At 31.9% G+C, this 72,089-nt stretch overlaps 2 protein-coding genes across 2 annotated transcripts; both read left to right on the top strand.

Moving 5' to 3' along the window:
• Positions 1-14,087: 14,087 nt before the first annotated feature.
• On the top strand, positions 14,088-53,249 carry LOC145325585 (cuticlin-3). Its single transcript, XM_080168553.1, has 15 exons — positions 14,088-14,196; positions 14,620-14,703; positions 15,163-15,241; positions 18,906-18,969; positions 20,063-20,137; positions 25,941-26,002; positions 35,315-35,397; positions 36,878-37,028; positions 37,517-37,618; positions 38,859-38,922; positions 39,377-39,574; positions 40,612-40,663; positions 51,063-51,152; positions 51,745-51,838; positions 52,364-53,249. Exons 1-15 carry the CDS (start codon positions 14,181-14,183, stop codon positions 52,425-52,427), a joined length of 1,278 nt encoding a protein of 425 aa, XP_080024679.1. The 5' UTR covers positions 14,088-14,180; the 3' UTR covers positions 52,428-53,249.
• A 1,621-nt stretch (positions 53,250-54,870) lies between these two features.
• Positions 54,871-65,547, top strand: LOC145325584 (uncharacterized). The gene is made up of 6 exons (XM_080168552.1): positions 54,871-55,042; positions 55,724-55,808; positions 56,349-56,408; positions 62,430-62,498; positions 63,334-63,431; positions 64,507-65,547. Exons 1-6 carry the CDS (start codon positions 54,952-54,954, stop codon positions 64,554-64,556), a joined length of 453 nt encoding a protein of 150 aa, XP_080024678.1. The 5' UTR covers positions 54,871-54,951; the 3' UTR covers positions 64,557-65,547.
• The last annotated feature ends 6,542 nt before the right edge of the window (positions 65,548-72,089 follow it).

Genomic DNA, 72,089 nt, shown 5'->3' with positions numbered 1-72,089 from the left:
AAAATCATGAACATCAGAGCTGGATCTTTAAATCATTTTAGTGGTGAGCCAGATCGGGGTGAGCCGAATTTCAGCCAATCACAGCGCGGCATTAAATAAAATGCTGTACTCTCATTGGTGGAAAGTTGGCTCACCCCGATCTGGCTCACCACTAAAATGATTTAATGATCCAGCTCTGGTAAAAACGATGAACCCATGTAAAAATGTTCACATCCTTGTTTATGTTCTATGTTTAAAGTTGAAACACAGAAACACAATTTCAATGTCAGTTTAAATTAAAATTGATTATTATTTTACTTTTAAAGTGTGAAAATATAACTTTTACTGACAGATAAAATTACATTTTTTCTTGACAATTATTTTTTTACAAATCTTCTTAACTCAAAGCAAAACTTTTTAAAATCATGGCAGGGACAATAAAATATTTCAAAGGAAATTCTTCGAAACCCATGGATATCCACAGGATTAGAACCTACAGCAATCAATGTCTAACTACCATTCTACAAAACATAATTCCATAAAAAGCCTAGCCCCGTGAAGCTTTCTTATACTTTTCCTAAGCTAAGGAAGTAATAGGAATCATTAAAAAAAAAACTTTATTCAGTTTTTATTTTTATATTTCTAGTGACAGAAATTATAATTTTAAAGTAATCTGTCATCAAAATTTTCCTACAAAAATTGTACTGTACAAATCCAGAAAAATACAGTGAGAGAGGAGACAATGGTCTGTTTATTATACTAGTCCATAAAGTTTTATAATAACTTTTTCTTATTCGTTGGCTTAACAACTTTGGGGAATTTAGTCTAGTTTGATTGGTTGGTTAATTAAGTTGAGTTTTCAAACGTTTCAACCACTAATTTTATTCTTACAAGGGCTTAATTTGTGTATCATCATTGGGGATGATACACACATCAATTTATTGACCATTGTCTTATTTAGATCCCTTGGAAATTCAGAAAAAAACGTTTTGTGCTGCTCTACTTTGTATAAGTTACCATTGGTTACACCCCTAGAGGCTTTTAGTGGTCATTGAGGAAAGGTTGGGGAAGTCTAACCTCCACTTTGAATCTTAGATTTTAATTGAAAAATATTTTTTTTTATATTTAAACTCATCGGTCAGTTTTAAATGCTTTAGATAACTTCAAAGTTTTATGCGACAGTGTAAATATGTTTTGTTTTTCTGCTATTCGAAATGAAGGTTGATTTCCTGACCAATGCACGTCTACTCATGAGATTTTGTTTCGGTATTGTCTTTTATGTTCATATTTTTCTTCTTTACCCTGGCTGATCTTTCTTTTATATTTAGGAGCTTCGCTTCGCATGCTTGTCTTGGAAATAAAGATAATCAATTCGGGGACAGTATATTTTTTTTCTCTTGAAAGGAGGGAGTTATCCAGCCCCTAAAATAGTTTTCAAACCTTCACTGTAATGGAGAACCATATCGGTTCAGTGTTCAGCGAGTTATTTTAGTATTACTTTCAAATGTATTAGTATTCAAATGAATGTTTCTTAATTTTATTCTTTCTTTTTCTTCTTCTGTTGACCTTTTTCTCCTTGTCTTTCTCTCTCCCTAATGCAGTTTTTACTGCAATATTTGAAGTAGAAAAATAGGCAATAATTAATTATAGAAAATTGTTATAAAAATGAACTAGATATATTTATCATACCATTGTTTAAAATTTCTATGCCAAAAATTTGAAATCATGGAAAAATATAGATAAACAATCAGGTTGCTTTTGCAACACATTTGGAAACCTTTCTATGGCTTTTAGTAAATTAAAATATTTTTGATGATGATTAACAAAAGTGCTATTTCTATAGATTTGAATTATTGGTTTAAAAGTTTGAAATCTATTTATAAAACTTAGGTACCAGTTCTAGTAAAGTACTGTCCATTGCTCCGTCCCTCCCTGGAGATTATACTGCATTACTTTTGTTACTAAATAACTACTTTTACATATCCATCTGTAATACCTAAAAGATCTACTAATAAATTTTTTATTTAAAAAGAAAAGAACACTTTTACTTAATAAGTTGATATGTCTGATTGCAGCTGGTATATTAGTTATTTATCGCAGCGTATGATAGATAGCTTTCCGCGGATATCAAATGAACAATTACAAGATTAAAGCAAGTTTTGTTAGCCCCGAAGTGCCGAAGGCCAAGACTAACAAAATTATTTTAATTTTTTCTTTTTTAAAAATTTTTCTTTAATACGATGCTAGACATAATTTTTTTCCTATGGATGAGAACCAGTTTTAATCCACCATGTTTCGGTACACGGGCTGACATGGCCGTGTACAAGATCTTATAGTGCAGACGCACTTAAACCTGCTACTTCCCGCATGAATCAAACTAGTGCAGTTACAAATACAAGTTTATTGTATGAAACGGTGGGCACTGAAACAAAAAATAACAAAATTAATAAAGATATATTAAAATGTTAAATTGTTTGTAAAAGAAAAATAAATCTTTTTTCTAATGGACATAATTGTCTTTAAAAAAGGTTGCGTGATTTTCGAATTATTATTCTATAAGCGTATAAAAAACTAGGCTTTTTTCTCTTTAAAATTAAATCAAAACATAATGCGAGTTTATAATTCATAGATAAAATCATCATAGACTACTATAAAAATATTCTGATACAAAAATAAATCAATTACTTGATCTATTTTTAATGAAAATAAAGAAATTAATTTGCCTTCTTTGAAAATATCTTTCCATTCTAATTAAAATGCTTAAAAGAAATAAATATTTACCGAGTCTTTGATCATGACAAGCCGGGAAGCACTCAAGGTATATTCAGCACGGATAACACCACATTTCAATGCTATACATGGGATTTCATCACACAAAAGCTCCGCGCTTGTTAAAGGAAAAAATTAAGATGGCTTCGCAGCCTTTGTTTTGGCTTAGTGCGCACTTATTGTTTTGAATGCCGTGCGCAATTATGAAATTTAAATGTTGGCGTTCTCTTGACTACCCAATGATGATAAGGAAAAGAAAGAAAGGATAAGGGTTCGGATTCACAAGCGAAACATACTATCATACTTCCAATGCACACCATATATAGATAGGTTTCGAAGCGATACTGAAAATTAATGATTTATTTAATGCTATAAGGGTTTATTTTGAAATGTCCTTATTATTCTATGGTTTAAAATTACAATGTTTCTAACTATTTTAACCATACTGAACAAGACAAAAAGAGCATTATTTTACAAAACTTCAAAGGACCCTATGCCACTTTAATTTTTGAAAGTATTTTCTATTGTCTGAGAATTTTAATCTGAACAAGTGGATGTGCCTTTAGCAACTTATGCTATGTATTTGAAGCAAAATAGGCTAAAACCATTAAATCTAAAAATAAAATAGCTTAAAATCTTACACTAGATTATCATATACTGTAAAAGAGTGAAACTTGTAGCTGGCTAAAATAACGATACCTCCCATCCACCCCCTTTACCCCATCTCTCCCCTCCTACTAGATGAACTAACTGACCATTAAGTGAAGTTTATGTTAGCAACCTAAATCGACGACAAATATTTCCTTAGTCATAATATCCATGTATATATATTCTATACAAGCCCATTTGTAATTGTTAAAAATAGTAAGATTATGGTTAACAAAAGTTGTTGCAAATATTGGTATTAAATTAATTTTTTCCTACTTACATATTAAAATTATGACTGTCCTTTGAACTAAAAGTCACACACAAAGCATATATTAAATCAATGTCATCAATGAAAAATTTCCCATTAAAAAAACAAACTAGAGTGTCTATACGCGTAGCCAATCAATTCCTTAATTTGTTTTATCGAAGCTGCTCCGTAGTCTTAATGATTGTCAGACCGTCCGTTAGTTAAAAACTTGTTTCAGGAAACGAGAGTTTCTCGGCTTTAATTTAAGATAGAGTATTAAAGTGTTTATTTTTACTTCGTTTAATTAATTTCTTTTACGGAAACTGGATATTATTAGCTGTTATTAAAGATAAATTTCAAAATTTACTTGTGAAGATTTTTGTAGCTTATGTTACTTATACGATAGGTAGAGAGATGACATTGGACTGTAAATTAAAACTGGTATCCAAAGTTTGATAGACTCGTTCACTTGTGCGATCAAAAAGTATTTTACTAATTGTACTAGTACTAACTAAGCACTGTTCAAACTTTTCCATCAATAAATTTTAATCTACGAAGGATTAATTTTGCTTATTTTCATTGGAGATGTAAATTAATTTAAGGTCAATTGTCATATCCCTTAGGATCCATGAGTTTCTTATACTTGATACATCCGCATTGTAACATGTAATTTAATTGTCTGTTTAAATATAAATACAGCATAAGATTTGATAGATCAAGAGAAAAATAATATAGATATGTTTCTGTACACAAAAAAACTTACTACCTTATTATAAGACTAGCGGCTACGCCCAAAGCCTTAACCCCTCCCCCATTTTAAATATTAGTTCTAGAAAGAAAAAGTAAAAAAAACTTTCCCAGGACCTCTGAGGAGCTACATTTCAATGGAGAACCAGATCGGTTTAGCGGTTAGCAAAATCCTTTGGTACACAAAGACTGACAAACATCCTGTTATTTTTATATAAGGATTATAAAAAAGTTTAATTGAAGTCTAGTATTAATTCTAGGAAGGTTTTAGGCTATTGTAATGTTAAACCTTTAAAATAAAGAATTAGATTTACCCCCCCCCCCTTAACTTTAATTAAAAAAAAAAACTTAAGAAAGGTTTACTACCACAATCCCTCTTTATTTTGTTAAGATCTTGTAATTACTAAAATGCCTCAGGCCTTTTTTTCCTTCCCCCATCTTAATATAGATTCCCTAGATGCTAGAGACGAAGCCACTAGTTGATAAAATAAGAACTTTTTAGCACTCCAATGTAAACCTTTAAACGTCAGAAAAAAAGTGTTTTATCTAATTTTATCATATGTCCTGAAATATAAAGTATAAAGGTTTTTGTCTGAATCTAAAGATCTCGGAAATTAGGGGGTCAGAATGGGTTGTACTTTTCTGTGAATATCTAATACGTTGATGTGGTTTTAGGCTATTTTCTGACATAACGTCCCTCCCTGTAGGCTAGGAACGAAGCAACTAATCGTTATAAAAAGTATAAATAAACATAAAATTAACAATTATATTTTTTTTATAATTTGAAATTAATAAATTTTTTGTTATAAATTAGGTATTAATGATTTTTTATGAAAAACCAGTCGTCTCATTTTGGTTAATTAGTAATTAGGACTAAAATAATGATTCATTTTATAGCGAAGCCGCTAGTAGATAGATATTATTGACAGGCGAAAAAATGTCGTCATAATAATATGGACCTTATTTACTGTTTAATCAGTTCGTTCATCTAGTAGGAGGGAAGGGGATGGGGTATACGGGAACGGGGTGTATGGGGGTGTGTCATTATTTTAGCCAGCTGCAAGTATCACTTTATTAAAGTACATGAAAGTAAATCTGGTACAACATTCAGGTAAATAAATATTGTTTCCTGAAAGTAAGTTTATTATTTTACTATCGGCATAATAATTATGATCTAAACAATAAAAAAAAATAAGAATTTTAACAAGTCATAAAAGATGCAGCTTAAAGCATAAACTTAAAATAAAATAATATTGTACTTTTAAAAGTAGATTTTTTAAAAAATACCGTTTTAGTTTTTAAAAACTTTTATTTGGATTGTTTTATTATATTGAATTACAAGCAGTTTTCAAATCAATAATAAACTACAAGGACATTTATGTTCATACTAAGCGCAGCAAAAAAGGCTAACACCATTTTTGATATGATATAAAGTAATATTTTGAGTTTGTTTGCAGTTTAAGATATCGATAACTACCCAACTAATTGAGTCCATTTAAGGGAAGATTCACTTAGGTCCTGGGGGTGGTTTTATGCTTTTTTATTATTTAATTTTACCCTTTGGATGGTTTCAGGCTATTTTTCTTCTTGTTTCTTTGTACACAGAGTTCGTTCATCCAGCATTTGGGAAAGGATGGGCAAAATGGGGAGGGGGGGATCGTTTTCTTTAGCCAGGTATAAGTTTCACTTTTTTAGAGTAAATGCAAATCTAGTGTGATATCCAGGTAATAATAAATCTTTTGTCTTAATGTCATAATCTGCTTAACTGCTACTGGAGGTAATATTTCTAGATAAACCTGCTCCATTGAAATAATAACATACCTACACACAAATTTATATAATAGCTTTGCTGCAAATAAGGAAGTAATACTGCAAAGTTTCTTATATTATTATTATTATTATCATGTTATGCTCTGTAATACTTTCATACAAAAAATATCAGGAAGGAAGGGGACAATGGGCTGTTTATTACACTAGTTCCCAAAGTTTTTATTAACGTTTTCTTATTAGTTGGCTAAAGAACTTTGGGGATTTTTAATGAATTTTGATTGGTTGATTTATTAAGTTTCAACCAATAAATGTAATCTACAGAAGATGGAATATTATGTATCGTTATTGGGGAGGTACATCGGGTTCTTCTTAAAAGGGTAGACTCTCATAGGTCCCGGGAAGGTTTATAACTATTTTGGTGGAGGGTACCACCAACCTCCCAAGAGAAATCACAATAAATCGAATTTTTTTCTTCTCGAATAGGGACTCCTACGTAACATTGCAAAGTATCGTAATAATTTAATAGAGACTCCTTTGCAACATTGCAAGGCATCGTATTATTTTTTTAAAACACCAAACATTTACAGTGCCACTATAAAGTAATTAAAACTTATGTTAAAAAAAAATATTAAAAATAGTTAAATAGTCTACAAAATTTCAGGGAAGCTTAACCAGTTAATGTCTCATAATTTTATTTTCCAGTTTGGCTCTGAAACCGATTAATATTTGCAGGACAAGAACCGGATCTTATCCATAATGAGAAATCTTGTATAGCATCTTATATGTATTACAAACAAATTACACTAAAACTAAAATAAAAATCATAATATTTATGTTTAATATCTGCGGCAAAGAAAAGATGTCTATAATACCATGCGATAAAAACTACTATAACTATAGAATAAGGGGAGTGTATACAGAAATATAGGCCCAATAAAAACGATTCTCCCGTGAATAATTAAATAATTTTAAGTTAGATCAGGGAAAAGGGAATGTGATTCTGACAAATAATTCTAAAGGAAAATTTCCCCACAAACCCCTTCCCTTTTTCCTCCCCTTTCTCTCCACCCCTATTCAGTTACATGAAAAAACAAGATATACTTCAACCTTATTCTACAAGGTTTAGTGATTTTTCGTAGAATTGATTGTTAGAATAGCTAGGCCTGAATTAGATAAAATAAAATTAATAAGAATAATGAATATATTTATTATTACATATAGATCTTACACCAGATTTCCTGTTCTCTAATAGAGCCAAACTTGTAGCGGGCTAAAACAACGATTTACCCCATTCCCTTCACTCTTACTGTATGAACGAACTGATTCCATGCAAGCTAAATTGAGGACAATTTTTCCTTTTTCATAATATCCACGTTTATTCTACATCCATTGTTAGAATGTTTTAAAGAGAACAAAGATGACAACATCCATAAAAGCGAAGCTCTGAAACGGTATGTCAGACGAACATTAACTCTTGTAGAGTGTCAGAATTGAATATACAAAATATATAAGTTTTGACAAAATTATACGTAAATTTGTTGCAAAACGTCTTAAATATAGAATTCTGTTTAAGGACATACTGATATTTTTAGGACTTGATTATAGAGATGCTTCGCTTGTAATATTGCACCTTATTGTAAACGGTATCAGTACTCCAAAAATCAATTCAATCGGATGATTTTATCACATAAAAAATTGTTATTAAAAAAGAAAAAAATCAACATGTTTAAAACGGATGTACGGACATCCTGGTAATGATTATTGAGTTGCTACGCTTTCTAAATCGTACCTAACTACTACAGGAATCACCATGCAAATAGGACAGTTCTAACATGCCTAAATTAACGAAAAAAGCTATCCGTTACGGACGGACGGACTGATGGATTGACCGACCCTAATTATAGAAAAGCTTCGCTTTTAAAAGGGTGGTTGCTTTAAATGATGAATATGTTGATGTTTCAAAACAAATTTCAAGATATGATTGAAATGTTAATAACACCATGAGTTAGCAACATATTTTTCAAATATGTAAAAAGAGTAGGAAGGGAGGGGACATTGGAAAATAAATTATTCTGGCAGTAAAAGTTTTCAAGTTTTTTGTTTCCTTTTGAATTTTTGGATACTTTTTAGTATGTCTTGATTGGTTGATATAAAAAATAAAAGTGATCAAACTTTTCTACCAATCAAATTTATTACAAAGAAGGGGTAACTTTGTTTATCATCATGGCCTGTGATCGTGGCTCAACACGTAGAGCATCAGTTCATCGCCGGGAAGGGTTGGCATGATTTCTTCCTAAAAGTTTGACCAATTCGAGCAAAATAGCCTAAAACTTGATGATATAATTCTAAAACTTGATTAATCGGTCTAGTTCTTTCCGAGATCTTACTTGACAAATAGACAAGTCATGGCTTCCATGTTGTACTATTCTAATTTTCAGAATAATTGTCGCAGTCGTTGGTATGTCAATACAAAGACATATAATTTACATGTTGATAATATAAGATGAGTTGTCACTTTGTAGTAATGATACATTTATATACTTCTTGGAGCGTAGATTCTCTTTAGTTCTTAACTTTCAGAAATTTACCAAAAAAAGTTTGACTTTTATTGATATCGTCTTTCCAGAGAGAATAGTGGACACAAGTCACCAAAGTTATATAATAATGTTTTCTTATTCGTTGAATTTTGGGGACTTTTATTGGATTTTAATTGGTTGGTATATTAAGTTGAGTGTCTAATCGTTACAACCACTAATTGTAATCTACAGGAAGGGTAATTTTGTGTATTAACATTGGAAATGTACATCAATTCATCGGCCATAAAAGTAATTATTAAATCTGTAAGTTCATCAAATAACTCTTGACCAGAGTAAAGTTTCTTTAAAAAGCACAAACCAAACGATCTCACATTTCAAGTGATTGATTGCTTCAAACATGGAGGCATCTAAAAACTTATTTGTTCATTAATTTTAGCTACAAATGTAAACAATCATCCTTGTTGAAAAGCAACAAAATGTGTAATGTATATTTCCATTGTCAAGGACTTTATTTTACAAGAATAGATCACATACCAACATGTTATTACGATTGTCAGATAACAGGAAGAATTATGCATAGTAGCATTAAAGTAGGTTTTAAATAAATTCTTCAAGGCAGATTTATTTTCTACATTATAATTGATAATATACATTAATTTAAGTTACTTCAGATCACTGAGATTTTATAATAATTATTTTTGCATTTTATTATAGACAGTTTTTCGCGGGTATTAAAATAAAAAATTATAAGAATAAAACCGGTTTCGTTAGCCTCGAGACACGAATGCCCGGGCTAACAAAACTGGCATTGATTTTTATGATTTTTATTTTGATATTCGCGGAATATTGTCATATATGTTTTTAAGTATGGATGAGAACTGATTCTAATCCAGTGGATATTAATCGGTTTCGAAGTTATTAAACCTCTTTTTGTAAATATTTTTCGACTAATTTGCGTATTTAAGTTTTCGTGTCTTATTTTGTAATTTACTTTTTTTGCATTATATAAGTTAAAATTAGAATAAAGGGTAAAAAATTGTCCTTGTACTTTTCAGGGAAGGAGACTTGCATTCACAGATTTAAGGGAGTCGAAATCTTGCAATGTTTTTGGTATTCACAGTTTATTTTGTTTCTTCTGCTGCTATATCATGTGTATGACATTAATAATAACAGTAGGGGTAATACAATGGCCGTAAATAGGCGCAACTCTTTACCATGAAGAGTTTAGGCTTACAGGATAAGGTCTTGCCATCTAAGAGTTGGCTGCCCGATATGCTTGTTATGAACAGTCTAAAAGGATATGACAATGACCAATAAATTGATGTATATCAATTTTGATGATACAAAAAACTACCTCTTCTGTAGATTATAATTAGTGGTTAAAACGTTAAGACACTCAACTTAAGGAACTAACCAATTAAAATTCAATAAAAGTCCCATAGTGTATAGCCAGCGAATAAAAAATTATTCTAAAACTATGGGGACTAGCATAATGAAAAGCCCTCTCTACAACCGTCCTCGTAGATTTTAATTAGAGGTATGAATCTTTGAATAAGTTTACCTGTACCTGCTACATTAATTTTTATCACGATATTTTACATATATAAACATTTTTTGCAAGCAAATCTTCTCTACAAGTTTTAGATAATTTTCTTTAATGGGATACATTTGGATCTGAAGTTCTGAGGACATCGGTAGCAAAGTCATTTAAGAATAAAGCCAAAGTTTATACAAGAAGAATCGAGAAGCATATTATTTTTCTTTCAAATTAATTCCTGTAAAGAAACCATTATTCTCAATTATAGGTATCTTATTTATATCTTAGTTAAAGTCGGACATATGGACGTACATACAAATATAAGGTAGCTTCGCTACTTTTATACTTGAATAATTATAAAATTATGTAATTAAATTGTATTTTTATTCTAATGTCAAAAATTCTTAATTTAAAACTTTAAATTCATGAAATCAAATGGGAAAGGAATATAAAATTCAAATTTACCAAGGGTGTCATTATAAAGGTTTTGGTGGTTTTAAGCTATTTTCCTAAGTATGATGCTAAGCATGGTATTTTTAAAGAAATAGAATATTTTATTGATTTAGAATCTACTGTCCTCTCACACTAGGGTTAACAAAACTGGTTTTAATCTTATAATTTTTCACTTTAATATCTGCGGAAAGCTGTCTATAATACGATGCGGTAAATAAATATCATTTATAGTACATTTCTCAATTTCTAACGTGACAATAATAGAAAAATGCTATTAAAATTTGGTGTTTTTCCTATTTTTTCTCTGGTTATTTTGTCATTTCAATTTCATTTCAGGGGAATGAAGAAATGTAATACAGTTTTCCCTGTATTGCTCTGAAAATGCCGGATGTCCGCTGGATTAGAACCGGTTCTAAGTCATACTAAAAAATCATAAATAGCATCGAATTACAGACAATTTTCCAGAAATAAAAAAAAATAATAAAATTAACACCAGTTTTGTTGGCACGGGACTTCGGCCCCTCAGAGCTATCAAAACTGGCTTTAATAATATAAATTATCGTTTAAATATCCGCGGAAAGCTGTCTATTATACGATGCAATAAGTAACTATTCTTGCCAATACCACCTTAGGGGTGATCCAAGGCATTATATGACACCTAACAATCAACTTTTTGATTTCACAAACTTTGTGTGGAAGTTCTAACTGCCCATGATGATGATTGGTGTCTGTTTAAGACATTTGATTTATCTTAGAAGTTAGGGTGAAGATTCATTTATATTCCATAAACCTATCACTGTATAGGATAGGGGAAATCGGAGGAAGATTAATTTATCATCTATTAAACAATCCCTATATTTCTAATTGTATATATGTAAAGGTTGATCTTGTTTTATGGTTGAAATATTTTGTTTGCATGATAGCTATACTAAAAATCAGAGTAAAGATACCTTATCTACAAAGGGTGGTGATATACCCTCCCCCCTATTCTTATCTACAATTTTTTTCTAAAATCATGGCTAGAAATCTGGTATGGTAGGAGGGGAAATTGGTGTAAGATTGACGGCATAAATTATATAACTATTGCCCAAAGTTTTATATTCATCGTCGATTGTCTTATCCTTTAGGCTTCATATTATACAAAGTTTTTTATACTATAAAAGTTTAAACGATATTTTGATTTGATGTGATATTAATAACAAACTTTTTGAGTTTATATGTTTTTGAAACTAGAATTAAATATAACTTTCATTTTAATAATTGCATGAAAAAATAAATATTTTTTTGCTAGAAGAGGGATTGATATTCAGTGTTTTAATTATTTTAATAATTTTGTACATTCTTAGTTAAAATTGCTCAGAATCATATTTTTTCATGTAATCGACCAACTCTTCAATTTTTAAAGCAATTTTCTACAGAAAAAATAAATAGTATGATTTAAAAAAGATTTGGATTTCCATGGACAACTGCCAATATACTATGCTGGAATAGTTATCTGCCGTATAGTAATATAGACAGCTTTTCGCGGAATGTAAAATAGAAAAGACTTTGGCCAACAAAGCAGATATTATACATATACCTAGAGAATATCCTATATTTTTATTCGTGAGAAAATGTCTATAATACGGTACAATGCATGTTTTTTCAGTATGGCTCAGAGCAAGTTTTAATCCAGATAGGTTTCAGATCCATACTTGAAAAATTAAAATAAAATCTAAAGAATAAAACTTATACTAGATGATTAAAACCACTAAGAATCGGTCCTTACTTATCCTCTTAAAAATGAAAATGTAATCATAAAATATATGTACTTTATTTGCATGTCCGCTGACAACTGACTTAAAGCCACTATGAAATTATATAAAAATTCGTGATTAAGATACATGTCCCTCCGTACGTACGTCCATACGCCTAAAAAATCGGTGAAGGACATTAAAATGAAAATGTAATAATTAAAGCATGTTTTCTCAGAACTGTGCATGATCAATTTTGTCAGCGTAGCTACTTTATAATTTGGGTATGTCCGTACGATAAAGGAATATATGTTACTGTTTAAGTCATTTTAATTCTTCCGTTATCTAAAATTGTACTTTTTAGCAGTTGAGAATAAGCATGTTCTTATTTACTTAAAAATTCTTAGCTGTTTGATTTTGTACAAAATTGTCTTTGTTTAATTTCAGTATTAAATGATTCATGGTATTATATTTTAACTTAAATATACACTTCTAATACAATTTTTAGTATGTTGTAAGGTTGCGTGATTTAATTAAGTATCTTTATATTATAATCCAATTTAAATTTCATTTTTTAGAAAGCTTATAAAAAATATAAAAATATTTCTTAAGTTGCATGCAATTATAACTATAATTTATTTGTAAATTGTGTTAAACAATTCTAAAAGAAGTTTCATTAAAATAATGCTTTTGTCTTATTGATTGTCAGAAAAGTTTACGGCAAAATAGTCTTAATTTGCATTTTACTAATTTAAGTTTTTATTTTAGGGTGTGAGCACCTTCCCAACCCCTCCCCCTGTGGCTGCGCCCCTCCCTGATGATTCATTCGACTCATATGTACCTCAAAACAGCCAGGAATGATGCTTTAATTATGTATAAAAAACAAAGCAGCTTCACATTAATTGAGAGTTGAGCTCAAACACAATTTAATCTTCATTTAAAAATCTCATCTATACTGTATTTTTATTAGCGAGGTCACTCTTTAATTTTCTATGTCCGTCTTTGCCTTCGTCCGTCAGTCTGTACTGCTATTGGGAATATGAGGCAGTCCGACTGCTTTTATTCCGTTTTTATCTTTCTACCGATTTCCATATATGTTTAGTGTTTTTGGTTTGATTTAAAAGTCTTTGTGGGTAATAGTAAAAGTTTTGTTTTCATAGATGAAAGCACAAATAGCTTTTTTTGTTTCTTCCCCCCCCCCCCCACATATTTTGGATTTTCTCCACTTCTATGTAAAATAGATTGCTAATTTTTTTTTTAAGATATCCTGTTCCAAAGCGAATCCAATACATCTTACTGTGTCTGTTTATAAATCCATGATTCTCTATTTCTAATATCTATTTCTATATTCATTTTTCTTTACTTTTTAAATCTTATCCTTGTCTTAATTTCTCTCTCCTTTAAATATTTTCTTTCTCTATATTTCCCCTTTTCTATAGAATTTCTTGGTTTTCACGGCGGTTTCCCTTATGTACCTAGTCGATTACAGAAACCCTTCCCTCCCCACAGGATTAGGACTCTCACCAGGGTGTTAATTATTAAGAATAAAAAATGCCTTTCCTTATTTTCGATTTATTTCAACAAAAATGGGAGGGGTTTCAGTGCTCGCTAGGCACTTTCAGGAAAGGCATCGTTTTCATCAAATTAAAGTATCAATAATTCAGCCCATCTCATATCCTGTACGTGGGGGTAGTTCTCAAAACTCCAAGCCCTCCCTAAACAAACCCAAGCTGGGGTACTTCCCCCCGAATACAAGAGTTATGCCCAGAGTTAATCGTAAGTATACTTTTTGGCAGGTATTGTCAATTAATCACTAAGTTTGATATTAATATAAGATGACCAACATGATTTCATTTAATTTGTGTAGTCACTAGCGACTACGCCCCTAGAGGCCTCCAGGCACACTTGAGGGAAGAGAGGGGGTAATCGACCCTTTACTTTTTTTGAGGTGGGCTATTTCATTCCAGGGATGATTTCTCTTGGGAGGGTGGTGGTACCCTCCTCTAAAATAGCTTTAAACATTACCAGGACATATGAAAAGCTACATTGTAAAGAAGAACCATAAGGTCTAGAGGTTGGCGAGATCCTAAGATCCTGAAGTTGTTGTAAATGTATTTAAGAAAATAAATTAAATAATAGAAAATTTATTAAAAAGGTTTCAATTATGTGGGACGATTTAACAATAATTATTTTGTTTAGAAATCGAGGCAGAATGTCGAGATGACTTTATGAAGCTTAGAGTTGCCTTCAACGATTCTTTCACAGGCCTCATCTATTCAGCAGGTATTGTAGACAAATCATTTCCATTTGATTTAGCGCAGCTTCTGTACAACTGTCTGTCCTTACATCGGTTAGGTGAATGCAGTAAACGGTAGCACAAGAAAAAGTCCTAAAGTGGGATTTTTCGGATTTACAGCCGTTCGATGGCATTTCTTAGTAGCAAAGCTTCTCTACAAACCACTTTGTCTGGCCGTCAGTCCGTAAAGCTTTAGGGGAAGTGTGCTTTTCTCGGCTGCTTTTACAGAAAGACTGCTGAATTTTTTTGGTGAAAATTCTTATGGCATTTGTGAATCTAATATATATATGCATATATATAGATTGTTTTATCCTTTAGTCTGTCGATCATGCTGTTTAGGATGTAAACTTCATTCTTTTCATTTTTTTTTTGATTTTCATAGATTTTTTGAATATTACCTAATCTTTTTCCTTTGTTATGAGAACTGAAAATCTGCATATTTGCAGGATATACCCATGACCATGACTGTATGTACATCAACGGTACTGGAGAAAATATTTATGAATTCTATATTCAGCTAAACAGGTAGACAACTTTTATTTTAATTTTTTTTATATTTTAACAAGAACAATAATGTCCATAAGTAGCGCAAGTGCAGCATTAAAAAATCATAAAGAGTTACAAAAGAGAGAAAATGATTAAAAAAGAAAAAGACAATGAAATACAATTGATATACATCTCTTATGCTTACAAACAAAGTTACCCATTCTGATTAAACTTATTGGTTTAAAAGTTTGGACACTGGACAAATGAAGGAGACAACCTATTTACAAAACTATGGGTACCGAAATAAGGCTGCAGTTGTCTACAGAAACGTCAAATAAAGTGTACACTTAATCCTTTAATATGCCTTGACCTTTTATTAATGTTTGACAATAAAACCACTTCTAAGGGATAATGTGTCCGAGAAAAAAATTATTATATTTGATACTTAAAATTAGTTTAAACAACAGTAATTAAATATCCTTATAATAAAGTAACAGGATGTGTCTGTTTGTGTGTACCGAAGAATCTCGTTAACCACTGAACCGGTCGGGCTCTCCTTAACAGGGTAGCTTCTCATAGGTCCTGGGAAGTTTTATAATTATTTTGGGGAAGGGTACCACCACCCTCCCAAGAGAAATCACAAAATATCAAATAAAAAAATTAATATTTTTTGAGACTTCAACGCAACATAGAAAAAACCTGACAAAATCTGTTAATATGTATATTATCGTTTAAAATAAAAAAAAACATTTAGAGTGCCACTAGATGCCTCTAGGGGCGTAGCCGCTAGTATTCTTATATAAAATAACAGGATCTCTATGTGTGTGTCTGACTGGATCGAAGGAAAAATGTGATGTGTCCCTTTACTTAATTCCTGTGACTTTTAAGTATAAAGAAATAAAATCTTTAATTACAATAATTATCATTTATTTATTAATTGTCATTTATAGACATTTTTTTGTTTAATCATTATCTTTTTTATCAGCGTAGCTGCTATTTAATTATCCTATTCGGAAATCTTAGAAGATCAGACGAAAATGATATTAAAAATTTAATTCCACTCTTACAAGCTTGTTTCCGTTTTAAAGATGGATATAGTATATATACGTGGGCAGAGAAAAAAAATTGTGGTCAATTTAGGTTGCTATTTCATCTGTAATTTATTGGTCAATTCATTCATTCAATAAGGTAGCATGGGGAAGATCATTATTGGCTACAAGTTTCACTTATTTAGAGAACATGAAAATCTGGTGAAGTAATAACAATTGTATTGTATTAAATCGTTGTTGGGTTAGGCTAAGTTTGTATGAAATGAACCCCGTAAGGTCTAAGCATAATTTTCTCTTAAATCTATCCCCTCGACAAAAATAAGGAAAAACTAATCTATGAATGTCATTTTATACTATAATTTTTTGTAGATTGGGGTGATTTTTTTTCTAAATTTTTTTTTCTCCTCTTATTTTTACAAGATATATTAAGGGAGAATGATAAGGGTTAACTATTTACAATCCATGCCATTGTCCTATCCCCGTTCCCCTATATTTCACTGAGTTTGCAAAATACTTTCCCCGCCGTTTCCCAAGGTTAATCTTTTTAACCCTTTAAACTAAATTAGTTTCCGAGTAAAACGAGTAATTTTTGATCGTCTAAACTTATTGTGTTATTTGTGTAGCATCAAATTTGTACAGTTAGTAAATATATTTAGGGATATAGAAATGAATTAAAATGTATACTGGCCTGCCATTAGAAAATTAGTCAGTGTGTTGGCCTATCATTGTTCATTTGTTATAGGTACTATAAAGAGCATCAAATACAATTACCTTTCAGTGGATTAAAATTATTGGTGGAAAAGTTTAGACAGAGTTGTACAGTTTGTACAACACAATCAAAACTCAACAAATTTCTAACCTCATTGAACATTGTGTACAAATTTTGGAGGTAATTGTATGTGACCCCTTCTGACACTAGAATGCAATTAGCTGCACTTCTGCCAGTGGAACTAAAAAAACCATGGGTGTGGGAAGGTTACAGCTAGAAATTAGCTGCACATCTGCGTTGGGTCTTAAAGAACCAAAGGGTGTGGGAAGGTTACAGCTGAAAATTAGCTGCACTTCTGCCAGTGGAACTAAAACAACCAGGGGGTGTGGGAAGTTTACAGCCAAAAATTATCTGCACTTCTGCCAAAAGGAACTATAAAAACCAGGGGGTGTGGGAAGGTTAAAGCTAAAAGTTAGCTGCACTTCTGCCAAAAGGACTAAAAAAACCAGGGGGTGTGGGAAGGTTACAGCTAAAAATTAGCTGCACTTCTGTGAGTGGATAAAAACAACCAGGGGGTTTGGGAAGGTTACAGCCAAAAATTATCGGCACTTCTGCCAAACGGAAATATAAAAACCAGGGGGTGTGGGAAGGTTAAAGCTAAAAATTAGCTGCATTTCTGCCAGTGGAACTAAAACAACCAGGGGGTGTGGGAAGGTTACAGCTAAAAATTAGCTGCACTTCTGCCAGTGAACTAAAACAACCAGAGGGTGTGGGAAGGTTACAGCTAGAAATTAGCTGCACTTTACCAATGGAACTAAAAGACATAATTTTTTCGTATGGATGAGAACTGGTTCAAATCTAATATTAATTGGTTTCGAATGAATACCAGAAAATAGTATTACAGTATGGCCTTAAAAACCGATTAATATCCGTTGGATTAGAATTGGTTATAAGCTATACTGAAAAATATCGTATTTTAGACAATTTACTACGAATAATAAAAATCTTGATATTAACACCGATTTTGTCAGCCCTCATAATTATTCATTTTACTATCCGAGGAAAGCTGTCTAAATTTAGCTATTTATTACCCAACACCATATTAAAGCAACAATCTTTCAAGCCAAAACATTAAAAAAAATTGAATGAAGGGGGAAAACAATGACGTTTCTTTATTTTAGTAACTTATAGCTATTTATAATGTACTGCATATCCTATCCTATTATATAAAGTAGTACAGTTTTTGTGTCTGTTGTGAAAGATCTTGCTAACCGCTGTACCGCTGTATGTCTCTTTTCAATGTAGTTTTTATTGGTCATGGAAAGGTTAATAACTATTTTTGGAGGGAGAAACACCACCCTCCCAGGTTAATCGCCCATTTTTTGGCTACTATTGAACATAATTGTCATTATTTCAAGACACATTACTCAAACACTGTCAAGATATGTAATGATATTTTGATAATACCTTTAGCGTGAGAACATTTCAATAAAAAATATAAATACCCTTTATAGAACAGGTTTTATGGATGTGTAGTATCAAAGTGTAACAGTATAATCCTAGTATAAAGTAGACTGGCCATTTGCTGTTATACTTGGAATCACTTTAAAACCGTACATGTCTATATGGAGGTCTTCTAAAGGACCTATAAAAATCTCCACTGTAAAAAACAGCTATATAGATCCAGCTGTCTTTCAGCACAAACATTCAGACATGACAGACAAACAAACCGACATCCTGCCTCTTTTATACAATTACTAGCGGTAGCGCTCCTAACATCTTTGTATCTTTAAAGATTAAATAGCCTAAAACCATCCTGGGACCTAGGTGAATCTTCCAAAAATACAAAAATCAATTGATTCAGTAGTTATTGAGATTTTAAGCTTCAGACAAAAAAAACCTTAGTCCTTTATTTAATAGATTTTAACAAATATAATTATTTTAGGTGTGGAACACTGGGAGGCTCAGACCATCATAAGAAACGCGATGTTAAGAATAGAGAACCAACGGTATGCAGTTTTTTTTATTATTGTGTTAATATCCGTCCAAGAATAGTTATTTATCGCATTGTATTATAGAAAGCTTTCTGTGAATATTAAAATGAAAAATTTTAGGATTGAAACCAGTTTTGTTTGCTCCGAAGGGCCGAAATATTAGTTTTTATTTTAATATTCGTAGAAAATTGTTTGTAATACGATGCTTTACATAATTTTTCAGTATGACTGAGAAACGGTTTCAAGGCGATACGGGAAAAAATATCAAAAATTATTATTTATTATTTACAATACAATATAACCCACTTATTAATTATTATTGTTTATTATTTAGAAAAACTACATGTGGAACACTGTGACTATACAATACAACCCACTTATTAATTATTATTATTTATTATCTAGAAAAACTACATGTGGAACACTGTGACTATACAATACAACCCACTTATTAATTATTATTATTTATTATCTAGAAAAACTACATGTGGAACACTGTGACTATACAATACAACCCACTTATTAATTATTATTATTTATTATCTAGAAAAACTACATGTGGAACACTGTGACTATTCAATACAACCCACTTATTAATTATTATTATTTATTATCTAGAAAAACTACATGTGGAACACTGTGACTATACAATACAACCCACTTATTAATTATTATTGTTTATTATTTAGAAAAACTACATGTGGAACACTGTGACTATACAATACAACCCACTTATTAATTATTATTATTTATTATTTAGAAAAACTACATGTGGAACACTGTGACTATACAATACAACCCACTTATTAATTATTATTATTTATTATCTAGAAAAACTACATGTGGAACACTGTGACTATTCAATACAACCCACTTATTAATTATTATTATTTATTATCTAGAAAAACTACATGTGGAACACTGTGACTATACAATACAACCCACTTATTAATTATTATTATTTAGAAAAACTATATGTGGAACACTGTGACTATACAATACAACCCACTTATTAATTATTATTATTTATTATCTAGAAAAACTACATGTGGAACACTGTGACTATACAATACAACCCACTTATTAATTATTATTATTTATTATCTAGAAAAACTACATGTGGAACACTGTGACTATACAATACAACCCACTTATTGAGGAAGAATGGGATGAACATTTTAAGGTAAATTTCATAGATGGATGTGCAAGACAATTTGAGATCATTTTTTTCTTGAAAACTCATTATTAAACATGAAGCGTAAAGTGTTAAAGTCTAGTCAATGTTTTATACTGTATGTCATTCTACAGCCGTTAAAAACTTCATATAAAAGTCATTTTTGGCGAGTAAACAGTTTAATGATAACATTATTTTATTGTGGTCTATCTGTTAATCTGTAACTTCCATTTAATAAAGAATAATGTTTATTTGGTGGTTTCACTCAAAACCCTGCTAGTTCCGGCGGAGGCTCTAACTCTAAAAGATATTAACCTTGTGGGACTTTTCTGGCCTTTAATTACCTTAACCTTATCTAAAATAGTTTGTGGTCCAAATCAGATACTAGGGAAATCGTTCTTTTCTTTAATTGCATCTTTAAAATTGAATATTAATTGTGTGTTCAAACAAGGATTTTTTAGTTCTTGGATCTTACACCAGATTATCGTGTACTCTAATAAAGTGAAACTTGTAGCTAGCTATAAAACTATCCCTCTCCCCTTGACCCCATCCCCCCAACTCCTACTATAGGAACGAACTGGCCAATGAATTAGGTCTTTGCTTGTAACCTAAATTGACGACAGTTTTTCCCTTGTTATGAACCTAGTAATAGTGTCTAACTTTTTATCTTTGTGACGTAACAAAAATCCATCTCTTTTTTAGGGGTTTCCTTTCCCACCTCCCCTCTCATCCTTCGATTTTTGTTACGTCACAAAGATAAAAAGTTAGACACTATTACTAGGTTCCTTGTTATAATAAACGTATATTCTACATCAATTTTTTTAATTCATAAAAATTGCAATAATAGAATTAGGAGAGAAGAACTATAGTGTGACCCCTTTTTCGTAAATCTGACAAAGGAACTCCTCTAGCTGACAAAAAACTTTTCGAAATATATATATAAAGGGTGTTAAAATAAAAACCAATCGCTTCACTTTTTTCAATATAAACCTTACAGTTTTGGTCCAAAACTAATGAAAAATAATACAATTCATGCCCAAGCAATGACAATGAGAAAACAATATTGAATTTTGAATCTACTCACCCTTCCAGAGCACTAGAGATTAAGACCTAGCGCTAGCAGAAAAATTTGCCCTACGCCAAAAGTTCATATTTTATTAAAAGTTTGTCTTTTTAAAAACCAATCGCTAACAATTTGAACCACCAAAAGTACTTCAAATCTTGGAGATAGACCCCATAATGTTTAGAGTTTTTGATGGGGCATGTAAAGACCTTTCTTTAGACACCTTAACAAGGTTTCTAACACAATCTTAGCCAATTTGGCAACAAAAAGAAAGACCTGGCAATCATCAAGAACTAGGAATAGACAGAGCCGTTATGCCTCAAAGTTGGATGGGAATGTCTTTTTTATGTCAAATTGGCATAGATTGAGTTAGAAACCTTGTTAAGATGTCTAAAGAAAGGTCTTTACATGCCACATCAAAAACTCTAAACATTATGGGGTCTATCTCCAAGATTTGAAGTACTTATGATGGTTCAAATTGTGAGCGATCGGTTATTTTTTTAACACCCTTTATATAAAAAAATTTTTCGAGTATATAATTTCTAGAAAGCTAACTTTATATTAAGGAATTCAACAATTCATAGCTAACTTATTAAAGGATTTGTAATATGCTTTACACAATACTAGAAAATAAATTTTAACACGATATAATTTACGTGAGAAAAGCTTTGTCTTAAGAAATGCGACTATTTACAGCTGACTCTTTATATGAACAAAATGAAAAAAATATGCCCTTTCCCTTTCCCATATGTGTACAGTGTATACACAGTACAACGCTAGGTCCTGTTGAAAACGTAACGAACGTACTGTTGTATTGCTATTTGTTGTTATTTTATTTTTATATAATTTATTTCGAGGTAAACATTAAACAAACTATGAATTTATGTATTTTAAATGTTTATAATAGATACCAATTACGAATTAAAGATTATAAATCATGTATATTTGAAGTCCGAGATATTATTTTTTTGTTTTAATAGAAACTCAAGAAAAAAATATGATTTTATTAACTTAAATTCATAAAGGGATTTTTATTATTTTACAACGATAGCAATAGATGAAGCATATTTATTATTAATGCACAGAAAAAACATAGATGTGAAACAACAATATGAAGGCAGTACTTCATGTGATGGACTTGATTCGAGTAAAAGTTGAAAGAACAGCTCTAATTAACTCTAATGAAAAAACTAGAAAACTTCAGTTTAATTCAACCAATCAGATTATGCTCCGATGCGATTCATTTATTGGCTCAATCAGACATTACCTCTCTTTCTTAGTACCTTTATTATTGCAATGACTTTAAAAGACAAAGCATTAAGGAGATTCAGATAAAAAAATATCTTTTCTCGTATTCATTCGAATCCGGTGGATAGGAACCGGTTCTCATCCATACGAAAAAACTATGTCTAGCATCGTATTATATCCAGCTTTCTACGAATATAGAAATGTACAATCATAAGATTAAAACCAGTTTTTTTAACCGGTGCCTCCGGCACCTCGGGGCTAAAAAAATTAGTTTTAATCTCATATTTGTACTTTCTATATCCGCGGAAAGCCGTTTATAATACGATGCGAGAAATAACTATTATTATATTACAAAGGTTTAATTTATCTATCTAAATTATTTGTTAAGAATAGACTCGTACTGTTTTATTATATTTTCTATTAATAAAAGGATCAATGGGTTTAAAAGCATTATATATTATATCAAAAAGTACTTTTATAAATACAAAAACAAGGTTCTTTGACAATTGGTTGTTATAGTAATGTGATTTTAAATGGAATCCAACTGTGTTTATAGCTTCTTATTTATCTAGCACAATAGCTTTTTAAATACAATTAATGTTTTTGTGTAAGATATAAGAATTTGTTTTTTTAAGAAACATAGATTTAATAAAAGAAGTCATAAAAAACTCAATTATGTATTATTTTATAAGTTAGGCTAGCGCAAGGCATATTCCCCATTCATTAAGTTGAGTGTTCAAATGTTTCTAATTAACCTCTAATTTTAATCTATAGAAGGAATAATTTTGTGTATAATGATTTGGGATATATTGTACAATTATTCATCAGCCATTGTCTAATCCCTTTAGATCCATGATTTTTAACATGCTATTTAGAGATCTTAAATGATAAGACAATGGTTGATACATTGATTTACATCCCCAATGATGATATACAAAATTACTCTTTCTGCAAATTACAATTAGTGGTTAAAACGCTTGAAAACTCAACTAAATGAACCAACCAATCAAAATTCAATAAAAGTCCCCAAGATTGTTAAGCCAACAAATAAGAACACGTTATTGTGAGACTGTAGGGACTAGTGTAATAAACAGCCCAATGTCTCCTTTCTCCCTGTATTCTATGTAATTTGTTTTCCATAACAATTGTCCTAATCCTGCTTCCCTAGGCTGTGAAAGGACGCCCGCAGGGATAATTATGTCAAGTTATAAAGGATTTCTTAATTTTTCACATTAGGAAACATTTATTAAATAAAACATCACTTTTGGACCTTTTAGCAGTGAATAGAAAACATCTAAAATATTTTTAGCAAAGAAAATAAAAAAACTGATATTTTTCCATTGTTTTTTTTTACTTTAATTGAGGGAAGGTTAGGGTATATTGAGTACAGGATAGCCCTCAGAGGTCAAAGGCTCGCAGGTTATAGGCATTGAGAAATAATTGCCCATCAAAAATAAGTAGGGCGGTATCTTTGATCACTAGGCACTTTGAAAAAATGCACTTTTTTGCTAGTTTCCAAAAATCCAACAAACGTAAAAACATTCTATTTTTTTCTCAAATCTATGAAAGACTGTACAATAATTTTATTACAATGAAATATAAAAGTCATGTCTAATATTAGTAAACGTAGCTAATATATAATTAGGTATTTACGTTAGACGCTGTTTACATGATTATTTTTCACTAACGGCTACGCCCCTTCTACGATACTTAGCTATGTTGCGTAGGAGTCTCTATACTTAATTTTGTTTATTTTTGTGATTTCTTTTGGGAGGGTGGTGGTACCCTCCCTAAAAATAGTTATAAACCTTCCCAGGACCTATGAGAAGCTACCCTGTTACGGAGAACCCGATCGGTTCAGCGGTTAGCGAGATTCTTCCGTACAAATATACAAACACACAGACAAATAGACATCCTGTTACTTTAGTATAAGGATTGTTAGTTTACATAAACCGCAAAAATATCCCCTAAAAATTCAAATTGTGGTACAGAAAAAGCATATTTTTTTGCCTGTATAATACCTTCTTGTTGTACCATGTGTTATTGAAAATCATTGCTGCGCTTCTTATAATGATAAGTGTACTTGTAGTTTCATCACTAAAAAAGATAAATCTTTTTTATCACTTTTAATTAAATCTTTTGGCCTTGAGTTAAAGGTTTTTTTTAAGTACAAAAATTCAAAAAGTTTAAGAGGATTTTTTAAAATCTTTCTCATCAAAACTTAAAATAAAATAAGCATCAACAAGACGCTTGAAATGAATCAACCTATAATATTCCCAAGCCTAAAGCTATATGTGAATAATATTTCAAACAGTTTTGTACTTTATATTTAACTACTATAAGATTTTAACTTATTACAACATGTAATGTTTGTTGGAAGGAAGGGGACAATGCACTGTCTATTACACTTGTCTTCAAAGCTTTACAATAACCATGTCTCATTCGTTGGCTTGGTAACTTTGGAGACTTTTGTTGAATTTTGATTGGTTGGTTCATTAAGTTGAGTGTCCAAACGTCTCAACCACTAATTGTAATCTACAGAAGTGATAACAGCTTTGGACAGGTTGTCGAACACTGTTTATTTTCAATTTTAGTTTTAAAAAGGAAAAGTAAAAAAATGTTTGTGGTCATTTTTATCTAGTGGCAAATTCTTTTGGGAGGGTGATGGTACCCTCTCCTAAAATATCTTTTAACATTCCCAGGACCTACGGAAAGCTACACTGTAAAGGAGAAACATATAGGTTGGGGAGATCTTCATTATAGACAGAAAACATCCTATTTCTTTTATATAAGGATAAATTGACAATCATTCCTCAAACTGACCTTGAAAAACGTGCAGAAATAATGTTTTTATTAATTCCATGTATTTTTCCATCCAACATGTTATTAAATAATGTTATGTTAACCTTTTTTCTTGCTAATGTTTTGGTTATTTATACGTACTACTATACTTAACAAGGATGAAAATATCTATTAGTAGCGGAGCACAAAACAATTACTTTAAATGAATACATACTTCTTGGGCAAAAGAATGTTTATAAAAAAATCAGATGATTATCACGCATAGCAGCTGAGTAAATCACCATGAAAGGGATATCATCTTCTACATAGTATTCCTAACTGACGAACGCACAAAGTACGCTACCGACCAACCGACAAAAATAGGGTCTGTAGTGAAGCTTCGCTTTTAGAAATATCAGTCTCATGTATATTGCAATTATCCGTCTATATAATTATTTTAATTTTGTAGTATAATGGATTAGATACATAAACACAACTATATATATATCCTATAATATAAAGTAGTAAGGTTTTTTGTTTGTTTGTTCATTAAGATTTCGATAATAACTGCACTAGTTTAGTACTACATTTTAAGGAAGCTTCATATTTGTCTCGATTTGATTTTAGCCTATTAGATTCTTAAATTTTAGTCTTGATATGGTTTTAGACGTTGAAGGTTTAAAATCTAGCAAACTATTAATAAAAATATTTACTTTCTAGGTGACCTGTGAATATGGTTATGATTTCTGGAAAACTGTTACCTTCCCCTTCTTGGAGGTTGAGTAAGTAACTTTTATTTATCTTTTAGTTATTTTAACATTTTAATGCAAATTGTGAGTTAAATATATATAGAGTTTTTAATTGATTTTAATCATGTAAGCTTAATTCAAAGTGACTTGATGAATACAGAAATCTTCCCCCCACACCCTTAATAAGTAATAAATTGAAAATAATGGTAGCTTTATTGTTTTTTTTTTATTACTTTATGTCAGGTTATATTGGCAACTGGGTAGACCCAAAGGGATAGAAACACCCCCCCCCCCCACAGGAGTTAGACCTACGAAAAAACTTCCCACCCCCTAAGATTTCTTTTTAATTTCAATTTATTTCAAAAATAAGGAAAGGAGGGTTTCATTGCTCGAAATGCTCTTTGAGGAAAGAATTTAATGTTTTCAAGAACTTTTACATCTTAACAATTCTTTTAACATTCCTCCCCTTTTATCTACTCTGATTTATATCATAATTTGATTAAAAACAATTAGAATCTCTAAATGTCTAAACTTGACAATGGTTTTTAATTTTTTTTTATTTTTAAAATTTTAAAAATTTTTAATGTTTAATTAAAGTTTTTTTTATTTAATTACTTGAGCATGGTTTTTGTAGGTTTTAATTGTAGATAATTATTAGAAAAAAACTGTTTAAGTATTGAAACTATTAAAAAAGACTGATTTCTTAGTATTCAAAAAACGATGTCTTTTTGATATGAGTTAAAGTCTTTTTTTTATATTTTCAATGTTGTAAAATAAACAAATTGACTATTTGACTAAAATAATTGACTAAAAACATTTTAAATTATTAAAATTTCTAAAAAAAATCTTATTTTTATTTTTAAAAATATTTTTGTGGTAATTAGAGATATTGTTTTCAAAAGTTAAAAAAGTGAAAATAAGATTTTTTTAGATACCATACAATAGACAAATAATCTCTGACTGACAGTATTTTTGGACTTTTTTCAGCGGTTTCTTAATGGAGGATGGGGCGAAGCGGCCTTACAACTAAACCGGCCAGCCGGACATAGGCCGGACAGGTTTTTAGCTGGCAGTATGCTAGTTTGAGAAATATATATTTTTAATTAATCACAATTTTAAAAAGTTATTCAATGATTGGCTCTACTAAATTTTTTTAATGAAAATCGTTGAATGCCTTTTTTATACCTTTAATTTTTATTTATTTAGTTTTTATTGAAGGAATATTTATTTATATTTATATAGATTAGCTTTAATAAATATATTTATCCACTTTATTTCACATTAAATTAGATATTTACATAGACAAAATAATAGCATTGCAGATTAAAATCTCTAATATTTTTGCATTTGCTTAGTTTTCAAAGTGTATTTGCTGCTAAAGTCAATTTCAATGCAAAAATTCAGTATAAGCAATTTAGATAAAGTTATAGATATATGAATTTGGGTTGGAGATTTAAAAAGGACGAAGCGGTTTATAGTTCCTATGTAAAATGACGTCATACAATACAAATTACCAAAGATAGGCCAATATACAAACTACATTACCAATGGCAGTACAGTATGCATTTCAATTGACCAATGGTAGGCCAGTATGACGTAATTTTTATATAGGCACTATAAAAAGCTTAAAAAGGACAATTAAGCCCATAAATATCACACAACAGTAAATTTTCGGCAGGTATTGTCCTATAATTGCAAGCAAGATAAAAATTAATTAAATTTTTTTTTGTAAAAAGAATTGATAGGGTATACGAACGTAGGTCAGTGTTAGAGTAGCTTCGCTTTTTGTGTACCTTCTAAAAGCCAGACAATAATAAAAAGTATCTTAAAATTAAATCCTTCATCTTTAATCATCAAATACATGTCTAATTGGTGGGTTGGTCATTCTAGCTATCTAGCTACCACCAAGATACCTAGCCAGATAGATAGTTAGCCAGGATAGATAATTCTGAGATCATATTATCAAATCAATTATAATCTATCTTTGTGAAGTTGTAGTAGAGATAAAAATTGTCATGTTATAACATTCCTGCGGATGTAGGATATGATAGAATAACAGTTTGATTACAGCCTGAGCCAGCTATGTACTGTGCTGTCATTCCACTGTGACAGAAGATTTTTAGTAATTTTATTTTATTCTTGAGAATGTGTCTTTGCTTCTTATCTATAATATGTAGTATGTTTTTACGATACAGACAATATTACATATTAGCAGAAAGCGAGGGGACATTTTACTGGTACCCAAAGTTTTCTGAATCAGTTTCTACATTTGATGGCCCAAAACTTGGGTAATTCTATTAAATCTGCATTAGTTCTTTCACACTAGCCGTGTCTTAACTTTTAAACCAATAATTTTAATCTATAGGAGGGGTGATTTTTTTTTTTTATTATTGGGATGGATAACTTTGGTTAATATGTTGTTCAGGCTAACCAGTGTAATATTGTCTGAATAGTATAACTCCCCTCTATTCTTTCTATACCTTTCCTTTCCAGAAAAATGGGAAGCAGCTTATAGTGCCTAATAAAAATAACAATACAAATGACCAATGATAGGCCAGTATACATTTTACCATTGGGTAATTACAGTTAAAACTGGCCTTTTAAAAGCCAATTGTTTGTGTATCGTCATTTTTGTATTATGCACTATGAGCTACATTATATTTTGTTGAGGGAAAACAAGTTGATAAAAGTTATTTCCAAAAAGGCTTCGAGACCGATTAATATCCGCAGGATAAGAGTTGGTTCTCAGCCATACTAAAAATTATGTATTTCTTCGTATTACAGACAATTTTCGACGAATATCAAAAACTAAAATCATGAAATTAATACCAGTTCAAGACCGGACCTTCTGCCCTGCTGGTCTAACAAAACTGGTTTTATTTTTTTTTATTGTTTTCATTTTAATATCTGCGCAAAGCTGTCTATAAAACGAAGCGCATAATTTTTTTTATTGGCCTACAAAACTATTTATTTATGACTTTTATTTTAAAACTCGTGAAAAGTTGTCTATAATACTATACGATACATGATTTTTAAGAATGGCTCCAAACCGATTATAATTCAGTGGATATTAATCGGTTTGGAAGTCATACTGGAAAATACAAGATAACGCAAAATATTACTTAATTTTAATTGCCAAGTTTATTTGTCTCTTAAGTATTATAATCAGGGAGAAAGGAGACATTGGGCTGTTTATTATAATAGTCCCCAAAGTTTTATGTTAACGTTTTCTTATTCGTTGGCTTAAAAACTTTGGGGACTTTTGTTGAATTCTGATTAGTTTGTTCATTAAGTTGAGTGTCCAAACGTTTCAACCACAAATTGTAATCTACAGAAAGGGTAGTTTCGTATATCATCATTTATCGGCCAATGTCTTATCCCTTTATAAGTTCTTGCCTTTTCTATCTGCATGTTATTGAAAAGACGAATTCATAAATTATTTTCTCGTATTCATTTGAATCCGGTGGATAGGAACCGGTTCTCATCCATACGAAAAAACTATGTCTAGCATCGTATTATATCCAGCTTTCTACGAATATAAAAATGTACAATCATAAGATTAAAACCAGTTTTTTAGCCCGTACCTTCGGCACCTCGGGGCTAAAAAAACTGGTTTTAATCTTATAATTGTACATTCTATATCCGCGGAAAGCCGTTTATAATACGATGCGAGAAATAACTATTATTTTTCTTTCTTTATCTTTGCAATCAATGAATTCGTCTTTAAGGAAGTATTATTTCTTTTTAGGTTTGCATTTTTTACTTTTTATTAAACAATAGCGTGTAATATTATGTTTTACTGGTTATTTCAAAACAAGGTATTGGATCATAATGGATATATTGACAAGGGAAAATTTGTCGTCAATTTAACTTGCTAATATGGACCTTATTTATTGGTCAGTTCGTTCATGCAGTAGGAATGGAGGGAATAAGGTAAAACGGGTGAATACAAAAGAAGTAAAGCACATTGCTATAAGATAAAAAAAGGTCCCAAAGGCAAGGTATTTTTCTGAGTCATACATCTATATTAACATATATTCTTAAAACCTAACCAAAAGGAAAATTAAGTTTAAGTAAGCCATGCAACCGTTGGAAGTTATTTTATTTTTTATATTTAATTATATTAATATTCACAGTACACAAATATTAAAAAGACAATCTATTAAAACTTAGTATTTATATCCCCCCCCTCTCTCTCTCTCTCTCTCTCTCTTTCTCTCTCTCTCTCTCTCTCTCTCTCTCTCTCTCTCTCTCTCTCCCTCTCTCTCTCTTTCTCTCTCTCTCTCCATCTATCTCTCTCTCACTCTTTCTCTTTCTCTCCCTGTCTTTTAAAGTGACATGATACTGTTTTAATTATATTTAAATTTTATGTTTATCAACTTTAATTATATGCTTTCGTGTATTTTTGTAAAAAAAAAAAATCCAAAAAATCCGTCTATTTTTGGACAAGTATGATTCTTACATAGGCTACTGGACTTTTATAAAATAGTAGAATACCAAGAAAAAACAAGTTTTTGATCTTAAATTTTCAAGTTTTTAATGACCAAAATTGGTAATTATTGGTACTCAAAGTTTTATAAACACTTTATCTCATTAATTGGTTAAAAACTTTGGGTAATTTTATTGAATATTGATTGTTGGGTTCGAACTAAATAGTAGTGCCTTAAATCTTTTCTACCAATGCAATGATTTGAATCTATAAATAACGGTTAATTTTGTTTATCAATTAAAAATTGTCTTATCCCAAGAGATCATCTGAAGATGGTAAAGTTAGATTTTTAAAATTCAGCTTTGATTTTTTTTATAGGAAAATATCATTAAAATTTTTTTGGCATATATTTATAGAGTAGCTTCACTGAAAACAGTCCGACAACAGTCATAAAAAAACTTACTAATAAATAATAATATCATGAACTGTCTCTTATTTGTCAAATTAAAATAAACTCTTTTGTAGCAAAGCTTTTTAAAAGCGAAGCTTTTCTATAATTAGGGTCGGTCCGTCCGTCCGTCCGTCCGTACGTCCGTCCGTCCGTCCGTCCGAGATAGTTAGCTTTTATTCGTTAATTTAAGCATGTTAGAATTGTCCTATCGATTTCAAACTTTGCATGGTGATTTCTGTAGTAGTTAGGTACGATTTAGAAAGCGTAGCAACTCTATAATCATTACCAAAATGTCCGTACGTCCATTTTAAACATGTTGATTTCTTTAATTTTTTAAATAGCTTTTTTCGTTAATTTAGGCATGTTAGAATTGTCCTATCGATTTCAAATTTTGCATGGTAATTCCTGTAATAGTTAGGTACGATTTAGAAAGCGTAGCAACTCTATAATCATTACCAGAATGTCCGTACGTCCATTTTAAACATGTTGATTTTTCTACTTTTTTAACAACAAATTTTTATATGATCTAATTATCCGTTTGATCTGATATTTGGTATATTGATTCCTGGGACAACAAAGAACAATATTTTAAGCAAAGCAACTCTATAATCAAGCCCTAAAGATGTAAGTATGTCCATAAACATTATCCTGTATGAGGCAGTTTTTTAACAAATTTACTTACAATTTTGCTTCGAATCTTATACTTATATATTCTGATTATTCAGTTCAGACACTATACAAGTATTAATGTCCGTTTGTCCTACCGTTTCAGTGCTTCGCTTTTATGGATGTTGTCATCCTTGTTTATAATTCTTATATGTAATCAAGTCTTTCCAGTTAATACAAATTCATGGTCTGATTTTTTAACACTTCACAACGTACTTTTAAAACTTGCTTACAATCTTGAGCTACTGGGTATCTGTCATCTTGATTGGTTGGTACAAACTTTTCAACCAATAATTTTAAACTACAAAAGGGGTAATTTTGTTTATCATAATTGGTGATGTATATCAATTTATCGCCCATTCTTTTATCCATCATTTAATTTTCTGGAAAAAAAAGCATTTTTAAAAATTATTATTATTAAGTTAAATACAATTAAATTTATGTACTCCTTTTTTTCAACTTGCATTTTTAAAAATAATTACTTAAATAACTCTTTATGAAAGACATAAAAATTATAAATGTTATCCAAGATTTGAAATATTATTTAATGCTTTGACTGTAGTTTTTATAGCCCCTAGTAAACTCTGTATAAAGTTTACCTGTTGTTTTTTGCACTTATATAAGTTATTTTGTCACATTTACCTCAAAAATGACACAATTAAGTAAGCAATTTGCTTCAGCTTTGATAATTTTATTTCATGCATAGTTTCTACTCCGGTTAATTTCCGTTGGATTATAACCGGTTTTTAGACGTAGTGAAAAATCATATTTTGTATTGTAGGTCCAGGCCTCTTGCTCTAAGGGGCCAAAAAACTGAAATTCATCTGACGATTTTTCATTTTATCATCCGCGGAAAATTGTCCATAATACTTTGAGATAAATAACTATTCCCTATTTCTTAAAATTTGATAAATGAAGAAAGTCTTGAATATAATTTTTTATGATTTAAACACAATTTACCAACTCGAGAGTAAATTAAAGCAAAAAGTTACTACACAAGTTATTGCGACTACGTTTCTAGATCAACAAGATTTTTTGGCGACTATTGTGCAGTAATTTTTAGTATGATTTCTTTTGGATTAGATAAAAAAATACCCCTTCTTTACATTATAACTAGTGGTTTAAATGTTTAGACACTCAACTTATGAATGAATCAATCAAAAATCACAAAAGCCCCCAAAGTTGTTGAGCCAACGAAAGAAACCGTTATTAGAAAACTTTGTGGACTAGTGTATAAACTGTCAAGAATATGTTTTGGATAAATTTAAATACAGACATTGTGCTTTTTTACTATTAAGACTCCTGTACAAATATCCTAAATACTTTTTTTTCGACCATGTTTTTGACCTTGTTTTCAGAATAAATTAATGTTTATATGCAAGATTAGCTTACAATCAAACTGAAATTATATCTTTCGTAAATAGCAAACACAAAAAAGACTGCTATTTAAATATTTAAATTAACTTCTAAATGTTTCTTCTTGGGGAACAGAGGATTGTCTGTTTTTATGTTCCTTAAAATCTCTAAAACTTCTAGAATAAATCTATGTTAATTTATAAATTATGCAACCTTTCTTATTTTCTTCGTAGAGGTTTTTGGCTGTTTTGTTACAAACATTATTTATATTACATCTAATGCATACTAAAAAAGGATAGATTTTCAGCAGTTTTAATCATGTTTAATTATGAATCGTTTGTGTCTTTTAATTTATTCTTGTTATTTCATGGTTAAAAATACAAAAAAAAGTAATAAATAATAAAAATTTCCAAATAAATGTCCCTTTCTCTGTGCTCGTGTACTTTTAGAACTATAAAAATTGTAATGATTCCAACAAAAAACTAAATTGGGTTAAAGGTTTATAGGAGCTTATTCGAGACCTGAGGTGGATTCTTTAAATACTTTTTGGGTCACTGCCTCAATAAAATAAGTGAGGCTCACTAAAAATCCTCCAAAATCATATTAAAAATCTACAAAAAATTAAACAAAATCTTATGTCAATAACCATTTTATGACTTTATTTTTGTAGATTTTTTATTCGATTTTGGAAGATTTTTCACAAAATTTTTAGCAAACCTCACTAATTTTAGTGAGGCATTGAGCCCAAAAGTTTTTTAAGAATCCACCTCTGGATGGATTTATTCCTACAATTTAAGAAATTTCTAATTGGTTATGCAAATTGAAAATAGGAGGAGGGATATTTTAAATCAAGCGTCCATTGCCTTACCCCTGCGAGGATCACAAAACCAAATATGACCTAACCTAACGTGAATTAAAAAAATAAACAACAAATGAAAAACTATCACATTTCCCCTCTTTTATACAAATTTATTTAAAAAATAAAGGGAGGCGTGGTTTTAATTTCGAGAACAGGATATACATTTGTTCATCTATGTTTGTTATGCTTCGCTACTTATGGATGTTCTTACCCTTATTTATACGTCTATATTCCTAATGTTATGATTGTTTGTCTAATTGTAACGCATAAATAATTAAAATAAATAACAAGCATAAAAAGTTCCATCCAAATGCTTCAAAGCTATCAGAATGCCTTGGCACCTTATAAATACCTAATAATATATTTTATATTTATCTTATACATATTAACGAGAAGCCATTACTCAAATCATGTTGATTCAAATCCTATAGAATTTCTTAGGCTAGAGGGTTATAAAGGAACTATTTTGAATTAAACATGACAAAATTTAGTAATGACGATAATAACATTATTATTTATAGAGTAGCTGCGTTCATGACACAAAAAGTTTGTCTATGGTTACAGACTGTAATTAATTTTAAGCAGCGCAGATACATTACAACTATGTTATGTCTGTCTTTCAAACTATACGTCAGTATGTATTTTTAGCGTAGCTACTCAATAAGTAGGGTGTGTTCGTATACGACAACAATTTCCAGTCGTCAAATGCAGTAATTGTATGTCTATCTATGGAATATATAATAAACAAATCTTATTCAATACTTTTAATATATCCTAATATATCAACAAATAAATTGACAGTAATTATGTCAATATATTAGATTATTTCATACATTAATTAATAATTTGTGGGTTTTAATTAAAATTATTGTACTTAATAACTTTGTTTGAATTGAAATTGTATCACACCTATTCTAACATTACAATTAATACGTTAGTTTGTCCATCTGTGACTAAAGATCGCCGGCAAAAAATCTACCAACTTTCTAAAGATTCTTTCCAAAAGCATGTCTTTTTTATTAAAAAAGTGTGAAACTTGTTTTTGCTGCGCTGCTAATTTTAGATAACAATAGAAGTTCTATAAGTCTTCTTTATTGGTTGGTTGGTTTGTTGTTCTTTTAGTAATGCGTTTGACGCGTATTTAGTGTGATCGTTAAATTTTTTTCCTATTTCCATGAATATCAGAATATAATAAAAAAAAATTCGCTAATTTAATCTAATTTTGTGAATTTAAAAAAAATAGTAAAGCGAGTTTTCTAAAGTTTAATATCACTCAAACGTTGCATGATTAAAATTACTAAATAATCTTTTCCTTTTCTCTTTATTTAATCTTTCTCACTTTCTTTTTGCATGAAGTTCACAATATTCATATTAAACAAATGTGATAAAAGGTTTTTTTTTAACATAAATTTACAAAGTTCTATAAAAAAAATCAAGGAATAGACAATGGAAGATAAATCAGTCATCCACCAAATATATTAACTACAATTTTTTGGGAAAGGTTTTTTTTATCCTCCATTGCTCTATCTCTGAAATACCCCCCCCCTCCTTCTTAAAAAATGTGATTATTGAGCCTTGTATTAGGACGAATACAGCTGACCCTGTCGTGTTTACCCTCACCCCACCAGAGTGTCATATGGAGATCAAGAATGGTTATGGCACCTCAGGTTAGTTGGGTAGATAGATAGATAGATAGACGAATACAGCTGACCCTGTCGTATTTACCCTCACCCCACCAGAGTGTCATATGGAGATCAAGAATGGTTATGGCACCTCAGGTTAGTTGGTTAGATAGATAGGGTTATAGATAGCTTGATAGATAGATAAGTAGATCAACAAATTTTTAAAAACCCTTTATTTGTATACTAGTAGCTGCGCCCCTGGCATCTACCTACAGACTATGTTATGGAAAGGTAGAACAGAAAATAGACTAAGCCTTAAAACTAAAAATATAACAGTTCAAAGCGACCTATATGAAGCTTCCCTGAAATGGAGGACTCAATCGGTTTAGTAGTTATGAAAATCTACAGACAATCTTTATATTTACTTCATACATTATGAGAATAGATAGATATATAGCGGATAAATAAACTAATACGATCAATCTATCTAACTATCTATCTGCCAGGCACCCGTGTCCCGTATATCTGGCCCAGTGCACGTGGGAGACCCCATCACCCTGCTCATCTATCTATCTATCTATCCATCTATCTAGGTACCCGTATATCTGAACCAGTGCACGTGGGAGACCCCATCACCCTGCTCATCTATCTATCTATCTATCCATCTATCTAGGTACCCGTATATCTGAACCAGTGCACGTGGGAGACCCCATCACCCTGCTCATCTATCTATCCATCTATCTAGGTACCCGTATATCTGAACCAGTGCACGTGGGAGACCCCATCACCCTGCTCATCTATCTATCTATCTATCCATCTATCTAGGTACCCGTATATCTGAACCAGTGCACGTGGGAGACCCCATCACCCTGCTCATCTATCTATATAACTATCCATCTATCTAGGTACCCGTATATCTGGACCAGTGTAGGTGGGAGACCCCACCACCCTGCTCATCTATCTATCTTTATAGGCACCCGTATATCTGGACCATTGCACGTGGGAGACCCCATCACACTGCTCATCAATCTATCTATCTAGGTACCCGTATATCTGGCCCAGTGCACGTGGGAGACCCCATCACCCTGCTCATCTATCTATCTATCTAGGTACCCGTATATCTGGACCAGTGCATGTGGGAGACCCCATCACCCTGCTCATCTATCTGTATATCTATCTAGGCACCCGTATATCTGGACCAGTGCATGTGGGAGACCCCATCACCCTGCTCATCAATCTGTATATCTATCTAGGCACCCGTATATCTGGACCAGTGCATGTGGGAGACCCCATCACCCTGCTCATCTATCTATCTATCTAGGCACCCGTATATCTGGACCAGTGCATGTGGGAGACCCCATCACCCTGCTCATCTATCTATCTATCTAGGCACCCGTATATCTGGACCAGTGCATGTGGGAGACCCCATCACCCTGCTCATCAATCTATCTATCTAGGTACCCGTATATCTGGACCAGTGCATGTGGGAGACCCCATCACCCTGCTCATCTATCTATCTATCTAGGTACCCGTATATCTGGACCAGTGCATGTGGGAGACCCCATCACCCTGCTCATCTACATGCGGTCAGCCTGGGATGGTTTCGACATCCTGGTGAACGATTGTGTCGCACATAATGGAGCAAACAAGAAGATACAACTTATTGATCATAATGGGTAAGATACATTTCCAGGGATGGGATAATGAACGATATTTTAATCTTCTATTTAATTTGTAATTAATATTTTTACTTTAGGTATCTTTTTATAATGATACTAATAAAATTACTTTCTGTATGCTCATTAATACAACTTTCATCAATAATTTAAGCTGTTTATCACATTTAGCAGCTAAAAAAACAAGTCTTCCACATTTCCTTGCTAATGATAGCTGACTCACACTTTTAACTGTAAGTTATAAGGTAGTTTCACTACTAATATAAAGATCTTATGATAAAGTAAAAGTATTGAGGGGACACGAGCTATATGTAACTCTAATCTGAGCTGACTTTTGATTGACTCTTTGAATATCAGCCAATAGAGTCGGAAATATAAACACAGCTAAGTCGCTACAAAATTGCAGACTAAAAAGGTCCCCACAATTTGGGCCAGGTAGATGTCTGAGTTATACATCTATCCTTATACATTTATTAATATTATTTTAGATGCCCTGTAGATGAAAAGCTGATAGCCAAATTCCAAGGCACATGGAACAAACAGGATACCATGTACGAGACTGTTGTATTTGCCCATATGAAGACATTCAGGTAACATTTTATGTCTTGCTATCTCAATTTTATCTATCTAGTAGGGTTGGGCCGGATATCCGGTCTGGCCGGATATACGGCCATTTTCAATATCCGACCGGATACCGGATATTAAAACTATCCGGTTTCATGATATCCGGCTGATTTTTGACACGCCGGATATCCGGTTATCCGGTAAATTGCCGGATATCGAACGTTGGCCAGATATCCGGCCCAACCCTACTATCTAGCTGTCTATTCAAACTCTTTTTATCTTACTACATGTTTTATATAAACGTACGGACTTTCTGGCAAAGATTAAAAAATTGCGTACAGATATTGTCAAAGAATCAATAAATATGATTATTTTACTTTTTATCATCTAATGGTTTGAATTTTACATTCTGTCCTAAAGAAGTAAGCTAAAGTATTTTGCAGCTGGCTTAAATAACGATAACCCCCATGAAACCCTTTACCATATCCACTCCCCTCCTACTGAATAAATAAACTTACCAATTAATAAGGACCATTGTAGCAACCACAATTGACGACAAATATATCGACGTATCTATATTTATTTGTAGATTGCTGAAAATATATTTTCATTAATCTTTTTTATTTCTTTCAATATATTTTATCTATTTTAGATTTAACTCCTGACCTTTACATATAATTTGATGTGCGAATGTGCCATAATCTAATCTATCTATATATTTTAGATTTAATGGAACTTCCGCCATATATATAGATTGTGATGTGCCACTAATCTAATCTATCTATCTATTTTAGATTTACTGGAACTCTCGCCCTATATATATAGAATGTGATGTGCAAATGTGCCACTAATCTAATCTATCTATCTATTTTAGATTTACTGGAACTCCCGCCCTTTACATATAATAAGATGTACGAATGTGCCACTAATCTAATCTATCTATCTATTTTATATTTATACTGGAACTCCCGCCCTATATATGGAATGTGATGTGCGAATGTGCCACTAATTTAATCTATCTATCTATTTTAGATTTACTGGAACTCCTGCCCTATACATAGAATGTGATGTGCGAATGTGCCTCTAATCTAATATATCTATCTATTTTAGATTTACTGGAACTCCCGCCCTATATATAGAGTGTGATGTACGAATGTGCTATAAATCTAATCTATCTATCTATTTTAGATTTACTGGAACTCCTGCCCTATATATAGAATGTGATGTGCGAATGTGCCACTAATCTAATCTATCTATATATTCTAGATTTACTGGAACTCCCGCCCTGTACATAGAATGTGATGTGCGAATGTGCCACGGAAAATGCCCGGTAAACAATGGCTATTTATCGCATCGTATTATAGACAACTTTCCGCGGATATTAATGAAATAATAAGATAAAGACCAGTTTTGTTAGGCCCTAAAGTCGGCCTCACAAAACTGGTATTGATGTAATTATTTTTCATTTTCTAATTTGTGGAAAATTGTAATGCGATACTGATTTTTCAAAATTTCTTATAACCGGTTCTAATCATAATTGGCTTCGACGCCATACTGGAAATATTTATGTTTTACTAATTTTTCAAATTTATACCAACAAGTAAAAATTGTAAAATAATTTGTGTCTAAACAAGAAAGCATAATAATAAGGTGAGCGTATCCACCCTCCTTAATATTGCCATGGGGGTGAATAAACTACCCTTTCTGCACGCATTTGTTCATATGCAAGTAGAAGAATTTTATTTATTTTATTTTGACGATTTGCTCTATTTAAACTGTTTTAGACGCAACCTTGTAACTGGCGCGACGCCGGCCTTGTGAGAAAGCGTCGGTCTCTTGCGAACTCAACCATCGACCTCCTGGACGACAACTACGTGATTGAAGACACCGAGAACGAGCTGAGTGACTTTGGCGGGGCAGAGAACGATGAAAATTCTACGGCTAAATTTTCCGAGTCTTTAAGCCTGTTTCAGTCATTACAGGTGATTTTTTAATATTATTTTGTAATGAAACTACTGTAAAATGTATGTTTTTCTGTCCTGGTTGGTCATTCAACTAATGTGTATATATTTTTATTATTAAAGCTCGTCAAACAAGGTAGATTTCCCTAATCGTGTTTTTGAATTTTAAATCCCGGGAAAGATTTTTCGTAAACAAGGATGACAACATCCATAAAGCGAAGCACTGAAACGGTAGGACAAACGGACATTAACACTTGTATAGTCCGGACATTACTTGTATAGTGTCAGAACTAAATAATCAGAATATAAATGTATAAGAATCGGAGCAAAATTGTAAGTAAATTTGATGAAAAACTGCTATGTACAGGATAATGTTTATGGACATAATTACATTTTTAGGACTTGATTATAGAGTTGCTTTGCTTATAACATTATACTTTGTTGTTCCACGAATCAACATACCAAAAATCAGATCAATCGGATGATTAGATCACATAAAAATTTGTTGTTGAAAAAGTTAAAAAATCAACATATTTAAAATGGACGTACGGACATTTTGGTGATGATTATAGAGTTGCTATGCTTTCTAAATCGTAACTAACTACTAAAGGAATCACCATGCAAAGTTTGAAATCGATAGGACAATTCTAACATGCCTAAATTAACGAAAAAAGCTATCCGTTTGTGATGGACGTACGGACGGACGGACGGACCGACCCTAATTATAGAAAAGCTTCGCTTTTAAAAATAAACTAGCTTCATTTTCCTTTCAAAGATTTGAACAAAAAGATCATATGACCTTTAAATCATCACTAAGGCAATGTTTTCCACTACCAATAAATGTTTTTAGATTTACTTTTTTAAATATTCGAACAAAAATTTTAAAAAATCTTCGAGTTTATTATTCAATGTTTTCAAAAACAGTGAGAAAAAAATCTTCGAACTGAATAAGAAAAAAATTCTCAGACGAAAACATCCAATAAAAATGGTATATTATTTTACCTAAACCAGCCAACCTTATACTGGGATGAAATATACTTTTAAATATACTATTTCAGGTGTTAGCAAATGAAGAGGAAGAATTGGCCTTTAGAAATCAAACTACACAAGGTAGAATTTAATATTTTTATTGGCAAACTACTTTATAGATGTTCTTGTCTATAGTAGTTCTGGTAGTAATGGTTTAGTTTGGCACTTTCTCCCCTTTAGTTTTCTGATAATTTTACTTTAATAGCATTATTGTAAGAGGTTATGCCTTTCTTTCTCTTACTTATATAGAATACGTGGATATATTGACAGGAGAAAATTTGTTGGTCAGTTCGTTCATCCAGTAGCAGGGGGGGAAAGAGGTAAAGGGGGGGGGGGTATTTTAGCCAGCTGTGAGTATCAATTTATTAGAACACATGAAAATCTAGTAACAATATTTCGATTATCTAACGCTATTTTGCATTGGCTGTAAGATAAGCTTCTGCAATACTTTGAATAAGATTCCCCTGCGGATGTGCATTACAATGTGTTCACTATATGAATTAGGACGTTCCTTTGGGAGGGAAAAGGGTGTAAAGGGGTGATTACCAGCCTCTCCACCAATAAAAGCTTTGACGTCCTTGATTGTTAGTTATCCTTGTTTTTAAACGTATGTAAATAATTCAAATACATTTCTTATTATACAAAAAAATATAGACATATTTTTTTCATATTTGATATAAACATTAAAATCACCCTTCATGTTACTAGAATAAAAGACTTAAAGAATAGTTACTTGCCGCTGATATGAAAATGAAAAATTATAAGATTAAAAGCAGTTTTGTAAGCCCCGAAGGGCAGGGCTAACAAGACTGATATTAAATTTCAATAGTCGTGGGTAATTGTCTGTAATACGATACTATACATGATTTTTCTGTATTGCTGAGAATTGGTTCTAATCCAATCAGTTTTGGAGGCCATACTTGAAAATAAATTAACTTCTACTGACCTATCCTTGGTTATATTGTGATGCATATAAATAATCTCAGCATGTATATAATTAAAAACAATTCCATAAAAATAATGACAACGTTTATAGTACATATTTATTACATGGATACTACAGTAGGGTGGTGTATAATTTTTCATAATTTTTCTTTAATTCATAATCATAGTTTCTTTTTAAGCTTAGGATTTTAATAACTCTTGAACTGATTAATTTCTCCTTTTTAGGGTAGCTTGACTTAGATCCTAGAATGGTTTCAGGCAATTTTATTTTTTTGGATCTAAACCCTTGGATAGGTTTATGTTATTTTTCTGCTAACACAGAGGCTCTAGACGAAGTTCCTAAAATAATAGCGTAAAAAGAAGTGCATGGTATAAAGATTTTAAAGAAAAAATAGAAACCACTCTTACCTTTTTTGGGTGTTTGGGGTTTACAAATTTTAATATGGTGTTCTAAAAGATTTTTTTGTTGGGGGGGGGGGGGGGGATATATTGTTCCAAAATTTCTTGTAAGCCTGCGATAAAAGGGTGTAGATTTATATAGTAAAAATTAAAAATTATCTGTTTTTTAAATTCATCTGTTCAAAGTCTTTGATAATCATTTTAAAAGAGAAGAAAACTATTTATCAGCTGCCTAACTGTATCTAAAATATGGACATTATCTTTCATACATCCGTGTGTAGTAAAGGACAAGTGTTCTAATCAAGGATGATAATATTCATCAAGTCAAAGATTACTACAACTAATAATGGTTGAAGTGACGCTTTGACTCCAATATTTATGATCTAAGTGTTCTTTTATGACTTAAATATGAAAATTTTCACATTTGAAAAAAAGTGGCTTCACACCTAAACATATCTCTTAGTTGAATGCCAAACTTTCTGGATAATATGGTAAACAGCCAGTCTAGCCGTTTCAGAGATCTTAACAAACATACAGACATACATACAGATAGAAATCATTTTACTTAATGTAGAATTAAATAATGGTTACAGGATTTTAAAAAGTATATTGTATTCTTTTTGCTTCAGAAGAGCTGGATCTTTAAATCATTTTAGTGGTGAGCCAGATCGTGGTGAGCCAACTTTCCACCAATGAGAGCACAGCATCTTATGAAATGCCGCGCTGTGATTGGCTGAAATTCGGCTCACCCCGATCTGGCTCACCACTAAAATGATTTAAAGATCCAGCTCAGTAAAATTAATGTTTTTGATGTAGCCTACTACAATCGACATAGAATATACGTGGATATTATGACAGAGCAAAAATTTTGCTTGCTAACATGGAACTCATTAATCGGGTCGTTCATCCATTAAGAGGGGAAGGGATTGGAAAAAAGGGGTTGGATGGGGGAGGAATCGTTATTTTAGCCTGCTACGTGATTCACTTTATTAGAGAAAATGAAAAACTGGTGTAAGATCCAAGTTATAATACATCCATTCCTTCTACTAAGCTGCCATTTTACTGGGTAACATAATAAAGTGTGTTACCTTTTTTATGTTTCATCATTATTTGGCCATAACTTGGTCTAAAATGCTCACAAGTCAGACCTTTTTCGACCGAAGATACTCAAATGGTTCCTTTACAAGCCCAATCAATCAGTTTTAAGATATCTTTATATTTCAAGGAAAATTTATGAAAATACCAAAAAAAAGGCAAATTTGGGTGTTATTTTTTCTGTTGATTTAATGGTATCTGTGCATATAAAAGGTAACACCCAAATTTGCCTTTTTTTGGTATTTTCATCAATTTTCTTTGAAATATAAAGATATCTTAAAACTGATTGATTGGACTGGTATAGGAACCATTTGAGTATCTTCGGTTGAAAAAGGTCTGATTTGTGAGCATTTTTGACCAAGTTGTAGCCAAATGATATTGAAACATATAAAAAGGTAACGCACTTTAATTCTATGTTTCTGGAACCAGCTATTTTGTTTATTTCCGGAAAATTAATCAACAGAAAGTAAAAATTATAATTAGTGGTGTGCATGTTTTATTCATAGTATTTGACAAATAACAAGAGCGATTATATTTTATAGTAGAGTAACTATTTAATTTTAGCTAAATATAATATGTACAACTAGCAGCTACGCCCCTAGAAGCCTCTAGTGGCACTTTAAATGTTTAGTTTTTTTTGTTGCATTCAAGGTTGCGTAGGAGTCTCTTTCTACGATACCTCGCAATGTTACGTAGGAGTCTCTATACTTAAAATAAAAATTTCGATTTATTGTGATTTCTCTTGGGAGGGTGGTGGTACCCTCCTCCAAAATAGTTTTAAAATTTCTCGGGACCTATGAGATACTACCCTGTTAAGGAGAACCCGATCGGTTCAGCGGTTAGCGAGATCCTTCGGTACAAACAAACACACAATCACACAGACACACAAACATCCTGTTACTTTAGTATATGGATTGAGATAGATTGAGAGAGTGAGAGTCTGAAATATAAATAAGTAACAGGAACTGTGTTTGTGTGTCTGTAGTTCCCAAAGTTCTGTAACCGCTTTACCGATAATATTCTCCTTTACAGTGTAGCTTCTCGCAGGTCCCTAGAAGTGTTATGACTTTTGTTGAAGAAGGTACCACTACCCTCCAAGAGAAATTGCCCCTAGAAAAAAATGACCACGTTAAAAAAATGTATATTACTTTTTTTTTTAAACTGAATTTGAAAGTCTAAATTTTTGAAAATTTAGCGGCCTAAAAGAAATATACATTCATACTGTACTAAAAATAAAAAAGGTAACATTATAATAACTTCTTAATATGACCCTAGATCCTAGGGACGATGGCACTAGTACATAAAATACTATTTACAAAAAAAAACATACGTGGTAATTATAAAAGATAGATAGATATTAATAATTATAAATAAAACAAAAATTCAGATAAATTACGTATACATAAATACTAAATAGTAATTATGGATGCAGATTGTGGAAATCGATATACATATTATTACATGGATGTTGCACCAGATTTTCAAGTACTCCGATAAAGTGATGCCCGAAGCTGGCAAAAATAACGATACCCTCTATCTACCCCCTTCACCCCATCCCATCTCCTCCTACTGGATAAACAAACTGATCCTTAATAAGGTCCATATAGGAAAGCTAAATTGACTGCTTATTTTCCTCTGTCATTACATCCACGATTATCCTATATCCATTACTATCGGCTGCACCCCTAGCATCTAGGGGCTAAATATTCAAAGTAAAAAGGAAAATATCCTAAAACCCAACATATGTATAAGAATTTAATAGCCTAAAACAATCCAGGGACCTATCAGAAGCTTCCATAAAATAGATAATTCAGTAGTTACCGAAATCTTAAGCTAGAGACAAAAACAAGGATGACAACATTCATAAAAGCGAAGCTCTGAAACGGTAGGACAAACGAACATTAACACTTGTATAGAGTCAGAACTGAATAATCAGAATATAGATGTAAAAGAGTCGAAGCAAGATTGTAAGTAAATTTGTTGAATAACTTCTTGATACAGGATATGTTTATGGACAAACTTACATTTTTAAGACTTGATTATAGAGTTGTTTTGCTTTTAACATTATTCTTTGTTGTCTCAGTAATCAATATACCAAAATCAGATCAATCGGATGATTAGATCACAAAAAAATTTGTTGTTAAAAAAGTAAAAAAATCAACATGTTTAAAATGGACGTACGGACATTCTGGTAATGCTACGCTTTCTAAATCGTACCTAACTACTAACAGAATCACCATGCAAAGTTTGAAATCGATAGGACAATTCTAACATGCCTAAATTAACGAAAAAAGCTATCCATCTGTGACGGACGGACGGACGAACTGAGGTACAAACCGACCTTAATTATAGAAAAGCTTCGCTCTTAAAAACCTTACTACTTTATATAATAGGATTGTGGATAAGTAGAGAAGCTACTCTATAAGAATGAATTATTGATCTGTTGGTAATACTTACTCGAATACTTAGCTAAATGACGAAAAAGGCCGGATTAATTAAATTTTGCCTTTCCCACTTATTTTAATCAGGAATTTCTAACAGACGATTAGTTTAGTTTATATTTAGTCTCATATGGTTTTTAACTATCTATAGCTGAATTAAACCAAGCATTCTGACCAATAATATGGTCCCTTTGTTCCTAAACTATTTTCTTATTGCTCCAATTGAGAGATTGGGGATCTAGACTTTATTTATCAATTTGCGTTTCCTCCTTCAACTATTGACGGACCAAATATAAGACTTGTAGAGTATCTTTGTTCCAAACAAAAAATATCTCAAGTTATCTTAATACAGAATTGATACACTCAATGAGAGGGACAGATATAAGAAGATGTATTGATTATATAGTTCTTGTATTTATATCCCAGTGGCTACACGCCAATAGGCCTCTAAGGGCACTTGAGGTAAGGGGACTGGGGAAGTTGCCCCCTCCTCTTAATTTAAATTTTGGTTTTAAAAGAGAAGTTAAAAATAACTTTTAGGGGGGTAGGTTGCCATTTTTTTTCAAAGGGCAATTTCTTTTGGAAGGTTGGTAATATCCTTCTCCAAAATAGTTACAAACCTCCCCAGGACCTATGCGAAGCTTCACTGTAAACATATAGGTTCAGCGATTAGCGAGATTCTTTGGTACACAATGACAGACAGATACACTCACAGACAAACATCTTCATTACATATCTATAATACATATTAGAACGATGTCTGTCTGTCCCATTAAATTCTCGGTAACCACTGAACCAATCGGATTCTACTCTTCAGGATATATTCCTTTGGTCCTATGGTGGTTTTAAGCTATTTTCTTGGAGGGTGGGACACCCCCAACCCCCACAAAAACAAAAAATCCCGACTCCCATTTTTTTGTTTATGGAGAAGTTAGTTCACATAAAACTACTGGCAGCACCAGTAGTACTTAATTTCATTTTTTCTTCTTTTTTTAAAATTACCTCTTGGGGCAAAGCCCCTAGAGGCTATGGGTGAAGCCGCTAGTGTACTAAACTTTATGAAAATGTTTCCCCTAATCCTAGCTATATAAAGTAGACAATAATAGACAGACACGGATCAGACTAATTAACAATGTTAATTACACTTCTTTTTACTCTCATATCATAAACACTGCCATATATTAGGAAAATAAAACTATAACAAGAATGCTTTGAATCATTAGTAGTACGAATACAAAGGAACCAAAATGTTGACTTATTAAAACAACCAAAAGTTATTTAGAAGCAATCTGCCAATTAATATAAACAATTAATTTAAAGCCAAAGCTTAGTTTTGAAATAAATTTAATGGCCGGCCCATGCGTTTACACTAAGCCTGTAGTAATAAGTGTAAAACGACCAAGCTAATATTGATTGATTCACTTCTACAAGTGACAAAATTAATCGAAATTGACCTGCATGTCTTTAGAATAGTGTAATTCTATTAAAGTAGGTGGAAAATCATTTTAACTTTAGAAAATAAAAAAAAATAATCTATTTAATTAGTTCACATGTTCTATTAAAATTTGTTTAAATCTCCTATTTCAAACTATTCTAATAACCAAACGGTCAGACATACTGACAGTCAGAAAGTTAGACGGTCAAGGTATGATTGGATTAGCTTACATACTAAAAATAAAGATAGTACTGTTCTGAAGAACGATGGAGAGACAGACATACAATTTTTTAAAGTATTGTTACTATGTATTACTAAATGTTTATCATAATAATTGTCCCCTATGTATACTAACTGTTTAAGAGACCTATTTGCCAAATTTTGTTAATGACATATATTTTTGCATTTGCCATTAATAATCTAAGGGGAGTAATTAATGCCTTTGTTGTTGCGAGATTACTCTACTCGTCTTACCTTTCTGGGCTTTGGTCCGTTGCAACGTTGGTTTGTTTGTTGGCGGTTTTAATATTTTAGCAGAGGATGGGGACATTTTTTAGGTATAAGATATAAACAACAAGTGAAATAAATCTTAAATATTATTTGGGGGGCAAATGGAGAGGTTGTCAATGCTACTATATGTTGCCCCCCCCCTTCCCCCCCCCTAGATATACCACACTTTTCTGGGATCTTGCTGAGTCAAGTATCAACTGTTGGGAATATCAAAGGATGACTCCATGCAAAATTTGAGCCGGATCCGGCCAAAACCGGCCGTGAATTTTATGAAAAACCGGTTTTTTCCGGTTTTTAGGGGGTATCTGTAAATTGATTCAGCTGGAGCAAAACCGGTTAGAGGTACAAACAATTTTAATTCACATGAAATTTAGCCAATGCAATTGCCTACAAAAATGTACTTCATCATCAACTTGATTGGACAACTCTTTCCCCTCCTAAATGTCCATTAAAACCTCGGAAAAGGCAAAAATCGCCAAAAATCACGCCTTTGGCGGCAAAAAACGGCTAAACGGTCAGCCGGAGGCGAATGAAACATAAATAAATAAATGTCTGCCTCAAAAAGTTGTTCAACATCAAAGAGATGCTTGAAGTCTCTAAAACGACTCCTTCCCCTCCTTTAAGGGGAAAAACTGAAAAAACGTGATTTTCAAAAGTATGCCCACTTCGTGGGTGTGGGGGGCACTGAACCCGTCACCCCAGGGTCACCAAATATAAAGTCTAGGCGGCCCACAATGCTGAATTTTCACCAAGTGAAAGTCTTGTGTCATTATCTTTTATGAGAAAAAAGTTATTAATTAATTAAAATTTCAAATTGTGATTTTTATGGATTTCTTTGATGAAATGACAGGCCGGTCAATTTTTAGGCCATTTTTTGCGGTTTTTGGGCCGTTACGCCCATACGGTTTGAGATAATCTCATGGGACCTTTTGCCCGACCTAAGCCTGGTTATTTGTAAGGTCTAAGAAGAAAAAAATCCCGGATTGGATGAAGCACGACGTCGCTGCGTGCCGTCAAAAATCGCTGGTCGGCTCATTTTGCCCCCTCAAACCCTCACCTCGTGCCATTTTTCTGTGTTAAGATTATAATTTTAATCTTTTGCGTAAGTCTATTTTTTTTCTTAGACCTCACAAATAACCAGACTTAGGTTGGGCAAAAGGTCCCGTGAGATTATCTCAAACCGTATGGGCGTGACGGATCGAAAACCGCAAAAAATGGCCTAAAAATTGACCGGCCTGTCATTTCATCAAAGAAATCCATCAAAAAATCACAATTTGAAATTTTAATTAATTAATAACTTTTTTCTCATAAGAGATAATGACACAAGACTTTCACTTGGTGAAAATTCAGCATTGTGGGCCGCCTAGACTTTATATTTGGTGACCCTGGGGTGACGGGTTCAGTGCCCCCCACACCCACGAAGTGGGCATACTTTTGAAAATCACGTTTTTTCAGTTTTTCCCCTTAAAGGAGGGGAAGGAGTCGTTTTAGAGACTTTAAGCATCTCTTTGATGTTGAACAACTTTTTGAGGCAGACATTTCTTTATTTATGTTTCATTCGCCTCCGGCTGACCGTTTAGCCGTTTTTTGCCGCCGAAGGCGTGATTTTTGGCGATTTTTGCCGTTTCCGAGGTTTTAATGGACATTTAGGAGGGGAAAGAGTTGTCCAATCAAGTTGATGATGAAGTACATTTTTGTAGGCAATTGCATTGGCTAAATTTCATGTGAATTAAAATTTTTTGTACCTCTAACCGGTTTTGCTCCAGCTGAATCGATTTACAGATACCCCCTAAAAACCGGATAAAAACGGTTTTTCATAAAATTCACGGCCGGTTTTGGCCGGATCCGGCTCAAATTTTGCATGGAGTCATCCTTTGATATTCCCAACAGTTGATACTTGACTCAGCAAGATCCCAGAAAAGTGTGGTATATCTACCCCCCCCCCCCCCCAACGAGATCTGAAAACAACGTATAAGTTTCGTATTTTTTTTGGAATTAATTTCGTTTTTAACCACGTTATCCTATCCGTTAGCTCCAAAAATTTGATAAGAGAACTCAATCAACTCAGTGATTAGCGAAATCTTTACAGAAAAACAAACCAAAAACCGTTCCATAACAGAATAAACACTTTTAACATACCATAAAAATGAATTTAGAAAAAGAAATATTAGATACCATTACTCAGTTTTAGTACTTTGTTTAGGGCATGGTAAATTTACAAATAACCAAGCCAATACATAGAAGACGAAGAAAGTTCCTCAATTACTTCATAAAAATGGGAATGTGGAGAGGAGGCGTGGGAAAGAAAACCCCTAAAAAAGAGATGGATAAACCCTCGTTTTTATGACGTAACATGATGATTTTTTAGGAACTTTCTTCTTCTTCCAAAACATACATATTTTTAATATATTTAATAATATTAAAAAGACATAAAACTAAAACAAATATAGGAAAAAGATGGTTATTTGATATATACCAAACTTCCAACTTGAAGGACTTATATATTAGTTTTGCTACAAAAAAAAGGATTGAATTTATAGTAAGCTTCTCCTTCACATCTACATTGATGTCATTTTAAAAGGAAACTCATTTAAATAGATTTTATTGTTTTCTATAATTCATGTGCATGATTTGATTTTTCCCCAAAACTTAAAAACTTTGAATCGTTTTTATCTATCTAAACACATGTTTGAGAGTAATTATCGAATAAAAGTATGGGATGACCAGTAGGTATCTTCCTTGAAAGTAGAACACAATCGGTCCAGTTATTCTACATAGTATTTAGACTAGCAATTGGTCTCCTAACATGTAGGGAAGAGAGGGCAGAAAAATAGCTTTAAATCATCCTATGACGTATGTGACTCCTCCCTTTGATTAAGAACTCAATCGGTTCAGTCGTTCATATTATATATATCTATCTTAAAAAATATGTAATGTAGATAGGTATACCTCTTTTTTAAATTGTTTAAAAATAACTCTTAGACTCTCCTTTTAAATACATATTTCTAATGAGTGTTAATAATATAAGTTTTTAAAGCCAAGTTTTTATATTACACCTAGTATACTACTATAGGTGCCAAAATTATACAAGATTTATTCGTTTTTATTAATAAAAAACGAATTTAACATTCAACAGGGACGAAGCTTTACGTAAAAACATATTTTTTTAAATAAAAGGGTTAATTTTAATTAAAATAATCTAGATCTTTTTATTCTTTTAATTTTTAAGTGATAAGATAAAACAAATACAAAATTCTATGCTTATATTTTTGGGATTTCTCTTATTGTAGTGTACCTTGTTGTCCTAGGAATCATCATCTTGGAACTCATATGAATTGGATTATTGAAGAAATTGTTGTCAACAAGTTATAAATCAGCATTTTTCAAATGGACTGTCGGACTTTCTGATAACGATTATAGAGTTGCTACAATTTCTAGATCTTACAGAAATTATCATGCAAAGTTTAAATTAAAAAGAAGAATAGAAATTAATGATAAGAGCGATCCGTTTCTGGCTGCGGACGGATTGACCCTAATTATAGAAAAGGATGTCTTAAATCATAAAATATAAAATTATGCTCATAAAATTCAAGTAATCTTTTGGGAAGATTAACATTTTTTCATTGAATATTTTTATATATTTTCTTATTTTTAGGCCAATTAATCCATGAAGGAGAAATTTGTTTGTCCAATATTTTATTTACAACAATCTGTGGAGCCGTTTCAGCTATTTTATTGATTACAGGTAATTTGAGATAGATATATAGATAGATAATTAAAGTAAAAAACTAGAGGGAGAAAAGGTTAAATAACTGTATAACAAAAGATATTTTTGAAAAAGGAAGGGAGGTAGTTGTCTGTATATACATCTATACTATAGTTCTGTTGATAGATAGATAGAAAAGATAGATGGATAAAAAGATATATAAATCATAGACACAAAAATATACAAGCCTAAACCTTGCAGTTTTTCTAAGGACGTCCAAGCTTTATTTTGAGAGAGGGGGGGGGGGGTTAAAACATCTGGATAGGGTTTTTTCACCCGTTCCCCAAAACTTTTGTTGCTGCTATTTTTATTTTTTATTTCCCAAAAAATTGGCCCAAAATAGTTTGAGAGGGTGATCCCCCCCCCCCCCTCCTTGGACGTCCTATGGTAAATCACCATTTAGTAGTAAATAAGCACCTAATAATCTTTAGGAGTATCCATATAATTGCAAAGAAGACAAGTCAATCTTTATATTTGTTTTTGGAATTATCTTTATCAATATCTTTTTTATCTTCTATTTATATTCTGTTAACTTTATTTACCATTATTTTATTTTGATTTATCTTTATAGGAGTAACCATATCATTGCTATGCTGTCGTGTGAGACAAGCTAAAGGAGAAAAAGAACAAGGACATCATCCTACACAACAGCTTGATACTTTTAGGTAATATTGCAATAGATTTATGAAGAAGCGCTGTAAATGTCATGTGTGACGTCATAAAAATATGTCTATTATCCATCTTTTTTTTTTTTTTTTTGGGGGGGGGGTTCCTTTCCTACTTTTCCCATCATCCCTCCTTTTTATGACGTCGCACAAGACACTTTCCAGAGCCTCTTTATGGATGTTTAACTTTATATTTATAAAATTAATAAGGGGATTGTTTTCAGCTTCTTAAAAATTAAAAGGGTCACAATATTGGTCATCTAGTACTGAAACCTTCCATTTTAAAAAATAATTGACAAATAAGGGAAGGTGATTAAGCTATTTTTTAACGCGGGGTGACTTTTCCATGCGGGGATACCCAGTAATATAACCCAACCAAACCTGATCTAAACTAATGATCAAAAGAATGAAAAGCTCTTCTACCCACCCCTTTACTTTCAATTTATATTAAAATAAGGGATAGCGGTTTCTGTGGTCGTCTAGGCACTTTTGGGGAAACCGCAATTTAAACTATTTATTTTTCAGATCAAGAGCATCTTCACTGGCCAAGTCTGAATATATTCATTCACCGCAGGCTAGAATACCCTAGAGTAAATGTTTCCAATAACAATTTGTGCACTATCCTCAAAATAACTTACTGCCAAACATAAACTCTCCTGGTAAAATGTATGCTATGCCATTTACCTAGATCCCAACAAAAGAATAGCATAATGTTTCTCCTTTCTAGAATACTAAAAAGTAGAAGAAAAAATTTGGAAGATTTTTCCAAAGCCAATTACCGCGTTTTTTCCGTCTAAAATTGAATAAAAGTGAAAAAGGACACTATTCTTACTATATTCTTTCATTTATATAACATGCTAAGACAGCTAACTGTAAACAAATAGTAATTTTATTATAATAGAACGCAGGGTGAACCCAAAACAATTTTTAAAAGAATCACAAATATGATATTTTTAAAAGCTTTAATTCATAATATATTATAAATTAAATAATAAAAAGATACAGGATTTGGTTTTTAAAATCAAATTTCTGAAAATAATGTAAATTGTGTCATACCAATAAACTAATTCTAAAATAAATTAACATTTTTTTTTCAAGTCACCCTGTATGAAAGTTAAAATTAATGCATTTTTTTATAAAAACTAATGTAAAATCGACTAATACCAAAGCAAAACTACCAAAAATATTTTTCAAAACTTATAAATCATTATTTTTGTAAACCTATTTTATTTATTATTTGTGGCAATTAACTAATTGTAAATAATAATTATTAATTATTGACTGTTTAATATTTTGTTAATTTTATCTCTTATAGTATAATTATTTGTTAATTCTGTTGTATGAATGTAATTTATTTATTTATTAAGTATAAATGCAAGAACTATGAATAAATGTTATTTTTAAATTAAAATTTTCATTGATTTCTTATATTTTTATGATTTTTTTAAAATTTCAGGAATCGCAAGGGATAAGAATTAAGTTAATTTACATCTCAAATAACAGACTATACAGCTTTTGTAGATTACAATTCTAGTTTGAAAATTTTGGACAGTTCTAAATAGTTTGAATCAACCAATGAAGATTCTGAAATGACATTAATAAAGAGGAGGAATGTCTTGAACTGCTTATAGATTTCCTTTTTATAAATATTTGAGATTTTAAAAAAAGAATCACGAAACCTAGAAAAAAAATATTTACATAAAAACTAAGAACAACGTCAATTATGGTCCATTCGCAGTAGCGCAGCTAAAACAAGAAAGAAATATTCTAAATTATTGCATAGTCATAAGTAGCAAAGCATTTGTTATATGAAAAATAGTTTATCCTATTATATTAAATAGTAAAGTACTTGGTATGTAGCTTCAGATTTTAATAACTACTGAGTTCTACATATAAAGTTAGCTTCATATATCCCTGGATGGTTTTAGGCTATTTTCCTACTTCCTTTTTTCCTTCAACCAACGATCTTCGATCATATTCATGCACCTTATAATTCAATTTGGTAGTTAGACCTAACCAAAGCATGTAATAGAGAAGTAAAACAAAATTATTAGAATAGTTTAAGTTTCAAATTCATATTAATTTAATGCAGGTATTAATCTATTTTTGTAAATAAAGCTGAAATCAACCTTCATAAAGTGCCTAAAATCATTTTTTCAACAGCACTTTCACTCTTTTTTACCTTTTTTAAATTTTGAAAATGTATGACGACATTTTAAATGGTGCATCAGAATAAGTCATCATACCATAATTTGGAACTTCCCCGAGGCCACAATTGTAATATAAATGTGTGTCTGTATGTGTGTGTGTGTGTGTGTGTATCTGTGTGTGTGTGTGAGTGTGTGTTCCTTATGAGTAACCGGAGGACGTATTTTTCTGTTGTAAACATTGAACAGCTGATCTATTCTGTTTCTATAGTCTTTTATTCTATAAATTACCACAAAACTTGAAGTCTTAACTACTTGTTTTATTATACTTTTAGTGGATCATAAAATCTCTAGAACCGGAGCAGTCATGTGTATAGTACATTTCTTTGATGTTTAAATATGTTTTAGATGATTTGTACTGTTAAGTGGTTAAAACTAGCAAATTAAAATAAAATTTCTATGATTATAATTATTTTTAGTTAATTTATTATTATTTTGTACTACCCTTCTGACCCTCTTTTTTGAATAAAATAAATGATTTATTTAAATTTTCTTTGAGGGTTGTAATGCCACCTTTAATGCTAATCTTAAGGAGTGTTAATGTACCCTGTCTCAAACTAGATGGTGGTTTGGTTTTCCAAGATCTATAAGAAGCTTCAGTGAATAAACATTTACTGAATGTTAAAAAGTCTACAAAAGGTCTACACCTTTAACCCTTTAATTGTACCAATAATAAAAAAGTGTAAGAAAAATCCGATCAATTGTAACCATATATCATCCAAAAATGCATTGCTCATTATGGAATCATATATTACTAAATTAAACCCGTGGAATTAGTAATAGCATGTGGTAGCGTGTGGGCTTGCTGTTGGAAAGTTAGAGTCTTGACAAATTATTGTTTCTGAATGACCATCTAGGGATGATAAACCTATCAAATATTGTGATCTTTGTGTAAGATTTTATAAAATGGGTGAATGCAAGAGTTGGATTCTACTTGTGACTGAACAGCACAGATATCAGGGCATATCATACAAATCAGACATGATTATTATTTCAGGTAAGAATTAACATAGATAGATAGATAGATAGTGAGTGAGAGAGAAAGAGAGAGAGAGAGAGAGAGAGAGAGAGAGAGAGAGAGAGAGAGAGAGAGAGAGAGAGAGAGAGAGAGAGAGAGAGAGAGAGAGAGAGAGAGAGAGAGAGAGAGAGAGAGAGAGAGAGAATGATAGAGAGAGAGAATGATAGAGAGAGAGAGAGAGAGAGAGAGAGAGAGAGAGAGAGAGAGAGAGAGAGAGAGAGAGAGAGAGAGAGAGAGAGAGAGAGACAGACAAGAGAGAGAGAGAGAGAGAGAGAGAGGAGAGAGAGAGAGAGAGAGAGAGAGAGAGAGAGAGAGAGAGAGAGAGAGAGAGAGAGAGAGAGAGAGAGAGAGAGAGAGAGAGAGAGAGATAGATAGAGAGAGAGAGAGAGAGAGAGAGAGAGAGAGAGAGAGAGAGAGAGAGAGAGAGAGAGGGAGAGAAAAAGTGTGAAAGAGAGCAAGAGAGATAAAATTAGGACAATAGGAAGAGAAAGAATACAAATGAAATGAAAGAAAGGAAATGATAAAGAGAGAGAAAGAAAGAGAGAGAGAGAGAGAGTGAGATAGAGAAAGAAAACATAATGATAAACAATAGAAAAAAAGGAATTAATCTAACAGCAAGAAAGATATTTTTTATACCTGAAGTTCTGTTTTGTTGTCCAGGTGTGGACACAGGTGACCGACAAATTCTGGAACAACAATTTGCAAAATGTGATCCACCCTGCCAGGTTGATAGCACCGACGGCAGGTAATTTGATATCTATTTTCTATCTTATATATCTAGCTATCCAAATGTAATCCACCCTGCCAGGTTGATAGCACTGACGGCAGGAAATTAAATACCTTATTTTCTATCTTTTTATATATTTACTCAGCTAGCTATCCTGCCAAATTGATAGCACTGACTCACGGTAACTAGATATCTTATTTTTTATCTTTCTATATTTTAACATAGCTAGATATTCAGATGTGCTTTATCCTATTTTCTATATGTCTAATTACATCATCAAATGTGATACAGCTGTACATCTTACAATATTTTTTCTATTTATTTTTATCTATATCTCTATATTAATATCTCGCTGTATCCATATCTCCATTTATCTATTTATCTATCTATCGAATCCGTCTATCTTTCCATCTATCTATTTTTATCTATCTAACATCTGTCTATCTATCTATCTATACATCTATGTATCTAGGATGGTTCTAAAAGGAAACAGCTATAATCACTTGGATGTTATCTATCTATCTATCCATCTATCCATACATCTATTTATCTATTTAGGATGGTTCTAAAAGGAAACAGCTATAATCACATGGATGTTATCAATATTCTTTCAACAAGGTAACTATTAGCCTTGCGAATATAGATTATTGAGAAATCAATTAGAAATAAATGATTAGATTGTGTTCAAATTCATACTAAAAGTCTATTTTTTATAACCCTAAGGACATCCAATGGATTACCCCCCCCCCCCTCTAAAAAATAAAAAAAACTTGGACGTGTTTGCCTATATGATATAAAGATTACCCCCCCCCCCTCCCCATAAAAAAATAGATAAATTTGAGTTTCAATTTATTCCTCCCCCCTTTACAAATGAAAAAGCTTGGACGGCCTTGCCCTTGTTTGGCCATTAATTTAAGTACTTAAAAGTTTATTACATTGCAAGCACGAATTGTTGGTTAAGCGGTTAACGAGATCTTAAGAATCATCCGAACGTACAGATATTGTATTAGAAATATTGTATCTTTCTATATCTTTTATATGACTCTTGAATTAATATTTTCTCTTTCTACAGACGATTATTCATCCCACATACAAATGTTTAAACCTTTTAACAAATAGAAGAATAATAATAATTAGCTATTTTAATCCTGTATTGTTTGAGTATTATGTTAGTATTTCTGGTAGCGTAGATACTCTATTAATAGGGTCTTTTAATTTAGTTATGCACAGCCATTTATATTTTCCAGGGATCGGAAGCCTCACGTAAGCCGCGTGTAAGCCTCAGTGAAATCGTGATTTTATCACAATAAAATTCACCTGGATGTATAAAACGGCTCTTTAGCAGACAATCCTTCTTTCTGAAATTTTTTTTTCTGCTCACAAGCAGGTTTAAAACTGAGGCTTATGCGCGGCTTACGTGAGGCTTCCGATCCCTGATATTTTCAAACAATAAATTTTGAACAATAAGATTTACTACCATGAGAATAAATGAACCAAAAAAGTGTTCACTTCCTAACCAATAATGTGATTGGATTGCAATTGGAGAAATAAAGGAATTGTTAATCTAGAATTTTTTTATGTTAATTATGAAAGAAGTAAAAATTGGGATGTTTATTACAATAGTCCCCTATTATTATAATATCGTTGGATCACAAATTTTGGGGTCTGGTATTAAATATTGATTGGTTCGTTCACTAAGCTTAGTGTCCAGCGTTTTAATCACTAACTATCCTCTACAGAAGGGCTAATTTTGTGTATCCTCATTGGGGATGTACATCAATTTAACGGCCATTGTCTTATCCCTTTAGATTCCTAAATTTTATTATTAATGTGAAAACATATACCACATGACAAATGATTGAAAATATTGCAAGCATAAAATACTATGTAGCTGTGCTCTTCTTCTTAATATATTTCATTCAGCTGCAGCTTAATGTATTAGCAGTGCTTTCCCTCAAAGTGCCTTGCGAGCATAGAACCCCCCAACCTCCCGTCATTTTGTAAGTAAATTGAAAATAAGAAAGGGTGGTAGTTTTTTTTGGTTATGCTTAACCCCTGAGAAGTGCCCTAACCCTGTAGGGGCTATATTTGTGGAGACCTAACCCTGCGGAGCTTCCATATGTCCATTATAACCTAACCTAACCTAGCCTAAGGCAACAAATGACACGATAAAAAAAATCCCATCCCCCCTTTATTTTCAATTTATTTAAAAATAATGATAGGGGGTGTGGTTTCTGTAATATTTTGATATATTAATGCATGTTTATATATGTTCTTTTTGTAAAGACATCATTAGCTCCTAATGGATGTATTTTACTAATTGACAACCCCTTCTTTCCTCCTATTTGCTTTCTACCAGAGCAAAAAAAAACATAGAGCTGAGGAAAAAGAATATTTATCGGCTTGTCCTGAAATATTCAAACCACAAACTGATAAATTGGTTGTAGAGAAGCTTCGATGCTATAAGAAAACAGAGATCTTAAGGGATAAGACAATGGATGATACATTAAATATATATCCCCAAATTATGATGATTTAAATAACCACTTCTGTAGTTTTAATTATCGGTGTAAAAGTTTGAACACTGCTCGTTTGTACCAACCAATCAGGATTTCATAAAAGTACCCAAAGTTTTAAAGCCAACAAATGAGAGATTGTGTATAAAAATCTTAGGGTACCAGTATAATTTTACAGTCAAATGTCCCCTCCCTCCCTGAAAATAAGATAAAATATGTGGTAACCCTATCTTCATCTTTTATATTTGATGATGCCAAATCTGAATAAAAACATGATTATCTGAATATTTTGTCACTCAATTCAGTTAGGGTTAAGCTTAATGTCATGTAATAAAGTTGACTTTTTGTCTATTTATCTGTTACTAGAGGATACGCCTCCAGAGGCGATTTCTTTTGGAGGGTGGTGGTACCTTCCCCCCAAATAGTTACAAACCTTCCCAGGACCTATGAGAAGCTAGCCTGTAAAGGAGAACCATATCGGTTCAGTGGTTAGCAAGATCCTTTTAAACATACAAACATCCTGTTGCTTTATTATTAGGATTATAAGGATATATTTGTCCATAAATATCTAAAAGGCGTAAAAATCTTCATTATCATGAACAGCTTTAAGATAAATTTTCGATTAGGTTTAGGTGAAATATTCTAAAATAGATTGCAATAGAAAAAAAAATTTCTCTATAGGCTTTGAAACCGATTAATATCCGCTGGATTAGAACCTATTCTCAACCATACTAAAAAATATACAATTTTTCATGAATATTTAAATTAAAATTTCATTATCCGCGGATAGCTGTCTATAAATTAACCCCATAAAAAAATAATAAACATACACCCTAACTGCAAAAAGATGATAAAGTCTGCTAATGGTGGTAAAACTCAGAAAGGGAGGGGACATTGGGATGTTTATTACAGTAGTCCCCAACGTTTTAAAACAATGGTTTCTTATTAGCAACTTTGGGGGCTTTTATAGATATTTTAATTAGTTGATTCATTTAGTTGAGTGGCAAAACGTTTTAACTTTATTTACAATCTTTTGTGCGTCGTCATTGGGGATGCACAATGTACATCAATTTATCGGCCATTGTCTTATCCCTTTATATACCTGGGTAAATCTTCTACCTCATGTATATATATTATGTAAAACATCATCATTATGATATGATGTCATCAAAACAAGGCTGACAACATCCATAAAAGCGAAGCTCTGAAACGATAGGACAAACGGACATTAACACTTGTTTAGTGTCAGAACTGAATAATCAGAATATAAATGAATAAATGTCAAAGCAAAATAGTGAGTAAATTTGTTGAAAAACTTCTTAATACAGGATAATGTTAATGGACATACTTACATTTAAAGGACTTGATTATAGAGTTGATTTGCTTATAAAATTGTACTTTATTGTCCCAGGAATCAGTATACCAAAAATTAGAACAATCGGATAATTAGATCACATACAAATTAGTTGTTAAAAAGTAAAACATCAACAAGCTTAAAATGGACGTACGGACATTCTGGTAATAATTATAGAGTTGCTCCGCTTTCTAAATCGTACCTGACTACCACAGGAATTACCATGCAAAGTTTAAAATCGATAGGACAATTCTAACATGCCTAAATTAACGAAAAAAGCCATCCGTCTCGGACGGACGGACGGACTGACCCTACTTATAGAAAAAGCTTCGCTTTTAACAAGGATAAAACGCCCATGGATACGAATATAAAGATATGGATTGTATATTACGTTAAAACAAACAAACTTTTTATCTTTTGAGGTATTTTCCTGAAGAAACTTTATATATTTATTGAATTGGTGTATCTATCTACCTATCCTATCACAAAAAGTATAAGTAAGCTTTTTTTAGTCTGTAGCTTAAGATTTCGATTACTGCTTTACCGGGATAGTTATCAATTTAGGAGAAGCTTCACATATCTCCCAGGATGGTTTTAGGCTATTTTATTTCCTGATTTATGTCTTGGGATGGTTTTAGGCTATTTTTTCACTTCGAATACGAAACGCCTAGATGCTTGGGGAGCAGCTACTACAGCTTATATAAAGATATTATATATTGTATAAATAAGATGCAATATAGCATTATTTATAAATCTAGCACGTTCTATATATAATATAGCGTATAAAATGATCATTTACAATAGAGAGACACAGATTCTAAAAAAGATATCCTAAATCCTAACATAAAAGCAACAGAATGTTTATGTTTCTGTTGGAAGGATTTTACTAACCGCAGAACCGATATGGTTATCCTTCATAGGGTTCCTGGAAGGTTTATATAGTTTTTTGGGGGGGAGACGGTAACTCCACCTTTTGCCTTTGGAAAAAATTACCTACCTTTTTTCATAATGTTTTCTTTGAAAAACTAAAACTGAAAGTGGAGTGTTGCAGGGAGTAAGGGACGGGACAATGGATCAAATATTCAATTTTTAAGAGTCTCAGACTTTGGGTACTGGCTTAAAGGGAATGTGCACGAATTTAGCAGGTTCTGACTGACTTTGGGTACTAGCACATCAATGCCCCGCTAACTAGCTGAGTTAGTTTTGAATATGGCAGACAAAAAATTCGTTATTAATGGCAGGCTTTAACAAATATTTTTTCCCAAGAAAATGTCATTTCATGTATAGAAACTCTACTGTGATATATATGTATTAAACAATCTAAGAACCCCTTGAATTTAGGTGGCAGTTTAAAATATATGAGAATGGTTGACGAAGTTCTAAACAAGATTTTTCTAGTGATTAATTACAGAATGTTTACTACATTGTGATGTATTGGTAATTTAATTTTCAAGTAAATGATTTTTTTCTTAGAACTAATTATGGTTTAAATTATATTACCATGATCCTTTTACAATTTTGGTAACATTTTCTTGACAAATCTCGTTTTCATTGCTTTTAGCGAAAACTCTTAAATTGAATTAATTACCCATCGTCCCATCCCTTACTCCCTGGGAGTGTTGATCATTATCCCCTCCCATCCTCCCTTAAATACAAAAAAAAGGCGTGGCCGCTACTATCTTTACGTATGACTAATAGTATTGATAATCGTCCATATTTTTGCAGTTGAGGTCCTAATATTAGATTCAGTTTTCAGACAATCAACCCTTTGATTGCATAAAGTTTATCTTTGGTTGGACCTGTTTATTAGTTAAGGCAATCCACCTACCCAATAATATTGATGGTACAGCTGTGATAAAAGTTTTTTTATAGATATTTTCTATCATGGGTTTTGTCATCCTTGTTTATTAAATATAAAACTATGTTGTCCAGTTTTCCTTTTGTATCAATAATCCATCTTTCTCACTTTATCCCCAGAGGCGTGCGGGAGAGGGATGTATAAAAATTTATTTTTAAAAGCGAAGCTTTTCTATAATTAGGGTCGGTTCGTACGTCCGTCCGTACGTCCGTCCGAGATAGATAGCTTTCATTCGTTACTTTAGGCATGTTAGAATTGTCCTATCGATTTCAAACTTTGCATGATGATTCCTGTATTAGTTAGGTACGATTTAGAAAGCGTAGCAACTCTATAATCATTACCAGAATGTCCGTACGTCCATTTTACTACTTTTTTACAACAAATTTTTATGTGATCTAATTATCCGTTTGATCTGATTTTTGGTCTATTGATTCCAGGTACAACAAAGAACAATAGTATAAGCGAAGCAACTCTATAATCAAGTCCGGAAAATGTAAGTATGTCCATAAACATTATCCTGAAATCAAGCAGTTTTTCAACAAATTTACTTACAATTTTGCTCCGATTCTTATAAATTTATATTCTGATTATTCAGTTCTGACACTATATAAGTGTTAATGTCAGTTTGTCCAACCGCTTCAGTCCTTCGCTTTTATGGATGTTGTCATCCTTGTTTATTTATCAATAGGAATCAATAGCAGTGTTAATTATTCGTCCTCTGTTTGTGTGTGTGTGTAGCCATAGTTTCTTAGTATTTGAACCTAAGTATTAGGACGAGACACTTTTGTATACCCATAGTTTTGATAGTTCGGCCATTTGTCCTTCAATGCTAAAAAAACTGGTATAATCTTATTATTTTTTATTTAAATATCCGCGGAAAGCTGTCTAGAATAACTATTGTATTGAAATAGGCGTGGATACCGAATAGAATATGCTCCTCAACAACGAAATCTTCCCAATGTTCACAACAAGGACGACAAGTAAGGATCTATCTATCTATCTATCTATAGATCTATCCATCTATCTATCTATAGATCTATCCATCTATTTATCTATCTATAGATCTATCCATCTATCTATCTATAGATCTATCCATCTATTTATCTATCTATAGATCTATCCATCTGTCTATCTATAGATCTATCTACGAAACCTTCCCAATGTTCACAACAAGGACGACAAGTAAGGATTGTTCTTTGTAGCGCAGCTAGTAATTATCACATAAATATCAGATCATGGAAAGAAAACGGATTTTGTCGTATTTTTACAGTATCTTTTCTTCTATTTCTAACCCCTTTGGGGTGCTCTAACCCTGCGGGCCAATTTTTCATTCTATGTCTAAGAATGGATTTATCATTGCTTGGATCTTACAGCAGATTGTCATGTACTTGTAACCTTCTGATATGACCAATAAATGATGCCAATGTTAGCAAGCTAAATTTCCCCCCCCCCCCCTATATCCATTTATCTAGTAAATCTTTCAGCCTATCTATTTTTCTGCTTCCCTATCTATACATCTATCAACTTACCTATCTATCTATGTAGGTTTGCTATAATCTATCAAATGAGTAAGACCGCGGCCACTCGAGATTTATATATCTATCTATCTACTTCCATATCTATCTATATATCAACTTACCTAATATGTATCTATCTATCTACTTATCTATCTATCTAGGTTTGCTATAATTTATCACATGAGTAAGACAGTAGCCCCCCCCCCCGTAATTTATATATATCTATCTACTTACCTATCTATCTATCTATCTACTTATCTATCTACCTATCTATCTCCTTACCTATCTATCTATCTAGGTTTGCTATAATATATCACATGAGTAAGACTGTGGCCCCCCGAGATTTACGAAGATATGAAACAACATCCTCTACGACGTCTACCGGAAATTTACTTGGTTAGTATCTTCCTATCTATTTAGCTCTATTTATCTATTTTGGACTACAAGACATCATATAGAGAATCCAAGGGCTTCATCTGCTTGTAATTGGATTTGATACTCTAACGCCCAATATGTGATATTATGATAAGTAACATCTAACAGCCCACCAACCCCTTGATGACCTTGATGACCTTTTTCTAGAAATCCTAACGTGCATGGTTATGAGATGCGCCTGTTTAAGGGCTAGGGCAATACATTACTTTCACTGTGAGTGTGGGTATCACACGCTAGACAATGCAGCAGTAGTTAATATTTGTAACGTTATTAGCGTGACGCGGTGCGGTTCAGACTCGATCCCGACAGCTGCCAGAGACGCTATAATATATACTAAAGCCATCCGTTTTCCTATTAATCTATCTGTTTGCCAATTATCGTTTCTATCTATCTATCCATCCATATTCTTTCTTTTTATTGCTGCGCTAATTTTCAAAATAAATAAAAGTAAAACAATAGGGGGAGAAGGGGTTAAATAACTGTATGCCCCTACCCCGTGGACCCTATGCCGGATTTCAATTGGGTCTTTGAATATAAACCAATAACATTTGAAATATTAACACAGCTAAGTCACTACAAAAGAGCATAAAGTAATTTGCCAGCAGACAAAATGTCCCCAACACTGGATCCAGCTAGTAATCTGGATTATATATCTACTAGCGGCTACGCCCCTAGAGGCCTCTAGTGGCACTTTAAATGTTTGGTGTTTTAAAAAAATAATACAATACCTTGCAATGTTGCGACGGAATCTCTATCAAATTGCTACGATATTTTGCAATGTTACGTAGGAGTCTCTATTCGAGGAAATAAAATTTCGATTTATTGTGATTTCTCTTGGGAGGGTGGTGGTACCCTCCCCCAAAATAGTTATAAACCTTCCCGGGACCTATGAGAAACTACCCTGTTAAGGAGAACCCGATCGGTTCAGCAGTTAGCGAGATACTTCGGTACAAACACACAGACACACAGACACACAAACAGACAGACACCCTGTTACTTTATTATAAGAATAATTAGTACATTTATTTTTTTACAGATGAGCCAGACCTATGCTCCAAGACTGCCGCGGGAATTAATCTTAAATAAAATATCTACATTACTTGATTCCAATTAATCTAGGAAGGGGGGAGACAATGGACTGTAAATTGCAATGGTACCCAAAGTTTTATGATCATTTTTGCTTAAAACTTTGGGTACTTGATTGATTGGTTGCAAACTAGAAGTGTCCAAACTTTTCAACTAATAGTCTAAATTACAGATGTGGTAATCTAATTTATCATCAATGGGAATGTATTTAGACCAATTTGTCGACCATTGTCTTATCCCTTAAGATCCCTAATTAATTTCAATACTTGTCCAATGTCTATGTTGTTTTTGATAGAATATTATCACATTTAATGCTTATAATGAATTAAATTTTTTGCATATTAATTTTTAATTTTATGTAATTGTATATACAAATATAAAAAAAATACAGAGCTGGATCTTTAAATCATTTCAATGGTGCGCCAAATCGGGGTGCACCGAATTTCAGCCAATCACAGCGCGGCATTTCGTAAAATGCTGTGCTCTCATTGGTGGAAAGTTGGCTCTCCCCGATTTGGCGCACCATTGAAATGATTTAAAGATCCAGCTTAGTATTCCTACGAGTTTCTGCTGGGTTAAAACCAATTTCGGACCATACAGAAAATATTTACTGTATAGTTTTATATAATTTATCTAAAATAACTTTGTGACTTCAAAAAACTAATTCATTTTCCAGTATTGTTTCGAACCCGATCAATATCCACTAGATTAGAACCGGTTCTCAGCCATATTGAAGAACTATGTGTAGCATCGTATTACTAACAATTTTCCATGAAATCAAAATAAAATAATGAAAAAGTAATAGTTTTGGTTAGCTATTTATTTGTTTTTGTTAGATGGAAAGCTGTCTATAATACGCTGCGATAAATAACTGTTCCTATCTCAAGCCAACTGTTATAGTCGATTTTACCAGAGCCGGATCTTCAAATCATTTTAGTGGTGAGCCAGATCGGGGTGAGCCAAATTTTAGCCAATCACAGCGCGGCATTTCATAAAGTGCTGTGCTCTCATTGTTGGAAAGTTGGCTCACCTTGATCTGGCTCACCACTAAAATTATTTAAAGATCCAGCTCAGATTTAAATGAATTTTAATAATATTTAATACTCATTAAGTAAAAAAAAATTTATAAATGCCTAATTATAAAAAGAAATACCTCAGCAAAAACAAAATTATTATTTACAAAATAAATTTAAACTTTCTGCATTTTAAAAAAAGGATTACTAATATTAAGTCAATGTCCACCTATATCCTAATATATAAAGTATATCAATAGACACAGTGTTTATAGGGCTCATCTGTATGGCACAATGCATCAGTTTGCTTGAACTGGGAACCATAAGATTACCAGTCCAACACCCTACCCATTGCGCCAATAACCCATGATGAGTAAGGAATGAAATTTTGATCAGAGAGCTCAATCAACTCAGTTTTTATCAGATTATAGCCGCTTGTATTTTATAGAGAATGTAGGGGACATTTGATTGTAAATTAATCTTGTACCAAACTATTCTAAATAAGCCCGCAGTTCCTGACTTTGAACTGTATCTTCCCAGTTTATTGCATTTTCTTCAAGGCTCGGCAGCCACTCGTAAACCGCGTGTAAGCCTCAGAAAAGTCTTCTTTTTATAACATTAAAATTTGAGGCTTATGTGCGGCTGTCGAGCCCTGATTTCCTTGCCATTGCGAACCTACATAGTGTTAGGATTATAGATGTGCATTGCTAATAAAATTTTGATTGCTTCAATTCGAAAATAAGAACAATCTTGTTATTTAAATGAACATATATTTGATTTAAAATATATATTATAAAAAATTTGCTTTTATTGTATTTTGAAAAATTATGTATTATAATATTTGTTAAAATGTATTTATAAAATTAATGTGCTTTTTAGAGATTATAAATGTTATTGTTAAAAACTCTTTTTTTGTTATGACAAGGAAAGTTTGGTCCATTAAAAGCGAACAATAATTAGGCTCCAAACATATGAGACGTCAAGAAATCAAGTGGGGACTTTTTCCCCAAGTGTTACTAGGACAATTTTCTATATGCATCCCTATAATAAAGTAACATGATGTTTCTTTGTCTGGCTGGCTGTTTGTACCGAAGGATCTCGCTAACTGCTGAACCGATCGGGTTCTTCTTAACAGGGCAGCTTCTCATAGGTCCCGGGAAGGTTTATATTTATTTTGGGAGAGGGTACCACCACCCTAGCAGGAGAAATCACAAAAAATTGAAATAGTAAAGTTAGACCTAAGAACCTCCAAAACAATGGTCTCCAAATAGTTTGTCTGTGTGTTGTTTTTGATGGGATCTTAAAAGATAAGACAATAGCCGATAAATTGATATATGGTATACGTTACGAAAAATGACCGGTTTTTAAAATGGTCTAGCCCCCCCTGTAATGAAGTTGTAACCCTATTTTTGTATGTGTGATCTTTATATACATGTATAATTATGAATGTTGCGGTAAATTAGATCAAAGAACATTTTCCGACATTCAGCAGGCTATGAAAGAAAATATTCAAAATTAAAAAAATTCAGACCCTTATGTATTTTAGGTTAATTTTGGTTAAGCCGAAAAATCATAGATTTTAAGGTCTTGATACTTACTTTTTGGGCCTTGACTTGTATGAGAGCTAGGAAGTTGGGTAAGGTGTCTATGGAAGCAGAATTTTATGCTGAAGATAAAACTCGACACAACCACTATGCTTAATTCAATTTTACTATGTGATTTTTCGGCTTAAGTAAAATTTACTTTAAAAAATAAGGGTCTGAATTTTTTCATTTTGAATATCTTCTTTTATAGCCTGCTGAATGTCGGAAAATGTTCTTTGATCTAATTTACTACAACAAACACCATTATACATGTATATAAAAATCACGCATACAAAAAATAAGGTTACAACTTCATTACAGGGGGGGCTTGACCATTTTAAAGACCGGTCATTTTTCGTAACGTATACTGTATAATTATATCCCTAATTGAAATTATATTGATATTAGCTACCCAACTAATAGTTGATATCATCCTTGTTTTTATATCTGTTTATTTGATTTTTGTTAAAATGCATCTTTCCAATAGATATGGAAAAGGTTTCTGATAAACAAGGACAATAAAGTCCTTAAATAGCTCAGTAACCAAATGCTTAAAAATGATATTTATTCAAATCTTGATGGTTGTTTTAGACCAGGAGAGTCTAAACGTTTAAACCAATAATCTTAGTGTATTTAAAGGGTTATTTTTTCATCATAATTGGGGATGTACAGTACATCAATATAACATTCATTGTCTTACCCCCTAAAATCCCTGATTTACTTTGTAAATCCTTATCCCCCTCCCCCATACTCATCCTTCTCTTTTTAAACATTTTAATTTGAATTGGATGCAAAAATAAAATTAGATATCCATCTTTCTACCCTGTCACTTTTTTTAATAGGATAGATAGAAAGGTAGATAGATGGCCATAATTAATAGGATAGATAGAAAGGTATAAGATAGTCAAATTAATAGGATAGATAGAAAAGTAGAAAGATAGCAATTATTATTTGGATAGATAGAAAAGTAGATAGATAGTCATAATTAATGGGATAGATAGAAAAGTAGATAGATAGATAGCCATATTGTATTCTAAAAATCAATAAACTCCAAATTACATTGAGATGTTTTATATTTTTGTTTGGTAGAATCACTTTTAACAATTGATGCACATTTTGATTTCCGCTGAAAGCTTAGGTGGGTTCTTAAATTTATTTGGCTCACTGCCTCGCTAAAATTAGTGAGGTTCGCTAAAAAAGTTTGTAAAAAATCCTTCAAAATCGCAATAAAAATCTACAAATTTTTTTAAAAATCTTATGTTAATAACTCTTATATGATTTTATTTAATTTTTTGTAGATTTTTAATGCGATTTTGAGGAGTTCACAAAAAAATTTTGCGAGTGAGGCAGTGAGCCAAAAGGTTTTTTAAGAATCCACCTCTGTTTATAATACGATGCTATAAATAACTATTAAATATGTATTCCTATCTTTAGAAATGATATGACTATCTTTATGATAGGAAAATGTAATAGATAGGAATGCCTAATTCCCTTATTGGTGATTCGGCCTTTTCTTTAAAACTTTAATAGGTGGTAAACATATGAAACTAAAAACCAAAGCTCGGCAGACGCAGCCACGGCTACCATTAACTGAAGTAGCAGCAGCATCTAACTGTTCGGATTTAGGATAGTAAGCGGTTAGGAGGATTAATCAGCCACACTGTGCAGCAGGCATCCTCCTATTAGCGTTAGCCAATCGCATTCACAGACGTAACTTTTATTTTACAATGCGGATGAATTCTCAGCTGCTAATCCCCTTGCTAAAAAGGAATCGATCTAACATCCCAAATAACAGACACACGGACAAAAAAATGTATAGATTATATGGACATATGTCATATGAATCTTCACTACAAATTTCAGCTGTCTATCTTTAACAGTAATCGAGAAATCACGTTTCTCCCACTTCGTAACTGACAGACTGACTTACATTTAAAATTATGGAGTAGCTTCACTACTAAAAAATAAAGCAGTCTGTTAATTTTAACATATTGAAATAACAGTGGAATTGTTACCTATCAATTACCACACGAGGGCGAGGCTACTGTACTGTGCATGGCACTCTTACGTCAGGTCCAACAAACAACCCAGGATACTATGTCCCACCCCCCAAGGAAATAGTAATAAACCTTCCTGGGACCTATGAGAAGCTACCCTGTTAATGAGAACCCGATCGTTTCAGCGGTTAGCAAGATCCTTCGCTACAGACAAACAGACAGAAAAACAAACAGCCAGACATCGTTCTACTTTGTATTATAGATTAAAGAGTTGCTACGCTTTCTAAACATGTTCACACATACACACACACCTACACATAAATTCTTTTTTTTCAAAGATCTTTGAAGATTTTCCACATGGCTAAATTTTATTTTGAATAAATAATCAATCATCTTTTATCTATTTATCTTTATTTCTGTTTAACAATATACATCTAGTTTTATATCTAAGTTTTGAACAGATAGGTCATTGAAATGTAGGTTTTTCGACTTATCAATTATAACAGTTCAAATTTTTTATTCTTATACATGAATATCTATTAGAAGTTTAGCTGTCATAGCAACATAAGTAAAGGAAATAGATAATGCCTTCCTCAAGCTTTCAGGTTGAAATGTCATATTTTGTGATTTGTTGACAATGCTGATCAAAATATATATTCTTAATATGATATTCTATAATTCACTTATATTCTACTATCTTTCACCATTTGTTAAATTAAAAGATAAAAGACTTTTAGGGGAGAAAGAATATAAAGCTTTTCATATAGTGCCTATAAAAAGTAAAAATGACGTCATACTTGCCTAACATTGGTCAATTAAAATTTAGGGTATAGTCCCTATCGTGGCAACGCACCTTAAGGGGTGATTCTTCTTATTTTTTACATTAGCTTTTCTCATATTTCTAGCCCCTGCGGGGGGGCTCTAACCCTGCGGGGTAATCACCTAACCCAATATAACATAACCTAACCTAAAATAACCTATAAAAACTCATTTTAAAAATACGACGAATCGCCCCTTAATGTGCGTTGCCACGAAAGGGACTATTCCCAAATTTATACTGTCCTGCCATTGTTAATTAAGTCTTTGTATTGGTCATCTGTATTGTATGATGTTATTTTTATAAGCACTATAAACAGCTTCAATGTCTTAGTTTGTCCGTCCGTCCAGGACCGTTAGCTCTTTTTGTTAATTTAAACAAGTTAGAATTGTCACATCGATTTAAAACTTTGCATGCTGATTCCTGTAACAATTAGGTAGCGTAGCAACTCTATAACCAGAAAGTCCGTACGTCCATATGAAACATGCTGATTTTTTACTTTTTTGACAACCATTATTTGTATGTTATAATTATCCCATTCACTTGAATTTTGAAATACTAACTCTTTTTACAACAAGGTAAATGGTATAAGCAAATCATCTCTATATTCATTCCCCAAAATGTTAGTATGTCCTTGAACAGTATTTAAGGAGTTTTGAAACAAATTTACTCTCAATTTTGTTTAGTCTTGTGCATTAATATTATGTTTATTGAGTTCAGGCACTATAAAATTGTTAATGTTCGTTTGTCCTACCGTTTAAGAGCTTCGCTTTTAAGGATGGTGTCATCCTTGTTGGTGTAAAAATAACTCATACCCTCATAAAAAATAAAGTGGGTGTATTTTTATAGAAAATAAGAAAATGATAAAGCAGAAAATATATGTTTAATATCATTTACATAATATTGATTCTTTATTCTCAGATTTGGAACATTTTTATTATAAATAAAAGTCCAAGAAAGATAATAAAAATAATAGTTATTTCTCGCATCGTATTATAAACGGCTTTCCGCGGATATAAAATGTACAATTATAAGATTAAAACCAGTTTTTTAGCCCCGAGATGGCGAAGGCACGGGCTAAAAAACTGGTTTTAATCTTATGAATGTACATTTTTATATTCGTAGAAAACTGGTTATAATACGGTGTTAGACATAGTTTTTTCGTATGGATGAGAACCGGTTCCTTTCCACCGGATTCGAATGAATACGAGAAAATGTTTGATATTTTTGCTCAATATGGTCCGATTATGCAAACCTCAGGGAAATCAACATTTTTACACTTTTAACAAGGATGACAACATCCATAAGTAGAGAATTACAACAGAATTCAATGAGCTAATTTGTCATGAATATGTCGACGTTTTATTAACAAATAAATCAAATTTACTTTATAGTTTACAGTTAGATGTAACAGGACAAAGTGTCTCATAAATCATCTATGTAACGTCATAAAAATGTGGGAGACGGGAGGAGAAGTGGGAAAAGAAAAAAACCCTAAAAAAGAAATGGATAATCACTCATTTTCATGAAGTCACATGGCTGATTTTTAAAAAACTTTGTCCAGTTACCAGTTAGTTTAAAATGCAGTAAGGCGCTTGGTATTGCTCCGCTACCATTGGACATTATTGTATTTGATAATCAATTTTCTTTTTTATTGAAAACCTGTATCTGTCCCTAATTTATTCAATGAAAATATCCTACTCCAAGAATAATAAGATAGATTTTATATTTTTATACAATGATCTAATATTATCTTTATTTTAGAAAATATGATATCCGCTTCAGGCGTACTTTTTTGTATTTTTTAAAAGCTTTTCTATAATTAAGGTCGGTCCGTCCGTCCGACTGTAAGCGATAGCTCTTTTCGTTAATTTAGGCATGTTAGAATTTTCCTATCGATATCAAACTTTGCATGATGATTCCTGTAGTAGTTAGGTACGATTTAGAAAGCGTAGCAACTCTGTAATCATTACCATAATGTCCGTACGTCCATATAAACATGTTGATTTTTTCCTTTTTAACAACAAGTTTTTATGTGATCTAATTATCCGATTGTTCTAATTTTTGGTATACTGATTCCTGGGACAACAAAGTACAATGTTATAAGCAAAGCAACTCAATAA

Source organism: Acartia tonsa, chromosome 8, assembly GCF_053477335.1.
Source record: "Acartia tonsa isolate MP-2025a chromosome 8, ASM5347733v1, whole genome shotgun sequence".
Lineage (NCBI taxonomy): Eukaryota > Metazoa > Arthropoda > Copepoda > Calanoida > Acartiidae > Acartia > Acartia tonsa.
The sequence above is the reverse complement of the archived record's forward strand: the minus strand, read 5'-3'. Positions and strand labels throughout refer to the sequence as shown.

Excerpts from the sequence above, each read along its gene's own strand:
- LOC145325585 (XM_080168553.1), top strand. Across the intron at positions 38,923-39,376 it reads TGTGCCACGGAAAATGCCCG|ACGCAACCTTGTAACTGGCG; the intron begins GTAAACAATGGC and ends AAACTGTTTTAG. Across the intron at positions 40,664-51,062 it reads TAGAAATCAAACTACACAAG|GCCAATTAATCCATGAAGGA; the intron begins GTAGAATTTAAT and ends TCTTATTTTTAG.
- LOC145325584 (XM_080168552.1), top strand. The coding sequence starts at position 54,952 with ATGGGTGAATGCAAGAGTTGGATTCTACTTGTGACTGAACAGCACAGA. Across the intron at positions 62,499-63,333 it reads GTTCACAACAAGGACGACAA|GTTTGCTATAATATATCACA; the intron begins GTAAGGATCTAT and ends CTATCTATCTAG. Across the intron at positions 63,432-64,506 it reads GTCTACCGGAAATTTACTTG|ATGAGCCAGACCTATGCTCC; the intron begins GTTAGTATCTTC and ends ATTTTTTTACAG.